The 72,089-nt window shown below is 45.4% G+C and overlaps 2 pseudogenes; one reads left to right on the top strand and one right to left on the bottom strand.

The window, feature by feature from the left end:
* The window catches only part of LOC147709925 (uncharacterized), a 1,124-nt pseudogene extending 946 nt beyond the window's left edge, over positions 1–178 (bottom strand).
* Positions 179–16,645: 16,467 nt separating this feature from the next.
* On the top strand, positions 16,646–56,672 carry LOC147709924 (olfactory receptor 2D2-like; annotated as a pseudogene).
* Positions 56,673–72,089: the final 15,417 nt, after the last annotated feature.

The following is a 72,089-nucleotide window of genomic DNA, read 5'->3' as shown; positions in this document are numbered from 1 at the left end:
CTGGGCTCACTTCTGCCCCTAACTGTTCAGGGGGCATACTCTCAAAAAAGGTTTCCTTCTTGGGGCAGTGGCCGGCATTGCCTGCTGAGGGCATGTCACCAGAACATATTTCTTGTGTTAGGTGCGTGTCCATGCTAGCAGCGTCCGAATGAGACGTCTGCGCAGTCAACAAGGCCATTGGAGAGTCAACGGGGTGACAGGTGGCTCAGACAGGCAGGCCCTAGGGGCCACAGGCACTTGGGAGGTACTGGCAGGTGACAGTTGTCTAAGGCAGGAAGAAGGGGGCACCTGGCGCAACAAATGGGTGACAGGTGAGCAACAGGTAACTCAGGCAGGTGGCAGAGGCAGGTGGGAAGTGACTTCTATGGATAACAGGTAAGCCACTGTAATTGTGTTCTGTGCATGGAGGGAACGTTTGATTACATCTCCACGTGTCTGACGTCAACAAGTTGTAGTATAATTTTCTCTCGTTGTGTTGCTTTATGCTGAGGACGAAACTGCAAATATAAATCTGGGACTAAATGAACTTCGCATGTGTTAAGTGGGATAACCTGAAATTTCATACGCCCAGGCATTCTTTAACGACTGGCCATTGACCACCAGTTCCCCCTCCTTCTTACTTATGGTCCTGTGTTGTGCCTGCTCATGTGAAGGACAATTTTTACTTCAATGATCAATGTCCGGTTCGAGATGTGTATCCAGTGTTGTCTAGTATGTTTTGCGGAGCTATCGAAAATATCTGGTGGGCTTTGCGCAGGCACTGATCCTGTGCCATGTGAGGGCATATGAGGGTTTGATTGAATTGACATCTGGGCACCTGCCTCCAGTTGTTGCTTCTATTTCTTAGGTGAAGATTACACCACTCCGATGTAGCAACTGTTTGTTTTGGGGCAAAATTAGGACAAGCCAGAGTTGCTCCTTAGACACGCCTTTACATTTTTATCCTAAATCGGAGGCAATATTCCTAATACAGTAGCTATGTTTCCACGATCAGAAAATGCAGTTTTGCCCGATTCAGGACTTTTCTCAGGAATGTATGGAATAAGACGTTGGCGATCATGTTTATCATTAGTTGTCTGTATTGATGTGCAGAGGAGTTTATACCAGTGTTGAGGTGATGTTAATCTCTGCCTTATTTCCATGCTCCACGACATTTTAAGTAGGTGGGTTTATCATATGGACTTTTAAATAAGACTTTTTTGCTCGGTTAAAACTGAACTCTCTGCACTGTAGGGTTTGCAGGCCCAGGTGCTCCTGTGCTAAAACATGCTTCAGCATTTGCTTTTTTACCCTTGATACAGCATAGCAAGGTGTGTGAAGGAGTTAAATACTCTGAGTGGGGATGTAGTACTTTTTACAACCCTCCTGATTTGCTGCACAGAGGCCCATCCTGACCCCTTTGTAATTGTGACCTTAAAAAGCTTTGCCGTTCAAGCTATTTTAGTATAACTGAGTAAGATTTATCACAAGAGCTTCTTGTGTTGCAGTGCTGCAATATATATGCGGAATGACACCCCGTCTGGTGCTGGCACGTGGCGGCTGGAGGGCCACACTACACCCCGACTGCTACTGTCACATGTACTGCAGCGGCTGAAGGGCCACACTACACCCTGACACCCCCTCAGATGCTGGCACGTGTACTGCAGCGGCTGACGGGCCACACTACACTTCGTCAGCCCTTTAATGCAGCAAGCTGTACTGAAGCGGTTGTAAAGGTCATCCCACTATCCATGGCGGCCTCCTGCAGGAATGGCATGTGTACCGACACCTGCATTATTATGGCTGCAATGACCAGACCCTTCTCTACCCCTCTCCCCCCTCCCCACTTGCCCTGCATTCAGTTTTTTTTTTTTTCAGATTAGGGGCTGGTATTTGGATGTGACTAAGGCATGCCTCCTTGCTGAGTTTAGTCATAGCTAGAAAGTAGTCCAAAGTCACACACAACATTTTTAGTCACTTTATATTTTTTGGGGTCAATACAATTTCTCTGCTAGGACATTAATGTCTGGAGAAATAATACCTGCAATTAGCAGAATACAAAGTTATGTTCGGTGTGCACTAGATGGCATTGAACCAGTTGGCAGGTATGAGAGTGTGGGATGAAAATACAATCCTGAAAAAGGGTAAACTGTCTTTACCAACAATGGTGCAAGCTGTGTTCAGGGCATCTGCACCTCGTCTCCTTAGGTGGCTGGAACAGTTATTTAAGACTTGCTGAGTGACCTAGCACCTCTTACCTGGAAGGAATTACATTCTGTAAATATTGGAGGCAAACGGGGAAAAAAGTTGTAGAGCGTACAGGCGATTCACATATTTGTGGTGAGCAGTCTGACATGGCCGCCTATAATGTTTCACCATGCCTACCCTGTTCCCTTTATTTCTTTCTTCTACTGTCATTCATTCTTTGATACTCACTCAATCTATCAAGTGGATTTTCCTTGCTCTCGTGGATGAGTTATATCAGTGTTTTGATGTCAGTAGTGTCAGGGCTCTCGCGTCATTGGATCTCTTGGCAGCATTGGACAAAATTGAACATGCCGTCTGGTCAACTTTTTGGCAACTTTGGTGGTAGGGAGAACATTTTTCCATTGGTTTAGTTGTTTTTTGACTAATTACGCAATGAGGTAGTGCTTCTCCCTTTCTTTTCACACTCAATTTACCTTTTCTTTCAAAGGTCCTCATATCGCCTCCTTAAGCACTGCTATATTCAATGCTAGTGTCAGCTGTTTTTCCTGATTTACTATTAACTGATAAATCACTTTTGTCTCTGCTTCATTATATCTGTGGTTGACACCCAGATTTTCTTTCGTATTGATGGGGTGGTTTGACAGTAAAGTTACCTGCCAGCCATCCATTCCTGGATGCAGGCAAACTATCTCTAGATCAATGACTGTTAAACGGCAATCCAAATCTGTAAGGCTCAATCACAAGTTTGGACAACCACCTGGTCCAATATATTAGGTTGACGTCCTCTTGGTATTCAACTGATTATAGGTTTTTGATTTCAGCACAACTCCAGGTCATTTCAAAAGTCTTTTGTGTATCAATTTCTCTCAAGAAAATGCTCCCATTGCTAACTTATTCGGAGCGTTGTATTTTGATGGTATTGTTACTAGCCCATTGTTTAGATTTTTGCAACAGTTTTTTTGTCTTGTCCTACCTAGTACCTGATTGTTCAGTCGTGACAGCGTCAAAATGCATTTGCCCAACTTGCTCTCATTATCAATCCTCATCAGCACTTTTCTTCCGAGGTCTAGACAGCTGCGGCCTGTGCAGGTAAGAGCAATGGCTTTTATTTTTTTTATAATTAATACGTTAATGAAACTTATTGTAATTTATAATGGCTATAGATTAAACTTTTGTAAATAACTTTTGTGAAGATTATGTTCAGTGTATTTTATTGTGACGAAAATCCAAGAACAGAAGTGAAATATCAACATCTTTTGGTGACATTTGTAATATAGCTTGAAACATTGAGAGAACATATTTGAACCAGTTGTTGTTGAATGGTTGCACAGATTGATGCTGTGGTGGTACTTGAGTCTTGGTTACCTGGTAGCGCCTTAGTTTGCAGCTCTGCAGCGTTACCCAGACCAGGAGTAAACGCCCCAGCAACCAAGCCAGGAGTACACGCCCCAGCTCATCTGCTGCAGCTTTGGCAGACTTGTCAGACCGCATGCAATTTATGTGTAAATAATTAAGGGAGAGGTGCTTTGGTGGAGCCCCTTCACTCGTTTTTTGGTCCAGTCTACAAATACAATACATAAATACAGATGTCTAAGTATGCTTTCACCAAATTAGCTTGTTTTCACAAGGTTTAAAACACCTGAGCCCTGTAAATGGTTTGAAATAAAGGAGATAAAAGAAGTAAATTTGTTTGTTGTGTTTTGCTCGGCCCATCACTAAATATGTTTTCCATGCTCTCTGCTCCCTTAATTATCACACTGAATGAGTTGCTATTTTCATCATGTGGCTGAACCTGTAATCTGTGTGTAGCAAAGGGGTGCTATGCTGTTGGAAACCTTGCTGAAGCTGATAAGCTGGAGGGTACTTTTAATGCCAATATGGGAGTCTGTAATAGGACGGAATGTATGAAGCTCTGTGGTTATACTGAATAAGCAGCTACCTATGTTATGCCATCTATTAATGTAATAACTGCACTTTCTCAATTGCTTTATTAACCTTCCTGCTTTCTCAAATGTGCTTGAAAATGCACGATTTTTCTTCTTTTTTTTCAAAATTTTCTTGGGGGGGGTTATCCCCCCAAACCCCCCTTTTGGGGTTGCGGCTCGCTCGCTACACTCGCTCGCTACGGTGCTGTATGCAAATCACTTTGCGCCCCACCACTTTAAAATGTCACCCACCGCCCCTGTTCACTTCTCCTGTCGCTCGGTAGTGCGAAGATGTCCAGTGTAACCCAGATTGATTGCTATTTTATGCTCAGATACTATCGAGTTATCACTTTGCTTGCTACTTTGCATGAATATGTGTCGAGGCCGGCCGGATGGTTGTAGGCCCGTATTTGTTTTGCAATTATTGTGCAATAAAGGTTTCAAAAATTAAAAAAATAAATAAATAAATAAATGGAACCACATGGGCCCCCAGATTGCATTCTTCTACAACATCGTTAAAAAAATTGGATTTCCCATTCACATTTGGAGTGGACTGAATAGCGTAATAGGTATAGCCTCACATATTAAATTATCATATGAAGGAGCAGGCAAATGAAAGAGAAAAGCAGGAGCAAGCCCAAAGGGACACCGCCAAGTTGGTCCAACAAAAACTAAAATGAGCACCCTTGAGGGAACGGCTTTGGCTACAAGCCTGCCAATGCACCAGTCTTCAAGGGGGCCACTGCAGAACCCCAAAGGGATCCACCCCGGCCTAGTGGCAGAGGTCAGGGAGGCTGAACGCTGCAAAGCCTTAGAGAGTGCTACTATTTTTACTGAATGGGCCACATGGCCAACTGATGCCGCCTAAAGGCAAATCATGAACAAATATCTTGGCCAGTCCCCAAAGAATCTCATCTATAACACCACCTCAGATTGACCCAAATCCACCTCATATTCAGTTGCAGGAAAATCAGTCAGAAACCACATCACCGTCACAAGTATCAGGTGGGTGTATGACCACCTGGCAGCATCCACAACAGATAGAGAGCCCAGCCCAGCAAGAACTGGGGCCACAGCCATGGCACATAGATGTGATTGTAAGTGGAGTCACTGCCTTTACGCAATCGCAAGATCCAAATATGCTGCGAGACCTAAACTGCCAATACGACATCCGCTCAGATGGGTGGGCACTCCGATGAAAGGGCAGAGTGGCTCTAGCACATAAAAACCGGCACCCAGGTCCCCGCACCTGTCAGTAAAATAGGGCCCATATGAAGGGACTCCATTCTTCAACATTTTTTTCCTCCAATTGGTGGAGGCCTCCTCTCAGCTGCAAAACGAGGGGAAGTTTCCATGTCGGGAGCCAGGTTTCCTACACAATAAATAAAATGTTTTTTATGAAAACTCCGCAATCCAGACAGAGATCCTCAGGGCACCAAGACAGTATGAAGAAATACCATCACAGTTAATCATCTCTGTTATGCACAATACAATTAATTCTGGCCCTGCACCGCACTCCCAGCTTAAGCAAAACTTTTCTTTCTCCTCTCCCAAGGCGTTCAAATGTCTGAAGTCTGCTCACTGGGCCATATCCCTCCGCAACAGCGGCAGCAGTGTACTGCCGCATACAGTCCCAAGTCCCAGCTGGGATCAGCAGGACCAGAAACATCTGGGATGCAAAGGATGAGAATAGGGTTGCTAAGAGAAAGAGAGTGTTTCTGTAGAATGACCTTCATGGCCCCAGTGCGAATCCATCACAGTTGTGTCTTAGCCTGTCAACAAAAAATACTTAGGGGAATATTATCGAGCAGGGCGTTAAAATTATAGCTGTTTTAGCAGCAGAAAACTGCCGCTAAATTGGCGATAATGGGCTTGATAATATGCCCTGGAGAATTCCAATAGAATCCCAGGTTCACACCAGAACATGGTTTTTTATTTGAATTCACAAGGCCATATTGTCAAGCCCATATTCGCCGCTTTAGCAGCGGTTTTCTACCACTAAAACTGTGATAATTTTTAACTCCCTGCTTGTTAATATGCCCCATAGTCACTTACAGACACATCATCCAAGAAAGATATATGCTCGATCCCAGTCATTGCCACATCAGACTCACGTGGGCCACGAAAAAGCTATCTGACCCCGCTCCAATATATCACAACTGAGACAGCATTACAAGAAGGTTCTAGGGAAAACACTCAACGGCCCACAGAAGATCCCCAAATGTAGGCCAAAATGAAGGTTTCAGAAAGGGGCATAGCTGAAAAACCTAGCTCTGCTAGAGAGAGCCACATCACTCGCCATGTGCAGGGACAACAAAGTGCAATACAAGTGACATGGGGAAACGCTGTGATCACTGTTACCACCATGAAAATACGATTCTTCCCACATTCCACACACACATCTAGGTCAAAAGGTACCATCCATATTGATAATAGCACATGCATGCACATACATTAGGGAAATTAGGAGTTAGATTGATGGTGGGCAAGAAGCAGCAGCTAAGTGTCACATATAATCCTATAATCATGTGATGGAGAGAGAAGCTGAAATTCATTCAGCTCCATCCGATAAGCAAGTAATCAAAGGAGAATGAGTCACTTGTCCTGTTTATAGCCAGCCAGGGTCCTGGGTTCTTACCGTCTTTAAAGACCCTCATTCTCGTTGAAGCCGTTGGGGCCATTGCTGGATTTTCCGCAATTATTATTACGTGAAGAGAACCATCATCGGGTCTTGTTATGCTTTCCTCCACCTGGAGGGAGTCCAACTCGTATTCACATTTGTGATCAGGGATGGTGAGAGTGAAGTGCCTCTAAAATCATCTCCATCTGTTGGGTCTATTTTTTAGTGTGTTGATGATGGGGTAAAGTTTAAAAGAGGGAGGGGTGTTTCAGGCCCAGGGTGCCCTGTTGGGCTTTCTTCAGGACCAAGTGGTTGCACATTTACTATTTTGTAATGTGTGAAGGTAAGTAATGTCCTTCTTCTTGCATGTAGTAATTAGCACTTTGTCTTGTTATAGATGAATTGTACCTGTAACAAGAGAGGGAAAAAGACCATAAAAACAATAGGCAAGTGTAAATCTCTTCTGATCTTATCCTTCAGTATGTGATGCTTAAACATTTGCATTCAAAGGTTCACAAATTATATACCAAAGTGCTCCGAATAATCATGCTGGAATTGTAAGTGTACACATTTCAAATCATAAGAAACAATGCAGTAAGTCATGAAGTTATTTTTTCTAATTTTCAAACATAGCAGTTGGGGCATATCATCAAGACAGGCGACAAAATTGTCGTCGCTTTAGCGGCGATAATGGGCTTGATAATATTCTCTATGGAATTCCAATCGAAGCCCATGTTAGATGTGAAGACATCTAACATGGGCTTCGATTGGAATTCCATAGAGCATAATATCAAGCCCATTATCGCCGCTTTATCATCAGTTTTCTGCCGATAAAGCGGCGATAATTTTATCGCCTGACTTGATAATATGCCCCTAAGTTCTCGTATCTTTTTCGATGTCACATATTTGAGCGCTCAAAAACACATCTGCAGACAAACAATGCACAAGAGTACAAAATATGTTCAAGAGCACAAATGACCCAAGTCGCAAACATCCCAGCACCTGAAAAACACACAAGTCAATGGCACATCGACTGAAAGGGATAAGGGACCCCCAAATCAGAACTGCCGGGGCATCTCGCCAACAATGCAGCACACACACATAGCAATCGCAGTACATCAACATTGATGACAATGTCATACAAAGTGCAACCCTTACACCACAGGACAGAGGACACCACTGGTCCCGATCGTGCGTGTCGTGCAATCATATCTGGCATTGCATGACACTGTGAGATGATAATGTAGGAGTTCAATCTCACATCCGTCATGTAGTCAAAATGTCCACTGTCTCCCATCCAATAGCCAGCTCCACTAAAACAGCCAAAATGTACATTGTCCTACAGTCTGAATGTAAACATCTCCAATGCGTGAACATACATGGAACACACTGTTAACCTGCATCTCCCCGTTACATTGCAAAGGGAGAATCAACACCTCCTGCAGAGTAGACCACACATCTCTACAGTGATGATGAAGAGGAAACCCTGCACATTTGCCCAGACACCTTTCAACGCTCATGGACATCCTCTGCACCCCACCCCCAGGAGCAGGGCAGCCCAGCTGCATCGCGGTGACCCCAGACCCTGCACAGATCACACAAAGAAGCAAACACCACCACGGCTGGCTCACAGGACCCCACTGACCAACACATGGAATTCCAATGCCGTGTGTTAGGGTGCCAGGAGAAGGTGGCTGATCAGCTGCAGGAGGAGTTTGACCTCATGGCAGCCAAACTCAAAGCCATACGTGGGTGTCTGAGTCTCATCAGGGACCACTTACCATCCCTAACCGACACCCACAGTCCGCACCATGCTCGCCAACAATCCTTGGCTGACATTGCTGGGTCCATTACTCGGGTACAAAAACTGTCTAGTCGGACAGGCTACAGTGATGACAGCACAGAGTTGGCACAAATGCGGAGGACAGTGGAGACCATGGAGCCGATGCAGGCTGGAAGTAGGGCTGCCACGGTTGAACATCAGCGAGATTTAGCTGGGACCTTCCATGCCTTGCAAATCCTCATCCCACCATTGCTCCCACTGAGCCTGTCATAGATAACTGCTGCAGGAACCTCAACACACACATCTCTGCTCCCTGATGTGTGATTGGCACACAGTGAAGCAGCCCTATCACCTTCGCACCCTGATGTGTCAGTGGCCCACAGTGATGCCGCCATAACACCACAAACACACCTGACACACCGGACACAGAAACATCTCAGAGGAGTAGGGTGTGGAGGGTAATAACTGTGTGAGGAAGGAGGTAGTGGCATCAGTACCCCCCCACATGGCCTGTCCCTGCCTGGTTCAGCCCTATGCATCATGCCCTGGAACAACACCTCCCACTGTCCCCTGAAACGCTCTGCGCCATTCACCTGGACCCCGACATTTCCTGCCATATCTGCTCTGGTACCAATGACAGAGCAATCTTGCTGCGGACTGAACTCTGCCTCTTCAGATTAACTTTGCATTCCCCCAAGGACTCTGGTTGGCCCACCACTGGGCAACCACGTGATGTGAGCTTCATCTGGCCATGTACTGCTCCAGCTCCAACACTTCAGAGAATGTGAATAAAACATTCAAAATCACACAGATGTGTCATGTCTATGTTCACTCACATATACAAGGATGAATGTAACGGCACTGATTGCACCAAAAGGTACACCCTGATAAATGTCATCAATGCACGTTATCGACAGTGGAACCAGGGCTGGATGCATGTGATATACGCAAGCCGGAAACTCAGACAGTAATTGATTCGCAAATCTGCTATTGGAAGTGCTCCCAACAGATGCAGCATTTTTGCATGGTACAGTTCCGCGTGACAGGGGTTGTGCATGTGCCCGGGATTTCCTGCCATTGTGTTTGTTAATGTCGTACCACCAGCACCCCTCGGACCGGAGGCAGTTCTGTGGATGATATGCCACAGCCTGAAACAATAAGTCATATGTGTGTTCAACTTTTGGACGTATGTGTTGTTCTTTACCAATGTGTCCGGGGCATCCCCCCATGCAGGTATTGCTCGAGCAGGGACAAGTGTGTGTGGGGTGTGGACACATTGGTCTTTCATTAGCGCAGTTCGTGGTGTGGGAGTCGTGAGAGGTTGGTATGGTATCTCACTCAGGGGGTGCGCATTAAAGACCAAGGTTGGAGGTTCGGATGTCCTTCCCCCTTGTGTATTAAACAAAGGAGCTTTCATGCCTAATTTTAGTGTGACTAATGCTTGCATTTCTGGGATGTGATGTGGCCTTCATGCTGAAATTGATGCCAGGGCTTAGGTTTAGGGTGTACCAAGTGCGAAACACACTCAACAGTTGACATGTCTGAGCCAAGAGCCCGATTGTCCTTGTGCTCCTTGTCCAGTCTCTCTAGCTCTCTCTCTCTCTCTCTTTCTCTCTCTCTCTCTGTCCTTTGATGAGTGCCTGACACACCTTCTTATCTTGGATATTGTCTTACAGGCTGTCACTTACAGTCCAGGGATGACCCGCCATGACTCTTACAAATAGTTGTGATTGTGATATTTTGTTTGGACTTTCAATGCTGAATGAGTGATTCAGCTTTTTCTGTACTCACATGCCTGTTAGTTGTTGTGATTCTGTGGCATCAGGCAAATTATTTTGTTTATGATCTCATGACGTTGATGTGCAATCTGTTGGTCCGGGGGAGGTGGGGTGTGCCCGGGGTGGGGCCCCGTGGGGTGGGGGTGGTCCCTGTGTGGGTGGTGGTGGGTGTTTTGGCGCTCTTGGGGGTCCGAGCTGCATGATCGTTTGCTCCTTGGCATCTGTTGTTCTTCAGGTGTGGCTCTGGGCTGGGCTCCCTTTTCTGTTGCAGGTTGTAGTTCGACTTTGCACCAGGTCAGAACAGGTGTTAGATTCCTGCTGCTAACACCTCTTATTGTCTATTATGTGATCTTATCGCAGATCTGGCTGGTCGTTGAGAATGTTGTGAAGTGGTCTTATCATGGGTTTTTGCTCGAGAATGCCTACTCTGCATCTCATTAGCGATAGTTGCCCGGGTCATTTGCGGCAATGTTTTTTGCGGCTGATATCGCAGGTAAACTAGTGGTATCAGCTGTTAGCACCAGCTTCTGAATGGGAGGATGAATTTATTGCGGCTTTGGCTGAGATAAAGTGTCAAATAATCGACAATATATATACTTGAGAATATGCCCCCATGTTTTTTCTTTCAATAAAAATTCTCTTTTGTGAAAACATTTACGACATTGTGGTGATAATGGTCAGAATTGGCACGTCATAAATATTTTCTTTGGTCTCCTAGAAATCAGATGGGGTTTTATTTTTCTAGTTGGCATTGTGGAAAGACTTCCTGCCTATTTATCCTGGTTCATTGTGTTAGGGTGACATTCTTTTTGTGTCAGATTTCAAACTTTCGTATGGACAGGGTTGGGGAGCTATCTTTGGTTAGTGGATCATGTGTCTAATAGAATGACGTTCGTTTAAGTTGGAAGCAGGTAGCCCCATGATATTCTGGTACATTTTTTGAATTTCTGACATTTTTGTAATTAGTGTGGGATTGCGTGCCAAGGTATATTGTCATTAGGCCCTACATTATAGGTTTTCAGATGGTGGGCCCATCTCAGTTCCTTTTGAAACAGAATGTGTTCTGAATTCTTGTTTTTTGTTATTAGGCTTTCTAGGAGGACCCAGTTTATTTCTTCAATTGTGCGTTTTTTATATAAAAAGTAGGTGCTCATTTTTGTTGTCCATTTTTTGACATTTAAAGTTGCTCCTGTTTTCCATGATTCTCCGTTTGATCTTCCGACAGGTCATGCCTATGTATTTAACGCTGCAAGAGCATGTGATCATATAGATCACATGGGTCTTGTTGCAATTTGTGTGGTGCCTTAGTGTCCATTTGAAATCAGGTTTAAGTTGTAGGGTGTTGGTGATTTTTGTTAGTTTGCAAACAGACCATGATCCGCAGGGGTATTGGCCAGTAATGGGTGCAAGGTTCCACGTGATTGTTATTGTTTCTGTTCTAGGACGGTTCACCTGTGGTCTTGTGTGGAACAACAGATCACAGATGTTCTTCGTTCTTCTATTCGCCAAACTTGGCTTTGACCATTTAAGGGTCCCTAATGTGAGAATGTGCCAGTTCTTGGTCAAATTTTTTTTGACTGTGTTGGTTGCCTTATTATACGTTGTAACGCCGGTGAGTATGTCTTTATTGTTTTTTTTTGTTGTGGTTTCTAATAGGTTGTCTCCATTTTGGTTCCTTGCTCTCTTTTGGCACTTCTGGATTACTCTACCTGGGTTGTTTCTCGCTTTCAGTTTTATGCTCAGGACTTTAGCTTGCCTCTTGAAGTCCTGGATTTTACTGCAGTTTTGTCTTACTCGCAGAAATTGGCTATATGGTAGGTTTTCTCTTTGGTGGAGCGGGTGAAAGCTGTTGAAAGAGAGCAGACTGTTCTTCGCATTTGCTTTGTAAAATGTTTTTGTGTTGATATTGTCATTTTTAATGTATATTGTGATGTCCAGGAAATCTAATTGATGTTCATCAGTTGTTTATGTAAATTGGAGGAATTCATCTTTGGTGTTAATCCATCTGTGAAATTCTGGTAAGCTATCTGGGATGTCTTTCCAGATCATGATGACATTGTCAATATAGAGTTTCAAGAAGAGTATTTTGGCTCTGTAGGGGTTTGTTTCATTATTAATGTGTTTGGTTTCAAAATGACTTACATATAGCCCTGCTATACTTGGGGCAAATGTGCTCCCCATAGAAGTGCCGTGGGTGTGCAAGAAGAGAGTTCCATTGTATTAAAAAAAATCTCTGTGAGAGATAGACAGCAGCATTGCAGGACAAAGTGACTTGGGGTATTGTACTCTCACTCTTGTGCGGACAAGATATCTTCAACGTTTTGCGGTGTTCTCTATTGTGGCAGGCTTGTGTAGAGACTTTCCATGTCAAGTCATACTAGGCACATTGTCCCTTCCTTGAATGTCAGATGCTTTAGTTGGTTAAGTAGGTCTCTGGTATCTTTCAGGTATGTGGGGGTTCCTTAAACCAAAGGTCTTAGATTATGGTCCACAAATTACGATAAGGGCTCGAGTATGGAGCCTTTGCCTAACACCATTGATCATCCAGGTGAAGGTGTTCTTTTATTGTGTACTTTGGGTAGTGAATAGAAATAAGGAGTTCTGGCTGTCTTGGGTTTGAGAAAGTCTGACTCATTTTTGTCGATCCATTGGTTAGTCTCTGCATTGTCTGTCATCAGTTCAATGGTTTTCTGTAGTCTAGGTGTCAGGACCTAGTTTAGGATTTTGTAGAATGTTTGGTCTGACAGGAGATCCATACATTGCTTGTCATAGTTGTCCTTGGTAAGTAACATGATGCCACCACCTTTATCTGCCGGTTTTATGATTAGGCCTTCTTGTTTTTGTAGTTCTTCAATAGCTAGGCGTTCTTGTTTTGATATGTTCTTTAAGGGTTTCTAAGTTGGTTCTTTCAGTTTTTCCACTTCATTGAACAGGGCCTGTTCGAAGGCTTGTATTTCCACTGGTACTAGATGAGTTGGTGGCAGAAGGTGGATTTATTCTGTAAGTTGGTCTCGCTCTTCCTGGTATCGATCTCTTTATCTTTGAAGAATGCTTTAAGTCAAAATTCAATTCTTTATTAATTTCTTCAAGTCTTTTTTAATAACATGAAATATGCAAAATTGTCTTCAGATTGGCTTCACTTACCGGTATCTTGTCAGGTCTTCAGAAAGTTTTGTTGCTGTTTTGATGGTGAGGACTAGATAGACTCTTGTGCATTTCCTGGATATGGCCGACCAAACTTTATGGAAAAGAATATCTTGGAGGAAGATTTTCTGGGTGTTTTGGACCCATATGCCTTTGGGGGGAGAGTTGGCGCAAAGCTATTCAGTCATGATTAGGCCATGGATGGCGTCCTGACTTGTTCCTTTTTTGTTTCTTTTAATTCATCCCAGTCGTTAGTCTGGGCCAGCATTTGATTTAGCTCACTTTCTTGCAGTATCAATGGACCAGATAGGATGGTTGTGGTATCTTCCACCCTGTCCATCCACCACCCTACTGTCCCATAACACGCCGTGGAACGCTCCGTGGAGACATCACTTAGAATGTCACCACTGCGAGGGTTCAAAGGCGAGCGCCGGAAATGACTCCCTGACCGGTGGTGTTGCGGTGTGACTCCAGCTGTGGCTGAGGTCGTGTGCAGAGTTACTGACTGATACCTGTCTCTCTAATAAATACTTCGAGATACTTATCATCGCCTCCCTCGCCTCTTTTGGTACTTACCACACTGGCGACGAGGACGGAAGAAAAGGTTTACACGACCTCAACACGAAACATTGCGGTGAAAAGTGAACTGGAATATTAGGAGGTCTGGAACACAATGAATAGTGAAAGAAGTAAACAGAAGCGCTTGCTGAAACTGAAGGTACTGTCCGTGAGAACTCTGAAACGTGGAAAGTCTATGTGTGCGTGTAACAGAGGAAACATCACACGCGAGTAAAATCGGGAGGGAAAGCACTTAAAAGTGCTGTGTGACTGTCTGTACCCTGAAGCTGAGAGCTCGCTAAAAGAAACATTGCGGTCATTGGTGCGGAATTGGATTGGTAAAAATACTGAATGAAGGTGTTACGCAAGGAAAAGAATTGCGGGTGAAGGTGTGAGGAATTTTGCATGTCATCAGCAGTAGAAAGCGAGGAATATCGAGCGGCAACGAATTTTGGCGGAGGAAGAGTGCTGAGGGGGAAGCGAGGAATATTGACAGCCTCACGGTGTGATTGCGAGTGGCGCATCGAACGGCATCCAAGCAGTGAGGTGTGGGAGGCTGAAAGGAACTCGGAGAAGCGTAGCAGTACAGAGCTTTTGTGTGGAATAAGTGGAGCGAAGGAACAGTAAACGCACCTATTACACAATACTTAGAAATACACCCTTGCAAGACATTGTAGGAACAAACCATCACGTGTACCTTGTTATAAGCTGTTGGCTGCAGTCAAACACGGAGAGAAAGTTCCTTGAGGCTGTGTACTTTGTATGCTTGAAGCGAGAAACGTTCTCCTCATCTCTGTGAGGGCACTTCCTGTCACACGCTAAGGGAAATGTTCTGAAATACTTTTAAATAAGAGTGGGAGTCTGCCTGAAAGTGAGCCTTAAGAAAAACAGTGCCACCTTGTGGGCTCCAGGGTACATTTTCTTATTTTTCATATGTTAAGATGAAAATGTGTTTTGTCAAATATACATATGTGTTTGTTATCTTTCTAGTGTAACCCCCTGCGTTGCACTACCCTATTTAAGCTAATATAACTCTTTCAGAAGATCACTGTGGGAAGTATGCAAAACGTGACGCCACCTCCTATGTTTCTATTGAGTTCGGGGGCACATGAGGCTAGAGGTCTGAAGGAGTTCGAAATAAGCATTAAAAAACTAGACCTACACTACCTCCCAAAAACTAGCACAATCATGGAAAGATACCACTTTGGAAAAAGAGGACAGAAGGAAGGGGAATCTATAGAAGACTTTGTGTCTGATTTGCGTAAACTTGCTGCAACATGCAAATTTGGGGGTTCAAGTGAAGAGAGAATCAGTGACCAGTTTGTGTTAGCGTGCAGAATGGAATGTGTACGAGAGGAGTTGTGGTTAAAAGATGACCCTCCACTAAGAGAATTACTTATAGTTGCCAAGCAGGTAGAACACATGATGCAATGTGTGAGCGAGATAAAGCAAGATAGTGAGAACAATGATAGTGAGGGCAAGGTCAAGGTGAGTGAAGTAGTGGCAGAACAGGACAGTGTACTGGAAGTCAAAGGACAGATCATGGGGCATAAAGAGCAGAAGGAGAGCAAAGTTGGATGGTCTTTTAAAGGGAACTGCAATAGGTGCGGTAAGCAAGGACACAAAGCGAACGATAAACATTGCCCGCGCTCAAGTACACATGTAACAAGTGTGGTAGGAAGGGCCATTTTAGACAATATTGCAGGAGTGGTCCGGGCATTAAGAAGAAAACCAGAGACAACATGAAAAGAGTGTGTGACGAAATCGTTCTGCAAGTTCAGAGTGGTCAAGTCAGCAGTCCCGAAAACACTATAACGATTGAGGGGACTGGCATAGAGGCAAAGTTCGACTCGTGCTCAAAAATCACGATCATCAATGCAAAAGAATTTGAAAATGTGGCCAAGGGTAAGATCAAGTTGAGCAGAATGGATGTCAGACCAGGGGGGTATAGTGGTCTGCCTATTAGCATGAAGGGCTACTTCTGGGGCACAATAGAATATAAAGATAGACTTACAGTGTCTAAGGTGTACGTATCCTCCAAGGGAGATAACATTCTGGGGTGGCAAGCTCAAAAGGATTTAGGCACATACGTGGACCCAAACAAAACCCCACAAATTTTGGTTCAGGAAGTTAAGGGAACTAGGGACAGCATTGAGACAGAATTCAAAGAGGTGTTCAATGACCAATTGGGGTGCCTGAAGAATTACTCTCACAGGATAAAACTGAAGGAAAACGCTGTACCGGTGGTGAGGCGAGGAACCTTCTGATAGATATTCAGGAGGCAGTAAGAGACGAGCTGGAAAAGCTATACATCCTAGGGTTCATAGAATCGGTAGTAGCAACGGAATGGCTGGCGCCGATCGTCGCAGCAAGGAAAAAGGATGGATCGTTCCGCCTATGCATTGACCTCAGGGCATTGAACAAGGATGTGGCCGTTGACAAATTCCCTCTGCCAAACATTGCACAAATGATGAGTATGCTGGAAGGAGCAAGGGTATTCTCCACACTGGATCTGACCTTGGCCTACTCCCAGATCAAGCTCCATTAAGACTCACAGGAACTTACATCGTTCGTGACGCCCATGGGTGCATTCAAATTCAAGGGAATGCCTTTTGGGTTGGTCTCTGCAGCGGCGGTATTCCAGAGAATCATGGGAAGCATACTGAGAGGAATTCCCGGCGTTTTGTGTTACCAGGACGACGTACTCATGTTTGGCAGTGACAACGAACAACATGACAGAAGGTTGAGGCAAGTGCTGGCGAGGTTTAAGGACCAAGGCCTCACTGTGAAGAGGGAGAAGTGCAGAATTGGGTGCAAGGAGCTAGACTTTCTGGGGCACAAGTTGACACCTGGTGGGATCCGTCCAAAAGCCGAGCTGCAGAACACCATAACAAACTTGATGCCTCTGAATAACAAAGAAGAAGTAAAGTCTTTATGGGAATGCTGGAATTCTACAGTAAATTCATAAGGAACTTCGCGGGCAGAACATTCGCCATACGACACCTACTCAAGAAAGATGTAGTGTTCAATTGGGACGAAGAATGCCAGAAAGAATTCGAGGATGTAAAGAGAGCACTGGCAGAAGCACCCAGCCTGAAAGCGTTTGTACCAAACAGAAAGACGGTGGTACCGACCGACGTGAGCTCAAAAGGGCTAGGAGCAGTTCTCGCTCAAGTAGGGCCGTGTGGAGAGGAAACAATAGCCTTCGCATCAAGATCGTTACAGAAGTCTGAGATAAACTACTCTGTAATTGAGAAGGAGGCGTTGGCGGTACACTGGGCAATGAGCAAATTCAGAGACTTCATCTGGGGTACAAAATTCAACCCTTCGTAAAGACCACAAGCCTCTAGTTGAAGTGTTTAACTCCTTCCATGCTCATGACGAGCTCAGCTCGTCATGCAGTACACTGGAGCTGTGCTTATGACGAGCTGAGCTCGTCATGCAAAAGGAGATTTTGAAAATTTCAGCACAGGAGGAAAATCTGATTAGCAGCCAAGGTGTTAACAAGAAGGGACTTGACGCAATCTCGAGTAGAATCAGGCGATGGGTGGTAAATCTACAGGAATACACATTTTGTGTTGAATATGTACCTGGAACGAGGAATCTTGCAGCAGACTGCCTCTCGCGGCTGGTAGAAGAAAAGGAGGAAGACGAGTCCAAAGACAAGAATAGTGAAGACAAGGAAGACTTCCAAACAGAAAATGTGTGCGTGATCACTCAAGGGGCCATCAGAGAAGAGTCTTGGAAAGAGGCCCTGAAGGCAGACGACCTACTTATGGAAGTATGTGAGAGAGTAAAAGGGACATGGAGACACGAAGATAAACGAAGCGAAACACTACGCCCATTCTGGATGGTCAAGGAAGAACTGTCTGTGGTTGACGGGTGTCTGTTTAGAGGAACGAGGCTGATCCCACCCAAAACGGTGAGGGAAAAATTGGTTGATTTAGCCCATGACGTCATGTTTGGGCATCACCAAGACCAAACAGAGAATGCGAGAGGACTACTGGTGGCCGTGCATGGATCATACTATCTTAAGGAAAGTAAGAGATTGCATCCCTTGTACGGTTAGTGACAGGGTCTTGAAACAACACACACCGCCCATGATTTGCAGGCCATCCCCTTCGGGACCGTTGGATGAAGTGGCAGTGGACATAATAGGCCCTCTGAAGGGAGAACTACGCATACCGTACATCCTAGTCCTGGTAGTTTTGTACTCAAGATGGCCTGAGGTGAAGGTAGTACCTGAAATCCCCATAAAGACAGTCATTGAGTTCTAACAGGAGCTATTCCTCAGAGAAGGATCACTTAGCAGTTTGCTAAGTCAAGTCAAGTCAAGTCAAAGAATTTATATAGCGCACTACATACCCAGAGGGTCTCAAGGCGCTTAGGGAGGGGAAGAGGATTACTTGTCAAATATCCAAGTTTTAAGTTGCTTTCTGAATGCTAGGTGGTTCTGGGTAAGGCGAAGGTAAGTGGGGAGTGAGTTCCATGTTTTAGCAGCCAGGTATGAGAAGGATCTGCCTCCCATGGTTGTCTTGTTGATGCGAGGTACAGTGGCGAGGGCTTGGCTGGAAGAACGTAGTTGGCGGGAGGGGTGTAGAAGGACAGTCGTGAGTTGAGGCATTCTGGTCCGATGTCGTAGAGTGATTTGTGTGCATGGGTTAGCAGTCGGAAAGTGATCCTCTTATTGACGGGTAGCCAGTGGAGGTCTTTCAGGTGACCAGAGATGTGTTCGTTACGCGGGATGTCTAATATGATCCTGACTGAGGCGTTTTGGATTTGTTGGAGTTTCTTCTGGAGTTTAGCGGTAGTGCCTGCGTAGAGGGTGTTTCCGTAGTCCAGTCGGCTCGTGACCAGAGCATGGGTGACTGTTTTTCTGGTTTCAGTGGGGATCCAGCGAAATGTTTTTTTGAGCATGCGAAGAATGTTGAAGCAGGATGAGGATACGGTGCTGACTTGTCTGTTCATTGAAAGTGAAGAATCCAGGATGACGCCTAGGTTCCGTGCGTGGTCTGTCGGGATGGGTGCTTTTCCAAGGGCTTCCGGCCACCAAGAGTCGTCCCATGCAGAGGGGGATGTACCTAAGATGAGGACTTCTGTTTTGTCTGAGTTTAGTTTCAGACGGCTGTGTTTCATCCATTCGGCAACTTCTTTCATTCCTTCGTGTAGGTTAGTTTTGGCGGTGCTGGGGTCATTGGTGAGAGAAAGGATCAGTTGAGTGTCATCCGCGTAAGAGATGATGTTGAGGTTGTGTTGGCGGGCGATGGCCGCGAGGGGGCTCATGTATACGTTGAAGAGGGTGGGACTGAGTGAGGATCCTTGTGGTACACCACAAATGACTTCAGTGGCCTCGGACTTGAATGGTGGAAGGCGGACTCTCTGCGTTCTTCCGGTGAGGAACGAGGTGATCCATTCAAGTGCTTTTCCTTGTATTCCGATGTTTCTGAGGCGTTGTAAAAGGGTGCTGTGGCAGACTGTGTCGAAGGCTGCAGAGAGGTCGAGGAGGATGAGGGCGACTGTGTCTCCATTGTCCAGTAGAGTTCGAATGTCGTCTGTTGCTGCGATGAGGGCGGTCTCAGTGCTGTGTTTTGCTCGGAAGCCAGATTGTGAGGAGTCGAGGGATTTGTTGGCTTCGAGGAAAGCGGCGAGCTGGTTGTTGACAGCTTTCTCGATAACTTTGGCCGGGAATAGAAGGAGCGAAATGGGGCGGTAATTTTTGAGTTCGGTGGGGTCCGCTGTGGGTTTTTCCGAAGAGCGGTGAGTTCAGCGTGTTTCCAGCTTTCCGGGAAGGTGGCGGAGTTGAAGGAGCAGTTGATGACGTCTCGGAGGTGCGGTGCTATGACGGAGTTTGCTTTGTTGAAGATGTGGTGAGGACATGGGTCTGTGGGGGATCCTGAGTGGATGGAGTTCATCAGGCGGATGGTGTCCTCAGTGGAGATTGTGTTCCAGTCGTTAAGGGTGTTCAAGGGGGGAGAATGTTCATCATATGGTTGGGTGGGCTGGTCTCCGGGTTGGTTGTCGAAGCTGTTGTGGATGTCTGCAATTTTGTTGTGGAAGAATGAGGCTAGGGAGTCGCAGAGGGCTTGAGAGGGGGTGATGTCGTTGGAGTTGGCCGAGGGATTGGTAAATTCCTTGACGATGTTGAAAAGTTCCTTGCTGTTGTGGGCGTTGTTGTCTAGTCGATCCTTGAATGCTGTTTTCTTGGCCATTCGGATTAGTTGGTGGTGTATGCGGGTGGCGTTTTTGAAGGCGTCCTTGGTGCTGGTGGTTGGGTCTTTTTTCCAGGCCTTTTCAAGGGAGCGGCAGAGTTTCTTGGACTTCTTAAGATCATCGTTGAACCATGAGGTCTTCTTGCTGCCAGGTTTGCTTTGACGTTTTTTCAGTGGTGCTAAGGTGTCGGCGGTGTTGGATAACCATAGGGTGAAGTTGGCGGCGGCTTGGTCTGGGTTAGAAGAGTGGGCTGGGGTGTTTAGAAGGAGCGATGAGGAGATCTGGTCGATGGTGATTTTGTTCCAGTTTCTTTGCAGAGTTGGTTGGGGGTGGTTGATGGGTTTTGGTTTGTTGTAGGTGAAGTGAACGCAGCTGTGGTCAGTCCAGAGGAGATCCGTAGTATGGCTGAAGGAGACATGATTGCTGGAGGTGAAGATGGGGTCGAGTGTGTGACCCGCGATGTGGGTGGGGGAGGTGACCAGTTGTTTAAGTCCGAGGTTGGCGAGGTTGTCCAAGAGGCTGGTGGTGTTGCGGTCGTTGTTCTTTTCAAGGTGAAAGTTGAGGTCTCCCAGAAGGATGTAATCTTTGGAGGGGAGCGCGTGTGGAGTGATGAAGTCGGTGATGTCCTCACTGAATTTTGCGCGGGGTCCTGGTGGTCTGTAGAGGAGGGTGCCTCTGAGTGTGGTCTTGGGGTCGATGTGGATCTGGAAGTGAAGGTGTTCAGAGTTGGCGAGATTGACGTCAGAGCTGGTAGAGATGCGGATTGATTTTTTATGGACGATAGCGATTCCTCCTCCTGTGTGGCCGGTACGGTCCTTGCGTGTGATCTTATAATCTTCAGGGATGGCAATGGTGATGTCTGGGGCGGAGGAAGCGTTCATCCATGTTTCTGTTAGGAAGGCGACGTCTGGAGAGATGGTGTCTAGTAGATTCCATAGGTCAATGGCGTGTCTGTGGACCGATCGGGTGTTGAGAAGGATGCATTGTAGGTGATTGGGGTCGGGAATCTGTGGTGTGGTCTTAGCGGGGATGTTGTCGGTGGCGATGAATTTGCAGGAGTGGCAAGAGAAAGGTCCATGAGTGTGTCCAGGAGCGGCTTGGACGCAGTTGGGGGCGCGACCGGGGTTAAGGGCTAGGAGGGTGGCGGCATCGTAGGTAATGCGAGAGGGCTGGGGGGCGCGACGGGCGTAGACGGGCTTACCTTTGGCGCACCTTCGGCGCGGATTGGGCGCGGTCGCTGCGCGTGAACGCTGCGCGCGGGAAGAACTGTCATATATGGATAGTGGAGGGGGAGGGGCGAGGGCGGCTCAGCTGGGAGGCGGGGCGGGCTCCAGGGATCACAATAACAACAAAATGGAGGCGGAGGGGGGAGCACAGCGAAGCGCTAGGGAGAAACGCGCACAAACAGTCAAAGCAGCAGATGAAAAAAATGAAAGTGCAAATAAGTTAAATCGGCAAGCAGGCACACAGCAGGCAATTGAGACCACCCCGAAACCAACGGAAAGGTAGAACGGTTCTATAAGACCCTGATAGAAAGCATCCAGTTAGCTAAGGCTAATGGACTGAACTGGAAAGAAGAAATCACAAAACGTGTGGAAGCCCACCGTCTGACCCCAAACCAGACGACGGGGGTAAAAGAATCCAAGTGATCAAATTATATTTAAGTAATTTAATGTATATAGAACAGCACAGCAACACAGCTCCCAGGCTTACAGAGTCAGAGATAAACTGACTGCCTGGAAGCTTAGAATCATAGAGCATCATTCTAATGGAACTGTAATGATGTACAAGGAACAACACATAAAGATGACGTGATGCTAAGAATATAACATATCTCCTTTATATAAGGAAACAAAACATAAAAGCTAACAAACTAGAAATGAGAAGAAATTATCTAACATAGTCAAACATTCTTGCAGGAATAGATCTCAAGCGTGTGGAATCCTTAGCCCTATTAGCAATAGATTCATCAGATCTATCTGTGCTTTGAGTGTCATGAGAAGTACGCGGAATAGATAAATCAGACTGCAAGTTACCCTGAAAATGATTATGGGATGTATCACCAGTCCCATAATTTTCTGGGCATCTAGAAACCCGTCTGATGTTCCACAACCTGCCATCCTGAGTTATAATAGAATTTCTGAATACTTTGGTGATCTTAATAGGTCTATAAAACTTACTGGAACACTTGGATTGTATACCTGTTTTTTTTAATCCTCACCCATTCTCCCACTTTAAAATTATGTTGTTTAGTGTTCCACTTCTTGTCAAACCAATTTTTGTACTTTCTCTGTTTCTCCTTAACTCTTGGAGTGGTATGTACTTTGTCATAAACATTTTTAATATTACCCTCACATTTCTCTTTAAGCCACCAAGGACAAATTTTTGACACAGGATCCCTACCTTTCAACAACTGAAAAGGACTAACTTCTGTCGTAGAGTGTGGTGTAATCCTATACATCCAGAGTCTTTCCCTCAACAAGTGTTTCCACTCACCATTCTCCTTAATTACCTCCGAAATATAATCCTTCAAAACTCTGTTAAATCGTTCCACCTGTCCGTTCTCATGGGGTGCATACAAAGATGTGGTAACATGCTTTATGCCCTGACACTTAAGATACTCCTCCATATCATTCGAAATCAATTGCACCCCATTATCAGTGACAATGATAGAAGGACATCCTTCTCTAGAAAAAACTTCCCTAAAAAACTCCAAAACTTTATTTGTTGTGGCCATTGGCACCAACTTAACTTCTGGCCATTTTGAGTGTTAATCTACTAACACTAAAGCATAACGTGTATCAAATGGTAGATTAAGAAAAGGACCTGAAATATCAAATGCCAGTTTCTTCCAAGGTTCCTCTGGCCAATCCACATTCTTAAGTGGAGGAATATTGACTTCAAGCATTTTATCATTCGCACAACACATGCCACACTCTCTGACCACACGGTCAACAATACGATCCATTCCCGGCCACCAAACATAACTCCTTATCAACCTTTTCATAGCCGACATTCCTGGATGTGAACCATGTGCCAATTTGAGAATTGTATCTCTTACTCCAAAAGGTGGAACACACTTACCTTTTTGTAAATAAAATCCCCATCCAACTTTAACTCTTCTGAAACTTTAAACATAGGCATGAGTTCTTCAGAAACATCCTTCCTCTTTGGCCATCCTTCCACTATATAACTTTTAAATCTCTGCCACAACATATCATCTTCCTCTGATTCCTTCCACTTTATCTCTGAAATATCCTCAAACGCTCCAGCCACCACATCCTGGATAGTGGTAACAACATCTAAATCATCAGTACCCTTCTCAGATACCGACTCACACGGATGACGTGACATAAAATCAGCTGTCACATTTTTTTTTCCAGGAACAAATTCAGTATTAAAACAATATTCTTGTAACCTTGATGTGAGCCTCGCAATTCTTGCCGTTGCATTCCAACCTCCACCTGGTGAGAGTATATTTACCAACGGCTTCTGATCTGTTCTTAACGTGAACTTGTTACCCCAAATGTAATTTCTATAATGCTCTATAGCCCAGACACACGCTAGTAACTCCTTTTCTATCACAGCACAACGCCTCTCCGTTTCATTTAATGTCCTTGATGCAAAACAAACATTCCATTCTGTGTTGCCACAAATCTGTGATAAAACTCCTCCAATGCCATATAAACTGGCATCTACCGTGATAATGCAATTTTTTTTCAACAAAACGGTCTTAATGTTGGAGCATTCAAAATATCTTGTTTGATGCTAGAAAAAGCCTTTTGTTGCATTTCAGACCATTCAAATTCCGCACCATGTCTCAATAATACCCTTAACGGCTCCATCTTTGTCGCAAAATTGGTAACAAATTTAGAATAGTATTCACACAAGCCTGTAAATGACAATAATTGTTCTTTGGATTTAGGAGCTGGAGCATTAAGGATACCATCAACATTAGACTTCTTTGGTACAACCCCATCCCCTGTGAGCGTATGCCCCAAATACTCCACAGTTCTCTGAAACATTTTACATTTGCTACCTTTCAACGTCAAACCATTTTCTTTTAACCTATGACACACTTCTGTCAAATGTTTTAGATGATCTTGATCATTGGCTGAAAACATTAATATATTATCTTGAAAGAATTTTACAAAACATTCAACATCCCTGAACACATTAAACATAATTGTTTGAAATACAGAATCCGCCGAAGCTAAGCCAAATGGCATCCTCGTATATTGGTATAGTCCCTGTGGAGTAATAAATGCAGTCAAAGTTTTTGAATCTTCCGTCAAAGGAACCTGATGATAAGCTGATCTCAAGTCCAATGTGGAGAACACTTTGACACCTTCAAGCATAGAAACAACTTCATTTATGTTTGGTAACGGGTGACAATCCACAATGATGCCTGTATTTAGAGCTCTTAGATCGACACACAATCTCAATTTTTTTGTCCGGTTTCCGTACTAAAACTACGGGTGAAACCCATTCAGATGAGTTAATAGGTTCAATGATGCCATCAGCAACCAGCTCATTTAGCATCTCTTTTAACTCTTCTCTTACATTAATTGGAACCGGTCTAATTTTTTGTCCAACAGGTGTGACTTGTTCCTTAAGTCTGATCTGATGAGCATAGTTCTTGAGTTTTCCCAAAGAATCTGAAAACACTTCTTTAAAGGAATCTTTCACCCACTTTTCCATGTTTACCAGCATCAGGTTCAGAAATATAATTTATACCCCATGATTAATCCAAGACTACTGGATCCTTAAGTCTAGGATTCAACATTATGCAGAGCTTCCATTGATCTTTTCAACCAAGAACATTTATACCCTTCACCGCTATATACAGATGTATGTTGGCAAATCTTTTCCTAAAATGCAGAACCGTTTCAAAATAGCCCATCATATCACTATGTGATCCATTATAACATAGAGGGTTTATGTCTGATGGTACAATTTTAATAATATCCCAAACACTACTCAATTTCTCTTCAAAATACTCTCTTGAAATCATGGTCCAAGGTGACCCAGAGTCAGCCATGAGATTAAGTTCCACACGGCACACTTGTTCTAGACACATAGGAGGGTTAATCACTAAACTGATGTTCGAATCTTGAATTTTCCCTACTGTTTCCATTAAGGATACTACAAAACCTGAATTGGATGTACTCTCCACATACTTGTCTTCTCTTCTGGGAAACAGCACTTGTCCAACTCCTTCTTGCATATACAAAATCCTGGACTGATATTGATTAATATTTTTCTTTTGATCTCTACACATGTTTGCAAAGTGTCCAATCCTTCCACAGTTTTTACATTCTCTTTTAATAGCCGGACATCCATTAAATGAGGCAATGTGACCTCTATTTCCATATCTGTAACAAGTCATACTTCTCTCGTTCCTATCAAACCTCTTAAACCCAGCACCATGTGTATTCTGAGACATAAATGGCTTTGAACTGTGTGTCTCATTCTTTGGTTCATCTTTCCGTTTTATGGTACATACTTCTTCCGTACTATTACTATTTTTTTCACTAATATCCTTGACTGTGTGCATCCATTTCTCTGTTTGTTCGAAAGCTTTGGCCGTTGAAATAGCCTCAGATAGTTTGGGATTACCCATAACCCATAGTTGTTCTTGCATTTTTTTTACATTTAACATGCACTATAATTTGATCCCTTATCATTTCATCAGAGATAGTTCCAAAATTACAATGCAAACTAAGTGAACGTAGAGCAGTCAAAAATTCATCAAAAGATTCCGAGTCTTGTTGTTTCCTGGTATAAAATTTGAACCTATTTAGAGCAATATTACTAGTAGGTTTAAACCTTTTTTCCATCCTTAATAGAGCTTCAATGTAAGAATGTGTTGCTTCTGCATTCTCTGAAACAGATATTTGAGGCAAAGTCCTAAACACCATTTGTCCCTCCGAACCAAGACAATGTAATAATATGCTTTTTTTTCTTTCTGCCCCCATCCTTTCTCCATCTATTGCCTTCATGTAATTTATAAACTCTTCTTTCCATCTTGCCCAGGGTAATGGTGGATCACCCTTTGTTTGTAAAAATGTTGCTGGTGGATCAAATTGCATTGCCATATCTCTCTTAGAAACAAGTATTGAGTACTAGTTATGTTTAATATTGATTACAAAAGAATTAAATAAATAAATAAATAAAATTAATAAAATAACACCCTGTGTACTTGTCTTATGCCTTCCAAGTTTCAACATTAGTATCTTCCCTTTTTTTTTATAACAGTCTAAATGTATTAATTCTGTTTTAGGTTAAAACTTATAAATATCTGTGGGTTTGCAATGTTTTCCTTTTTTTTAAAGTCAAACAGTCTTCAATTTCGTAAATTCTATCTGAATATGAGGGAACACACTTACTTCAATTCACTTGGTAAATGTTTATGGATACATCCGTGTAAATAATTCCTCCGTTTTTATCTGATAATACAAACAAAAAGAAGTATCGAGTCCTTTACAGCTAGCGTTTCCATTGCTAAGGTGTTAACAAGATAAACCAAGATGGCCGCCACGTTTTTGCGCGATGACGTCCATCCCTGCATGCATTGCGTCTCCCACGATGCTTTGCGACACTCTCGGCAACAGAGAATCTGAGCGGGACGAAGATTCGCTTCAAGAAACTCTGTCTCTTGTTGACTTTTAAAAATGTTAACGCTCCGTGCCAGTAAGCGTTCAAGTTTACCTTTGAACGTGTTGAAGTGTCGAGGATCAATTTTAAATAAAGAAAGTCACTTTACCTTCGTTTTAGGAAGTCCGATTACATGCTCTTCATGCCGCTTACAGTCCATAGCTTTCTTTTCCTATAGTATTTTCTTTAGAAATCCTTTTTTTCCGAATATGTGAAATAAAAATATAACTGCTTGTAATAATCCACCGCCGCTTTCTTCCTTTTCCTCTTGTATTCAGTAAAATGTCAAATTTCGATATAAATGACTCATCTCTTTTTTTTTTTAAATGCTTTTTGAAATTCGTTGGGTTCAGGAAAAATGTTCTCTTCTGTGCTGATGCCTGGGTGTTGAGAGTCTTCTTCCTCACCTCATCGCCATTAAAAGAATCCAAGTGATCAAATTATATTTAAGTATTTAATGTATATAGAACAGCACAGCAACACAGCTCCCAGGCTTACAGAGTCAGAGATAAACTGACTGCCTGGAAGCTTAGAATCATAGAGCATCATTCTAATGGAACTGGACTGATGTACAAGGAACAACACATAAAGATGACAAGATGCTAAGAATATAACAGGGGGCAACCCCTTTTGAACTGCACTAAGCGAGAAAACCTAACACCAAACTATCACCAGGATGGATGGGTTGGCACAAAGGATGGACTGATCACTCTAGGGCGTCTAAAGATATAGACAGACAGGGCAAGGCCACGTTAGAATGGAAGGAAATGTTCAATAGATATCACTCCACTCGTGATGCGGGGTTCAGGGTGGGAGATGATATAAAAATCAGAGCACCCACAGGGAGAGTGAGTTGGTCGGAGTTCAGCAGACCCACAAAGATTGTTCCATTATTCAGAAACGCTGTGAAAACCCAGGAGGGAAAGATTTGGAACTTGGGAAGAGTGGTGAGGTATCATCCCCTAAAGGAAGACACTGGCAGGGAGGGAGTGAGAGAGGACAAGCCCCAGGTGCAAGGACAACTGCCTCCTAGGAAGTGCTTTGTAATAGCTCACCCTGCCAGCAGGACAAGCCGGAGAGTGGTTAGACTGCCCAGACATCTGGAGCAATATGTGACTAAATAATGCGGGGTTTGTCCTGATAACGTTCTTGTTGACTATTTGCATTTTGTTATGTATGGAAGGGGGATGTCTGGTATCTTCCACCCTGTCCCTCCACCACCCTCCTGTCCCATAACACGCCGTGGAACGCTCCGTGGTGACATCACTTAGAATGTCACCACTGAGAGGGATCCAAGGCGAGCGCCGGAATTGACTCCCTGACCAGTGGTGTTGCGGTGTGACTCCAGCTGTGGTTGAGGTCATGTGCAGAGTTACTGACTGATAACTGTCTCTCTAATAAATACTTCGAGATACATATCATTGCCTCCCTCGCCTCTTTTGGTACTTACCACAATGGTGTTAATCTCTTCATCCGTGTGGCTGAGTCCAGGGTTTCTGCCATTCTTACGGTGATGGTGTTCTAGATGTGTATCTTAGGTTCTCTGTGATTAGGTCAGAGGCAGTATATTCTGATCGTCCTTCTTCAGAGATATTTTTCTCTCGAGTATGAAGGTGTGGGAATTTCTGCGATTCGAGAACCCCCACAGCTGTACTCTGCTTTAGTAATCTTAAAATAATGTGAAAGAGAGAGTCCCGATCCTGCCTGGCATCAATGAAAATTGTGGAGCAATGTTACACTTACCAGACATGCAATGGGTAACCTACACGCAGATGGCTATCTACAAGCAGTAGGGGAACTTGCTTACATTCAACTCATCCAAGGATGGCAGGGCCTCTTCAGTGTGCACACCTCTACCCTAGTCATCCCTGAAGAAGCTTTGTCCACACTGTTCCAACATAAATTACAGAAGAAATTAACTTTTTTGCATCAGGAATGACAGAAAATAACTGGTTGATTATTTTGGCTAGCTCAGTAAAGGACATTTTGGAAGAAATCGTACTGTTCACTGACACTCAAGTAAATTTGGGAGGGTCCATACCCTTCATCCCTTGTCAGACAATAGCGAACATATGCTGTTACAAATCACTAGGTGAAAAATGCTAAAGCTGATCAACAATACTGAGCTTGACCCAAATAATGTCAAGGCAGGACTAAGAGCCATCTGCCTCATAGTGATGCACCATCGGTATGTTTTGGACTTAATGACCGCAATGGAAGGAGGGGTGTGTGCCAAGATTGGCATATCTTGCTGTAGATTTATCCATGCCAACGACATACACAACAAGATGCCATACAAGCAATGCATTGACTACAAGCTGTCATGAGAAAGGGGGGAGGTGCCCCTGAGCAGGACTGGTCATTTGATTGTTTTTCCTGGCTCCCCAATGTTTGACTAGGCTATGCTTGTGAGAAGTTAGTCTGGCATTTGATTTCCACTATTCTAGTAAGCACCTTGCACCAGTCTAAACAGCCCTTATTGATGGTGGTTGTACAGTCAACCTTATAGACAAGCTATCCTAGTAGAAGCATGGACCAGCAGTCTTAGGCTAAACTCCAAAGAGCATGTGAAGCTGTTTGTTTTACCAATTATAATCCCTTAATACCAAATGAAAGGACACCACACAAGGTATATATCAAATAAATATGTATTTATTTCTAACAGAACCCCTGTGAACTCTTTTTGAGGTCAGAGATCGAAGTACATCACAAGTTACTTAAATAGCATAGGATAAGTTGCACAAATACAGTTTTGCCCTAGGGGCCTCACAAACCATATACTAAGTAAGTGGTATAAGAACCACTTCAGAAAAAGTGAATAGGCCTAGGGCCTAAGGAATCACTGGGGCTACACTAGACAACCAAAGGTTAGGAAGTAAGAGACCCACGGGAGACACGTGCAGTGTCTAAACACAGTCACAAGTTACCATTGACTTATAATGGAGAACAAAGAAGTTACAAAGTTATAGATTTAGGGCACTTCCGGATGGACTACGACAAAACAACTTTAGACTAGGACACTTGGATAGTCAATACCCATGGGAGCACAGGAGTACTCAAGTTACCTCACCCAGGGAAGCCGGGTGCATAGGTGTTTTTTGTTATCGGATTTCGTCGATGTTTTTTATGGAGATCTGTGAAGAAGTGCTGCAGGCGACCAGAGGTAAAGTGTCCGGGTGGATCCAAGGGTGGATTGAGGAACTGAAGAACCTGAAAGCAGAGGGGACAGAGTCTGGGTCACTAGCCAGTGACCAGGAAGAAAGCAGGCGATGTCGAGGAGATTTCAGGTGAGGAGGTGAAGCTTGTCTCTGCAGCCACGAGGACCAGGAGGCGTCAACGACAACCAGGAGCTGGATTCAAGCTGTCCCACAAATGATCTGGTTGACTGCAGCCTCGGTATCCGGATTGGACCCAACAAGCCTTGGCAACTCCAACCCATGCAGGAAGTGAAGATTTGCTTTGAAGCAAGGTCTGGGGAGCTTCTCCGAAGTTACTGGCGGTGCCTGTTTGCACAGAGTGGTCACTCCTTGACCACAGGGGAGATGTCTTCAGTGTTCTAGTCAGTATAGAATGTCGAAGGTCCAAGAGTTTCGTATCACTTGGATAGTCAATACCCACAGGAGCACCGGCGTACTTGAGTTACCTCCCCCAGGGAATCCAGGTGCATAGGTGTCTTTTGGTGTCGGGTTTCGTCAATGTTTTCTATGGAGATCTGCGAAGAAGTGCTGCAGGCGACCAGAGGAAAAGTGTCCGGGTGGATCCAAAGGTGGATAGAGGAACTGAAGAACCTGAAAGCAGAGGGGACAGAGTCTGGGTCACTAGCCAGTGACCAGGAAGGAACCAGGAAGGAACCAGGAGATGTTGAGGAGATTTCAGGTGAGGACGTATAGCTTGTCTCTGCAGACACGAGGACCAGGAGGTGTCGACGACAACCAGGAGCTGGATTCGAGCTGTCCCACAAATGATCTAGTTGACTGCGGTATCGGTATCCAGATTGGACCCAACAAGCCTTGGCAACTGCAACCCATGCAGGAAATGAAGATTGGTTCCGAGTCAGACCAGCAAAGTGTGGGGAGCTTCTCCTTTAGAAGGAAGCTGAAGCAACCCTGGAGCAGCCACGCCAGTAGTGTAAATTCAAAAAGAAGTCTTCAGAGGGCTAACTAGCCAGCAGGCTAGCAACCGGGAAGACTCATCAAGCTGAAATGCAGGAGCAGGCCCCATGTGGCACTCATGGAGCTTGGAGGGCTGAGCTTTGGTGCAAATAGTGCTCAGGTCTGGGGCTTCGCATACCCCAATGCACAACTGCGAGGGTACATCAGGATTTGAGCACCTAGCAAAATTCAGGAAGTCCAGGGTGTCCGGTCCCATGTCTCTCGTGTCCCCCACGGGTCTCAGCTTTGCTGTGAATGTGGATCGGAGTCAGTGAAGTCTGGAAGTCCAGATCCTGAGTCACTGAGTCTTTGGGTTCCAGCAGGAGCATTGACAAAGCAGACTGTAAAGTTACTGGTGGTGCCTGTTTGCACAGGGTGGTCACTCCTTGACCACAAGGGAGATGTCTTCAGTCTTCTAGTCGGTATAGAACATTGAAGATCCAAGAGTTTCATATCAGAGTTTCATTCCAGAATAATCTAATGTCTGTAGACACAGCTCCTATCTTTATACTGATTTTAGAGGCTGGATTACCTGCTAGGTCCCTCCTATGGGTGGACCTGGGAAGGGGGTGGTTACACCCCTTTTCCTTTGTCCAGTTTCACACCAGAGTGGGGCTGGAGTGCCCCAGCAACTGGTTTGAACCGGGCTATGCATGGAGCACCTTGTGTGCCCCAGGCAGTGTCTGTAAAAGCATCTTTCCATTCAACCCACCCTGCCCCAATACACTACAGGCTGCTTGGGGAGGTGCTAGCACCTTCCTTGATAGGAAACCTATTGTTCAGGCCTCCCCTGCCGGAGTTTCCCCAGCTGCAGGAGGTCAGACTCACGTCTGTGGCAGCAGCATCCATTTTGTGATGCTGAGGCTATGGTTAACTTTAAGCGGGTAAAGCAGTAACTACATGTCTTTTCCCTCTAGAAGGGTGGAATGCTACCCCCGCCACCAGAACTGGCAGGGGGGTAGTATTCCAAAGTGTTTGACACCTCCATGACATGTTTTGATAAAGCCAAACCAAAGTTAGCATTATCCACGAGGATTATCATGCACTTAAGAGTATATGGTATGGCTATATCACCGAACAGCTATAAGGAGATGGTTCTGAAAGCGCAGAGGGGGTCAGCTTATGCTAGGGCAGCCTCTCAAATAAAACCAAGCACCCTTCCTCCAGGATTGGTAAATCCTGCCATAGGAGTGACTTATAGGTTTCTACGTGTCTATAGATCAGGTAGATATACTATTTCTAAGTAATGGGTGATTACACCACCTTACCCAAGCTAAGTGATCAGCCTGTGGTGTCAGTTTAGATGGCTGCCAGGGGTGGCATAATACATGTTGCAGCCCCTGGTATGCCTTGGATGCACCTGTGCCCTGGGTACCTATGGTACACTATACAGGGGCTCACAAAGGTGACCCAATACCCATTCAGGTATGTACCTAAAGTACATGGTATCAATTTATAGAGAGAACAGCTGGGCTGTGGGTCTGATTAGGAGACCGGCAGCCACACTAAAGTAAAAAAAAACAGAGAATTAAGCAAAAAGTGGGGGTGACCTTAGGAAGCAGACCCTACCCTCCTACACAACCCCTCCCCCCCAAATGTAGGGACATTAAACTAACCATGACCAGTTGAGTCTTCATGTTCTAAGTGGAAATATCTGAAGAGTCCATCTGCATTGGCATGGTCAGTCCCAGGTCTATGTTCCACTGTAAAGTCCATCCCATTTAGGGAAATTGATAACCTAAGCAGTTTGGGATTTTCACCCTTCATCTGATTTAGCCACAAGAGGGGCTTATGGTCTGTCTGAATCTTGAAGTGAGTACCAAACAAGTATGGTCTCAGCTTCTTCGGGGACCAAACCCCAGCAAAGGCCTCTGTTTCAACAGCTGACCAACAGCCTTCTCCTAATAAAAGCTATTGGCTGGTCTTGACCATCTTTATTCAATTGTGAAAGAACAGTACCCACACCCAATTCAGAAGCATCTGTTTGAACAATGAATTCCTTGGAGTAATCTGGACTTTGCAGAATTGGTGCAGTGCACATGGCCTGCTTCAGGTCATCAAATGCCTTTTGACAGCTTACTGTCCACTGAACTTTCTTTGGCATTTTCTTTGAGGTCAAGTCATTAAGAGGAGTCACAATGGACCCATAGTTCTTAACAAACTTCCTGTAGTAACCAGACAGGCCCAAGAAAGCTCTGACCTGTGTCTGGGTGGTTGGAGGAGTCCAGTCCTTTGTGGTCTGGATCTTGCTCTCCAATGGTTGAACCTAACCTCCACCTACCAGGTGGCCCAGGTATACAACCTTGCTCTGCCCTATCTGGCACTTGGTAGCCTTGATAGTTAGTCCTGCCTTTTGCAGGGCCTGCAAAACATTTTTCAGGTGGACCAGGTGATCTTCCCAAGTGGAGCTAAGACAGCAATATCATCAAGAAAAGCTGCACAGTAGTCATCCAGACCTGAGAGGACTTGGTTCACTAACCTTTGGAATGTGCAGGTGCATTTTTCAAGCCAAAGGGTATTACCACACATTTATAATGACCTCCTGGGGTTGAAAATGCTGTTTTGGCTTTTGCATCATCAGCTAGTCTGATCTGCCAGTAGCCAGCTGTCAGGTCAAATGTACTCAAAAACTTGGCAGAAGCCAATCTGTCAATGAGCTCATCTGCTCTTGGTATTGACAGCAGTGCAGCCTCTGTAATCCATGTAAAACCTCATCTCTCTCTTACCATCTTGGGTGTGAGGTTTTGGCACTAGGACTTCAGGACTGGCCCAAGGGCTCTCTGAGGGCTCAATGGCTCCCAACTCCAATATCTTTTGGACCTCTGTCCTGATACATTCCCTGACATGATCAGGTTGCCTGTAGATTGTACTCTTCACAGGCAGACTGTCCCCAGTGTCCACTTCATGAGTGCACCAGGTAGTCTGACTTGGAGTCAGTGAAAGCATATGTCTGTAATCCTGCAGAACCTTTCTGCAGTCCCTCTGCTGCTGATCAGTGTGGCTGTCTGCCAAGACTACACCATCAACTGATCCATCATCAGGGTTCTGAGAGTGCAGGTCTGGGAGAGGGTCACTCTCTTCCTTCTGTCCTTCATCAGTAGCCGTGAGCAAGCCCATGTCAGCCCTGTCAACATATGGTTTCAGTTTGTTGACATGAAGCACCCTGTGGGGGCTCCTGGGAGTTCCAAGATCAACCAAATAGGTTACCTCTCCCTTCTGTTCAACAATAGTGTGGGGTCCAGACCATTTGGCGTGGAGTGCTGCGGGGGCCACTGGCTCCAACACCCACACTTTCTGCCCTGGCTGGTAAACAGTCAGTACAGCCGTTTGGTCATGCCAGGCTTTTTGAAGTTCTGGCTAGCCTCAAGGTTTTTGGATGCCTTTTTCGTATACTAAGCTATCCTGGAAAGGAGACCAAGTACATAATCCACTATGTCTTGCTTTGGAGCTTTGAGAGGTAACTCCCATCCTTCCTTCACCAGACAAAGGGGTCCTCTTACAGGGTGCCCAAACAGAAGTTCAAAAGGGCTGTAACCAACCCCCTTCTGTGGGACCTCTCTGTAAGCAAACAAAAGGCAGGACAGAAGGATGTCCCATCTTCGCCTAAGCTTTTCAGGTAAACCCTTGATCATGCCCTTGAAGGTCTTGTTGAATCTCTCCACCAGACCATTGCACTGTGGATGGTAGGGTGTGATGAACTTGTAGTTGACTCCACACTCTTTACACATAGCAGTCAATTGTCCAGACATAATGTTTGCACCTCTGTCTGAGGCAACCTCCTTCAGAAAACCCATTCTTGAGAAAACTCCCAGGAGGGCTCTTGTCACAACAGGTGCTGTTGTAGTCCTTAGGGGAATAGCTTCTGGGTATCTGGTGGCATGATCCACTACCACCAGAATAAACCTGTACCCAGATGCTGTTTGGGGATCCATTGCTCCAACAATGTCTATCTCAACTCTCTCAAAGGGAACCCCCACCACAGGTAGTGTTATTAGGGGGGGCCTTTGTGGCACCTGATTTGCCACTGGCTTGGCAGGTGACAGAGGAGCGACAAAACTAGTTGGTGTCTTCTGACATTTGAAGCAGGTGAAGTGCGGGACAAGCCTGTCCCAAGTCTTGTTCTGGCCAACATGTTCTGCTAGGGGAATATCATGGGTTAAGGTGAGAAGGAAGCGCCTGAATGCCAAAGGTATGACCAACCTCCTGGAAGCACCAAACTTGGGGTCTCTAGCCTCTGAATACAGGAGCCCTCATCCCAATACATTTTATGGGTACCTGTAGCATTCCCAGCAGCCTCAGCAGCAGCTTGCTGTCTGAGGGGTTCAAGAGAAGGGCAGTCCAACTGCGTCTGCCTCAGATCTGCCCCTGAAGGTCCCCCTGTCCCAAGAAATTCAACCTGATCAGGCTCAAGCTCTTCTAGGACAGTTCCGTCTTGGGTCTCACAATCAGCTTCCTTGGATGGCTGATCCTCATTCTGAGGCAAGGGGGAAGGCACTGCCTTAATCCTACTGCTTCTCCTCCTGGTAGGCAACTATTTGCAGGATCCAGGGCCTGTTCGGTGTTGCACTTTTTGTGGAACAGTTGCCTTAGGGGCAAAAGTGGTTGGAGCTGCCTCCTTTTTCGTGCATTCACTGGTCCAGTGAGTGTTACTCTTATAAAAGTTGCACCATGGTTTCTTTGGACCTTCCTTCTTTTTAGTTTGTTGGGGACCCCCACCAGAAGAAGCTTTTTGGGGACCTTGAGAAGACTTCTGGTATTTTGCTTTCTCCCCACCCCTTTGGTCTTGCTTCTTCGGATCACCACCTTGGTTCTGTACCTTATGCTTCACCCTGTGTCAGGGTTGACAAGGCAAATCAAGGTAGGTAACACTGAATCCACATAATACACCATCAGACACTAAGGCACAAGGTTACCAAGGCAAGTATAGGTAGAAAATACCGAATCAATGTTAATTCCCACAAGACAATGAGATAAAGACGGAATAGACAGAGCAGACTGAAGTTAGAACGAAAATCCAAGATGGCTACCGAAAGCGCCAGGAAAAGACTACCGCTAAGCGCACTAGTGTTTGCAGGCAATCGGAAAGAACCAGGTGTTGAATGCGCATTGCTGTGCACTTCACCTGAGTTCTGAGGAGGAGGAGCACCAGTCTCAGTGAAATTTTGTTGCGAAGTCTGTTAGGGAAAGAATAAGGCGTCATGAAATAATAAAGGTTCTAGAGTCAGCGGAAAAAAACGAAGTCCATCCTATTTCAAGTTAGCCCTTTCCATTATATTGTTGCCGCATTTTCGGAGTTAGAAGCTAGTGCAAAGGAGAGAAACGAATGTTTATAGACAATAGTGAGGCGCAGAGGAAATACGGACACAAGAGGTTGGGGGCTTCTTGTAGCTGAATTGTAGTACGCAAGGAAGTAAACAGTGATAGTATTTGAGCATATTCTTAGTGAGACATGAGAGAAGTAGTCAAGCATAAACTACAGGAAAACATGAAGTCTAAGACCACATTTAAGACACTGACAAATACATTAAAAAGCATAACACTAGAGTGGAGTAACTCGACGTGTAAGCAGACTGGAAGAAAGGTTCGAGAAGAAGTGTTCCAGGTGAAGAATGCGAGAGGGAGAGAAAGGAAAATAAACATAATACTCCTCTGTACTGCCTGATGGACCTGGGTCAGATGCCTTTTCTTCATCATACTCCACTAATATATCTATCAGGTGCTTAGAGGTGGGGCTTTGTCCTTGTCTTAGTCTTCTGACTGTACTTAAACTTCTCAATTCATGATAAGTGAATGTGTCATACTTAGAAGGTGACCTGGGAGGGTCAACTTCTGTGAGGGGAGGCACACTAGGCTCTCCTCCTAAGGACATTTTCTGGTGTGGTGTGTGCACATACCTACACTAAATGTTTTCTACTAGAAACTCTCTAGAGTTGTAGTCAGGGTGTGCTAAGCCGTTTTCTCTACAACAATCAAGTTCAATAGAACTTAAAGTATTATAAGACTTGATTTATATGTACCTATTGGTATCTTAATTTGATCTTTCAAATGATATTACAAGATTATATGGTAAAACAAATTCAAGCTCTTATCCCATCCGCTGCACACCAATGTGAGAAGTTAGCCTGGCATATGATGTCCACTATTCTAGTGGGCACCTTGCACCAGTCTAAACGACCCTTATGGTTGTAAAGTCAGCCTTACAGACAAGCTATCCTAGTGGTAGCATGGACCAGCAGTCTTAGGCTAAACTCCAAAGAGCATGTGAAGCTGTTTGTTTTACCAATGACAATCCCTTGAATACCAAATGAAAGGACACCACACAAGGTATATATCAAATATATACGTATTTATTTCTAACACAACCCCTCTGAACTCTTTATGAGGTCAGAGATCCAAGTACATTACAAGTTACTTAAATAGCATATGATAAGTTGCACAAATACAGTTTTGCTCTAGGGGCCTCACAAACCATATTATTATTATTATTATTATTATTATTAAAACTTTTGTAGCGCGCTCTGTTACCACGGGGTATCCTGGCGCGGTGAGTGAATTTGAGAACAGAAGTGCTGAAACAGAGTCTGGAAGAACTACAGGAGAGGGGCATTGAACAAGTGGGTCTTGAGATCTTTCTTAAACACAGCAATGGTTGGCGAGGCTCTGAGAGAAAGGGGGAGAGCATTCCAGGCAGAGGCTGCTTTGACTGAAATGGATTGACCTCCCATACGTGCATATTTGAATTTGGGGGTGGTTAATAAACAGAGGTTGGCCGATCGAAGGGCACGGTTGGGAGTGTAGAATGAAAACCTTTTCTGCAGATATGTTGGTCCCTGGCCATGGACTGCTCTGAATGCCAACACAAGAATTTTAAACAAAATTCGATGAGGTACTGGTAGCCAGTGCAAACTGCGTAAGTGGTTACGCACGCTAGACCTCCTTGGGAGGGAGAAAAGCAGACGTACTGCAGCGTTTTGTATCACCTGCAGGCGGTGAACCATGTACGCAGGTAGACCACTAAATAAGGCGTTGGCGTAGTCGAGCCGGGATAGAATCAGAGCTCGAAGGACAGACTCCTTGGCTGCCCTAGGCAGAAGAGGAAAGAATTTCCTCAGGGCACGCAAGGTGCCAAAGCAGATGCCGGTCAATTTTTTTATGTGATCCGCAAACTTTAGATCTTGACCGAACCAGACCCCCAAGTTCTTAGCTGGGCCTCCCGTCGCACTGGGACAAGGCAGGTCCGAGGGCCAGATCTGGTCCTTGAAATTGTCAGGGAAGGGGCCGAAGAATAAGACCTCGGACTTATCTTCGTTGCACTTAAGTTGGACTTGTGCAAGCCACCTGAAGACTTCCGACAGACAATGTTGGACTGCTGATGGATTGGACACACCCTTAGGCCATGTGAATAGCAGCTGAGTATCATCAGCATATGCTATTATCTTGGCTCCCAGATGTTCCGCCAGATAGAGTAGAGGGGTCATATAAACGTTAAACAATAAAGGGCTTAACGTAGAACCCTGCGGGACTCCAGTTGACAGTCTCTTAGGGGCCGAAGAATAGGGGGGCATCCAGACCTGTTGAGTTCTGTCACTCAGGAATGATGACAGCCAGTCAAGGGCCAGCCCAGAGATGCCAACAGCACGCAGTCTGTCAATCAGTAGGGCATGTGGGACCGTATCGAAGGCGGCAGAGAGGTCCAATAAAATCAGGACCGCTCTGCCACCTCCGTCCAGGCACTCACGAACAGCCTCCGAAACCTCAACTAGAGCTGTCTCGGTACTGTAGGCAGCTCTGAATCCTGACTGAGCAGGATGTAGAGCGTGAGAAGACTCAATGAAGCTGTCCAGTTGTTTAAAGGCCACCTTTTCACACACCTTAGCCAGAGCTGGCAACAGTGAAATGGGCCGATAGCTCGATGGTAGTGCTGGGTCTGAACCAGCCTTTTTTAATAAAGGGAGCAGCTTTGCCTCCTTCCAACTTCTCGGGATCCTGGCCGTGGAAAGGGAGAGGTTAATGATGTGCATCACCTCTTGAGTAATGGTGTCCGATATCCCGCCCAAAACCCTGGCAGGGCAAGGGTCAGAGGGAGATCCAGACTTTAAAGCAGTCAGGATTTGCCGTATGTCCAGTTCCGAGGCCGGAAGGAAGGCAACAAGTTGGTCCTGTTGACATAGTCTATCCGATCCAAGTGGGGCAGAAGGGGTCGTAAAAGACTTTTGAGCCATTTCTAAGTCCGATTGTATTTTTGCAATTTTGTCCGTAAAATAGCAGGACAGTTTTTCACACCATTGGGCGGAAGAAGGGAGCTGGGGTTGGGCAGCACAGGGAGATAGAAAGTTTTGGACAATTGAGAAGATCTCTTTGCTGTTGTTTTCCGCCTTCTCAATTCTGTCCGAATAATACCTACTTTTAGCTGTCTTGATCGCAGCATAGTAGTCCATTTGGGCTGCTCGTAAAGATTTCTTTGCGGCAGGCAGGTAGGCTTGTCTCCATGCTCGCTCTAGTTTTTTGCAGACCAGCTTCTGTTCTCGCAGGGCATGCGTGAACCATGGTTGGGAGGGTCGTGACCGCATTCGCCGGACGCCCCCCACATTAGTGGAGGTAGCGACACCATTCGCTATCCAGGAATTGAATGCGTCAACAGTCGCTTCTAGCTCCATCGTTGGGGCCGGCCGGGTGTCGGCAAGGGACTCAGATAGGGACATCACATTAATCCGGGGATGGTGTACCATAGAAACCATATACTAAGTAAGTGGTATAAGAACCACTTCATAAATAGTGAATAGGCTTAGGGCGTAGGGAATCGCTAGGGCTACACTAGACAACCAAAGGTTAGGAAGTAGGAGACCCACGAGAGATGCGTGCAGTGTCTAAACACAGTCGCGAGATACCATTGACTTACAATGAAGAACGAAGAAGTTACAAAGTTATAGATTTAGGGCACTTCCAGATGGACTACGGCAAAACCACTTTAGACTAGGACACTTGGATAGTCAATACCCATGGGAGCACCGGAGTACTTGAGTTACCTCACCCAGGGAAGCCGGGTGCATAGGTGTCTTTTGGTTTTAGGTTTTGTCGATGTTTTCTATGGAGATCTGCGAAGAAGTGCTCCAGAGGAAAAGTGTCCGGGTGGATCCAAGGGTGGATAGAGGAACTGAAGAACCTGAAAGCAGAGGGAACAGAGTCTGGGTCACTAGCCAGTGACCAGGAAGGAACCAGGCGATGTTGAGATTTCAGGTGAGGAGGTGAAGCTTGCCTCTGCAGACACCAGGACCAGGAGGTGTCGACGACACCCAGGAGCTGGATTCCAGCTGTCCCACAAATGAACTAGTTGACTGCGGTGTTGGTATCCAGATTGGACCCAACAAGCCTTGGCAACCGCGACCCATGCAGGAAGTGAAGATTAGTTCCGAGTCAGACCAGCAAGGTCTGGGGAGCTTCTCCTTTGGAGGAAAGCTGGAATAAGCCTGGATCAACCAGGCCAGTAGTGTAAATTCAAAAAGAAGTCTTCAGAGGGATAACTAGCCAGCCGTCTAGCAACTGCGAAGATGCGTCAAGCTGAAATGCAGGAGCAGGCCTCACGCGGCACTCTTTGAGTGTGGAGGGCTGAGCTTTGGTGCAAATTGTGCTCGCATCTGGGGCTTCTCATACCCCAATGCACAACTGCAAGGGTACTTTAGCAGTTAGCAAAATTCAGGAAGTCCAGGGTGTCCAGTCGGACTTCTCTCGTGTCCGCCAAGGGTCTCAGCTTTGCTGTGGATGTGGATTGGAGTCAGACAAGTCTGGAAGTCCAGTTTCTGAGACACTGAGTCTTCGGGTTCCGGCAGGAGCATCGGCAAAGCAAACTGGCAAGTTACTGTTGGTGCCTGTTTGCACAGGGTGGTCACTCTTTGACCACAAGGGAGATGTCGTCAGTCTTCTAGTCAGTATAGAACGTCGAAGGTCAAAGAGTTTCGTATCAGAGTTTCATTACAGGATAATCTAAAGTCTGTAGACACAGCTCCTAACTTTATACTGATTTTAGGGGCTGGATTACCTGATAGGTCCCTCCTATGGGTGGACCTGGGAAGGGGGTGGTTACACCCCTTTCACTTTGTCCAGTTTCATGCCAGAGTGGGGCTGGAGTGCCCCAGCAACTGGTTTGAACCGGGCTATGCATGGAGCACCTTGTGTGCCACAGGCAGTATCTGGAAAAGCATCTTTCCATTCAACCCACCCTGCCCCAATACACTACAGGCTGTCTGGGGAGGTGCTAGCACCTCCCTCGACAGGAAACCTATTGTTCAGGCCTCCCTTGCTGGAGTTTCCCCAGCAGCAGGAGGTCAGACCCGTGTTTGTGGTAGCAGCATCCATTTTGTGATGCTGAGGCTCTGTTTAACTTTAACCGGGTAAAGCAGTAACTACATGTTTTTTCCCTCTAGAACGTTGGAATGCTACCCCCGTTGCCATAACTGGCGGGGCTAGTATTCCAAAGTATTTGACACGTTACACAACATGTTTTGATAAAGCCAAACCAAATTTAGCATTAACCGCGGGGATTGTAATGCACTCAGAAGTATATGATATGGCGATGTCATAGAACAGCTATAAGGAAATGGTTCCGAGAGCAGCAGAGGGGCTCAGCTCATTCTAGAGCACCATCTCACACAAAACCAAGCACTCTGCCTCCAGGATTGATAAGGCCTGCCATAGGAGTGACTTATAGGTTACTATGTGTTTATAGATAAGGTAGATATAGATATACTACATCTCAGTATGGGTTGATCACACCACCTTACCCAAGCTGAGTGATCAGCCTGTGGTGTCAGGTTAGATGGCCAGCCAGGGGTGGCATAATACATGCTGCAGCCCCTCGTAGGCCTTGGATGCACCTATGCCCTGGGTACCTATGGTACACCATATAGGGGATCACAAAGGTGACCCAATACCCAATTTGGTATGTACCTAAAGTACATGGTATCAATTCAAAGAGAGGACAGCTGGGCTGTGGGTCTGATTAGCAGGCCCACAGCCACACTAATGTCGAAAAACCAGAAAATCACAGCAAAAAGTGGGTGTGACCATAGGAAGCAGACCCTACTCTCCTAGAGTTATTGCCTCCAGGTTTCATTTTTATTCTGTTATTGTGTGGGGGTCTCCTGCTGTAAAACCTCAGTCCCCAAATTAGGTAGAATACATGTAAATAGAGAAACTGTGATAAACACAACAAAGACATGCCAACCCTGAAAACTGTGACTGTCATAAAATGCGGGGGAATGATGTAGTTGAAAATTCAACTAGCGAGTGCAATGGTAATGTCGTAAAATGCAATCTATGTTCACATAACAATGAACTCAGTGTCAATATGTGCCATGATCTATGTATATGTAAGAACGAACTAGCATTGCTGTTGTTGAGTCTGCTCCACATGACCTCCCCATCAACCCTAACATATAAGTGGTCAGGTCTACACTGATTCCGAGGCCCGAGGCAACTGATTGGCAGATAACAGGTGGGGATGACACATAGGCAGGTAACAAATGCATGAATAGGAAAGACCCAGATTGATGCCACAGATAGACAGCAACACCTCAATGGTCCGAGGAGATTAACCCCAGTAAAACATGTGAGGCCCGCACCCTCAAAACACCATGAAGTCAGATAGCATGTGAAGTTAGGAACACACAGCTAATCAGAACACAACACATGCATAACACGCATCATGCCAGACATCTAGACATGTAACTGACTCCCGTTGAGTCCATGCAAAGTCGAGGCCCACCTGCAGATGATATCAAAGCCATATTTATTACTTCAAATAAAAGACCAGCATTATTTTGCCAAATAAAGATTCCGGGAGTAAGGTTTCAGCTATTGTTATGTTGTATGATGTGCAGACAATTTATATTAAATGATTCAAAACTCATGTACTTTGACACAAACTCCAGACCCATTCTGTGATTGTTTCCAGGCTGAAGCGATTCATAAAACAGACTGTTCCTTTTTTACCAAATGCCTCTTGTCTTTCATTTTCACTTCTCATCCAATCAACATACCTCTTTAAAGAGCATAACCCCGCCATCTTTTTTTACTCATGGACTTTGTGTTTGTTTTCCACCCTGTGCAGTGCGGAACTGCTGTTTGGTTAGGTATGCACTATGAGAATGCCACATACATACATACATACAAGAAATGCATACATGCACAAACACATACATATATACATACAGAAATACAGAAATGCATCCATACATGCAGACATGTGCAAAGTATCATTCTACAAACATATCCCCTGTTCATAAACAAATGTACAAACCTGTCAGCGAGGCCAGTCCTGGCCAGCACTCAGCTATGTCCAAGCCAAAGAGTAAATGGCTGACATGAAAGCAATCAAATACACAACACAAACTTTATGTAAATGTAAATGTAAAAGTGTTTGTATTTATATAGCGCCTTCTACCCAGAGGTCTCGTAGCGCTGTATTCATACCTCTGTGGAACTCTTCCTGGCTTTCCTGTGAGATGTCCACTCCTGGGCACCCCCAAGGTGAAGCCAGGCATCCAAGTGCTGCTGGGGCCGTTGTGGAGATTACTGCCCAGATGCATCAAAATACTGTTTTGCAATTCCTAATTTGTGAAAATTACCGAATCGCAAATTAGGAATCTCAAAATGGTATGCATAATTTTTTTCGCATTTTTTTTGTGATTCGGTAAAAATCGCAATTTTTACCGAATCGCATAAAAAATGCGGTTTTCAAATTGTGAATTCGCAATTCCCATTCATTCCTATGGGCTGAAATGCCCATAGGAATGAATGGGAATTGCGAATTCGCAATTTGAAATCGGAATTCAACAAAGCATTTCAAGGGTGGAGAGGGGGGTCCAAAGGACCCCCCCTGCACCCATGAAATGCACTTTTACATGTAAGTTACATACACACATGTCCTAAGGACATGTGTGTCTGTAACTTAACAGTTTAAAAAAATGCAATTTTTGTGCATTTTTAAACAATTTTGCAAATTACCACGAGGTTCAAACTCGTGGTAATTTGCACTTGCAATTTTCAAATTCGCAAATATTTTAACAATGATGCATTGCATTTAAGGAATCGCAAAATTGCGATTCCTTAAATGCAATCGCATTTAAGAAATTCGCAAAATTAGCGAATTTCTACAAAAACTAATGATGCATATCAAAAAGCATTTTTGGAGTCGCAAACGGCCGATTTTAAGGAATCGCACTGTTTGCGACTCCAAAAATGCTTGATGCATCTGGGCATAAGCAAGCTATTGCCCAGAGTCACAGAGTGGGACCCATGATTAAAATACGCACCAAGGCGAGAATTATCAAGTCCGCGGAGATTGAGTCCAAGAGCCGCCGAGGAAGGAATTGAACCCTGGGCCAGACCACTGCATCAGGGTCTGCCGCTCTAACCATTGAGTCACGCTTCTCCACTATCTATGAATTATAAAAATAATGTATCACAGTTTCCTCCTTCCACTGGCTAACACAGTCCTTGCAACTGTTAACCCAGATAAACAATATGAGGCCCAGATTAGGCAGAGCTTTGACCTCCGAAGGTGTGTGCTTTGACCTTCTTGAGCTGGTGTGCTGGTGAGACTTGATGCCACCTCACTGTCAAGAGCTGCCAGAAGCATTTCCTGACTGCAGCTGGTCATGTTATGATGTCACTTGATTCCTTTCTTGTGAGTGAAGGGTCAGAGGTTTGCAGTTGAAGAGAGCCAGCCATCCTATATACCTGCCAAAGCCCTGATTGGAGCATTACCTGCCTGCAACTCAGGGTGGTGGTTGTTGAACCGTTGGTTGTGATGTTAAGGTGTCCTGTTCAGGTTTGGAGACTGGTAGTGTTGGCTGAGTCACCGCATGTGTAGGGACTCCACTGCATCAGGTTTCTTCAGATTGAATCTCTTGATCTTCAGCCTACAGGACACCGGCTGCAGGAGAAGTTGCATCTGGAGGTGGAGACAGAGCATAGGAGGCATGTGAAGGATGTCATTGTAGGTGTCAGTTACCTTGGGGAAGATATACAATAGGAGTAGACTTTATCATATTAGTTACTTAAAAACAGAACAATTCACAAACCAATAATAAATAAATGAATGGTGGATACAACTAAAATGCATAATTTGCAAGAATAAAAAGACTCCATCCATACAAGTGTGCTAAATAGTGTCTAAAACACAGTGCTGAGGCCTCCATGCAAGAGAGAACCGCCTTTGTTAGATCAATTGATTTGAGGAGGAATCTCCTGGTGGCATCAAGTGTAGAACAGCAGATGTAGCCAGGACTCGTGTTTATAGTTGCAAAGTCTGCAAGCCCCTTCCTTGCCCGGATTGACCCATGGGCTAAAGTCAGCCATGGCGAGGCTTAACAGGAGCACATATTAAATGTCTCTATGCCTCTGGCTATTGATAGCCTCGGAACATTTTTGACATTGTTTCTCTGAACTCCTTAGGAGGAATCCGGGAGCACCGATTGCCTGCTTTTAAAATTGAACATGTATTTGTTGCTGTTGTTTATAATACCTGTCACTTGGGCACTTTCCTTCTCACTATCCTCCCTTCCTCAGCACAGTTCGCTCCTTCCGCTCAGCCGATTAGGTGCTGTAGCCGGGAACGGTGAGGACAGCGGCCATATTGAGGGTAGACTGGGGTTGGCGGTGCAGTTGCATGGCCACTCCCCCCTCCTACGAGTATTTTAGATGCGCCTATCGCGTCGCGCGCATATTGACATTGTTTCTCTGAACTCCTGAGGCGGAAGCCGGGAGCACCGATTGCCTGCTTTTAAAATTGAACATTTATTTGTTGCTGTTGTTTTTAATACCTGTCACTTGGGCACTTTCCTTCTCACTACTCTCCCTTCTTCAGCACAGTCCGCTCCTTCCGCTCAGTCAATTAGGTGCTGTAGCGGGGAATGTCAAGGACAGCGGCCATATTGAGGGTAGACTGGGGTTGCCGGTGCAGTTGCACAGTCACTCCCCCCTCCTACGAGTATTTTAGACGTGCCTATCACGTCGCGCGCATATTGACATTGTTTCTCTGAACTCCTGAGACGGAAGCCGGGAGCACCGATTGCCTGCTTTCAAACTTGAACATTTATTTGTTGCTGTTGTTTTTAATACCTGTCACTTGGGCACTTTCCTTCTCACTACTCTCCCTTCTTCAGCACAGTCCGCTCCTTCCGCTCAGTCAATTAGGTGCTGTAGCGGGGAATGTCAAGGACAGCGGCCATATTGAGGGTAGACTGGGCTTGCCGGTGCAGTTGCATGGCCACTCCCCCCTCCTACGAGTATTTTAGATGCGCCTATCGCGTCACGCGCATATTGACATTGTTTCTCTAAACTCCTGCGGCGGAAGCCGGGAGCACCGATTGCCTGCTTTTAAACTTGAACATTTATTTGTTACTATTTTTGTTAATACCTGTCACTTGAGCACTTTCCTTCTCACTACCCTCCCTTCCTCAGCACAGTCCGCTCCTTCCGCTCAGCCGATTAGGTGCTGTAGCGGGGAACGGCGAGGACAGAGGCCATATTGAGGGTAGATTGGGGTTGCCGGTGCAGTTGCACGGCCACACCCACCACCTGCCAGCATATTATGACCCCTCCCTCCCGGCCGCGTAGCGGACGCGCGCAGCGGGCACGCCAGCGGCGAGCTGAAGGCGCGCCAAAGGCAAGCCCGTCTGCGCCCGTCCGCGACCGACCGGGACGGGCCCAGCACCATGCCCGTTTCCTGATTTATTCCTCTTCTTAACTTCTCATTTACCAGGGCGATTAGCCCCTTAGCGTTCCTACTTTAGAACATATAGGGAAGCTTGGCATATCAGCGCCCGCCTACTCTCCTTTTTCCTCCCCCCTGCCTAAACCCCAGCTCTCTTTTCTGCCCACTGGTCTCTTTGAGCTCTTTCTCAGTCTTCCTCCTGTCCTCCTGCCGTGGCCACAGCCTACCTCCTTAACACCCGTTCGGTAGTGAAGCACCAACTGGAACAGTTTAATTTTCTCAACACTCTTAAACCCGAGCTCCTGTTCCTTACGGAGATATGGTTCTCCTCAGACTCACTACCTGATGTCTTAGCGGCCCTCCCCGATTCCTACTATGCCCTCCGAGCCGACCGCCCTGACGGGAAGGCCGGAGAGGGAGTGGTCGTGATTGCTTGTTCCTATCTTCAGTTTCAGCGTGTCCCTTATCCCCCCATTATGGCAGCTGATTTCCTAGTTGTCCGCTCCCTTAATCTTGTAGTTCCTTTCACCTGCGCGCTCTTTTATCGTCCACCGGAATCTATGCCCCACTTCATCCCAGCTCTCCAGGAGCAGTTGGCCACTCTGGTGGTCAACAACTCTTCTGTCCTGCTTCTGGGCAACTTCAACTATTGGCCCGGTGATCCTAGAGAGGATCAGACTTCTAAAGACTTCTCTGAAACTCTTCAATCCCTTAACTTTACTTCTCATATTTATTTCCCCACTCATGTGCATGGTGCCATTTTAGACCAGATCTGGTCAGCCAATCTATTCATTCTCTCCCCTACAGTTCTCCCTTGCTGCTGGTCCGATCATTCCTTGGTCTCTTTCTCCCTTGATCTTGGGGCTACCAACAACCCCCCCGCCCAAGAATGTTTGGGCTCGAAACTGGAATCGTGTAGACCTGGGCACACTTTGTTCTTCCCCGGCAGCCTCGTCTCCCTGTATGGTCAATGTCCCACTCGACCTCCCGGTGGCCACCATCAACAGTTGGCTTTCTGCCTCCTGTGATTCTGCTGGCCCTTTCAAACTTGTTAGAAAGTGCCGCTCTCATGAGGCCAACAGGTGGTTCACCAGCGATCTAAAAGTCCTTAAATTGGCACTTAGACAGGCGGAACGGCGCTGGAGGTGCAGCTACTGCCCTATCCTTAAGGCTCAATACTCGGCCCTTCTTCGGGACTACAAAAAAGCCATTTTGTTAGTCAAAACTGAATATTTTTCCCTGAAGATTCTCCTTGCGGCAAACAAGCCCAAGGAGATCTTCTCCATTGTACACAACCTAGCCGCATCCGATAGTCAATTCTAAACCCGCTCCCTCACAATCTCTCTGTGATTCCCTCAACGGCTATTTCATTGAGAAGATTGCCACCATCAAGCGCAATATTCCCCTGCCATCCTCCTCCTTCTCTCCTTTTCCTCCGCCTCCTATGTCCATCTGTCTTGATCATCTCCCCCTGATCTCCAAGGAGGCCTTTCTTACTCTGCTAAAGAAGGTTAAGTCAGGTTCCCCCTCCGACTGCTGTCCGGCACACATCCTGCGGGAAGTATTCTCCAGCTTTCCAGACTCTCCTTTAACCCTTCTTAATACTTCCATCATTCAGGGAATAGTCCCAGCCCCCCTTAAATCAACTACAGTCATCCCCATCTTAAAAAAATCAGGGGCCGATCCTTCTCTTCTGGCCAAATTCAGGCCTATCTCCTTGCTCCCTTTCTTGGGTAAGATCCCTGAGAGCCCTGTCACCACCTGCCTCTCTGCTTTCATCGAGGACAACCATCTTCTGGCCTCCCACCAAGCCGGCTTTCGTCCAGCCCACTCGACGGAATCTGTGGTCCTTTCTGTCCTAGATGAGCTCAGGAGAAGTGCCGACACCAATGCCCCCCAGGCCTTGGTCCTCCTCGATTTGTCTGCTGCTTTCAACACGGTCGACCATTTTATTCTACTCGACCGTGTTGAAGCAGCAGGTATTCGAGGGACTGCACTGGCCTAGCTTGCCTCTTTTCTTCAGGGCCGGACGCAGGCGGTCCAACTGGATGGCTTTACTGCCCCCACTTGCTCGATCTCCTGCGGAGTTCCTCAGGGCTCTTCCCTCTCTCCCCTCCTATTTAATCTTTATATCTACCCCCTCATAGTCTCTTTACAAAACATGGAGGTCGCCGTCTTTAAATACGCTGACGACCTCCAGCTTGTCTTTAATCTTTCCTCTTCCCCTGACTCCATCCTCAAATTCCAGACTACTCTTGTCTTTATTTATGATTGGATGAATTACAATCATCAAAAACTTAATCCTGACAAGACGGAGTTGGTCCTAACTTGTGACCCTTCTAACCCTTGGAACCCTGCCTTTTGGCCACCCGCCCTTGGCCCCCCACCGACGCCGTCCATTTCTGTTAATGCCCTGGGAATTAAAATCAGTCAAGACCTCTCCATGCGCCCCCAGATCAGCTCTGTCGTCTCAACCTGTTTCCTATCCCTCAGAGTCATACGAAACATGTCCCGTTTCTTTTCCCATGATGCTCTTAAACTTATCATCCTGGCCATGATCTCTTCTCGCTTGGATTATGGAAATGGTCTGTATGTAGGCATCCCGGCCTATGAACTCCGGCGCCTACAATCAGCTTCCTAAGTTCCATCGCATCACTCCCCTGCTTAAGTCTCTTCATTGGCTCCCCATCCTGCAATGATCTCTATTTAAGATGGGTTGCCTGACCTTCATTGCTCTTGCTGGCTCTGCCCCAGTTTTCATTATCTCCATGATCTCCCCCTACGTCCCAAGTCGCACCCTTCGCTCTTCTACTCAGGCTCTTCCTAATGTTCCTCGCTTTTGGAGGTCCAAGCTGGGCGGCATGAGGTTCTCCTTCCTTGCCCCTTGCTTCTGGAACACCCTTCCTCCTTTTATTAACAGTTTACTCGGACTTTCATAAAGCTCTAAAAACCTATCTCTTCACGCAAGCCTACTCAGTGTAATAACTCTCTGGCCGGTGCTCCCCCCGTTTTGTCAACCCACAGCGCCAAGAAACCGTTTGGTGGCCGAGCGCTTTACAAATTATTTCAACTTCAACTTCAAAGATATGGTTGGGGCTTCCCTAATAGAAAGAAATTGTTCAGAGGAGATAAAATACAAGAAGACTTTTAGAGGCCGATGTCCAGGAAATGCAAAGTGGCTTACAGCTGTCGTTTGATATCCCTTTTCCAAGCAGAGTTAGGGTTGCGTCTAATTTTAGTACTGATCCGTAAGTTTGTAGGGAAGTAATTGCTTTAGAACTTGCTAGAGCCAGAGGCACCCTGACCTGTCAAATATCTCTTTAAGGCAGGCTTTGCGTAATTCAGTGAGTGCTTTTAAAACCCTGATGTAGTAGTTTAAGGTGACAGCCTCACAGTCACAAGTTAAAGATTGTCTTTGCAGGCCAAGCTCCAGAAGGAATCTGACCCTTGGGATGTGTCTGTGCATTTCAAACACTTTTCTATAGTCCTTACATTGTGCATGATTTAAAGTTGGGGCTCAGGCCCCGGGGAAGTCCTGGTGACCATAATGGAGAACAAGGAAAAGAGGCCTTCAGGGTCTTCGGAATTCGAGCAGCCAAATCGCTAGATAGTTGCTTATTGTTATGTGAAGTATATAGAAAAGGCAAGGTTCAAGCAAACAAGAATGCAACATCATTAATGAAGAGACTACAGACCCAGGCACTAACACTGATCATGGCAGAACCAGAACAAATATTCCTCAAAAAAGCCCGATCATAAAATCATTGGGAGAAGCATCTCGTCAGTATTGTAGCCCGGTCGAGTTAGAAGAAGGAGGTCAAAAAACTATAGTAAATGGCTGCGGGTCTGGATTGATGAGTGAACCTTCACTAAGCGATGTTCTGAGCTCAATAAAGAGCTTTCATAAGGACGTCAAAAAAGATAGCCAAAGGAATCGGGTAGCCATTGACAACCTGCAATGTACAGTAAAAAAAGTCGAAAATATTTGCACGGAGATCTCAGAGAGAATGGCCACAGTAGAAACTCGAACCGAACACCTGGAAACAGATGTCATAAACCTGCAAAAGACAGAAAAAGAACATGAGGGAATAATCAAAGATCTTATGGCAAAAGTCGAGGATCACGAGAATAGATCCAGACGGAACAATCTAAGATTCCTTGGGATCCCAGAAAATTTTGAAGGAAATGATGCCAGAGAGTCTATGATTACACTAATTAAATCCGCATTCCCGGAATTGGAGGCCTGGGACCTGGATAGAGAGGTTCAACGTGTTCACCGCTTCCCTTTGATTCAACCGAAACATTCTCACAAAACACGCTAATATCCCAGGGCTATGCTGATCTACTTTTGAAACTTTCTTCTTAGGGAAGCAATCTACGATCTTGCAAGACCCACAAGCCAAAGGGAATATAAAGGGTTCAAATTCTTTGCTAGGCCTGATTTTACACATGCACTATATATGGGAGTGTCTTTGATGAACCAGAGATACTAATAAAGGTCTCCAATGAGCTTGCTCATTGGCCTCTACCCCTTATAGTATGTGGGGATCTTAACCTACATCTCCCCGGGGACTGGACCACCAGACCGGATTTTAAATACAATGGTAGAAAACCAAGAGTTTTTCGGGCACTAAAAGACTTATGTGTGGTACATAGCTTAATAGATGCGTGGCAACATATTCACTGGGGAGATCCTGGTTTTACATTCTATTCATATCCACATTCACGACATGCAAGACTCGACTACATGCTTATATCAAATTCGTTAAAAAGTGTATGTATGATAGATAAATTACCACGCCTATTATCAGACCATAACCCCCTAATTTTAAAGCTATCATGCACTCCGAATAACTATTCAATTAGGACCTGGACATTTGAAAGGGCCCTGTTAATGAATGAAAAGTATTGTGAACATATGAAGGCGTGGATCCCTGGCTTCATTGCAGATAATTTCGAAAGCACATCTATAGAAATAGTATGGGACGCACTTAAAGCGGGTATAAGAGGAGAGACATTACAATTCTCTCTCGAAGTTAACAAGGAAGGGAAATCCCATCTGGCTGCATTACACTATAACCTAGGTAAAGCCGAAGAAAATCTACTTGCTGCTGCTCAACAAGGTCAGGGGCTAGAAAGTGCATTAGCACAGGTAGCCATTGCAAAAAATATTATTACAGAAATAATAGTTGAAAAAGCTATCATTAAGGCAGCAGTAAACAAGGAAAAGATATATGAGTTGAGAGAACTAGTTGGGCATCAGTTAGCGTTACGTATTAGAGAAGAGACATCAGCAAGCACCATCAGAGAAATTCATGACCCAAGACTAGGTTTAAAATCAGAACCAGATGAGGTAAGGGCTGCATTTCAGAGATTTTATCAAGAGCTATATACCGAACCTATAAATGGATTGGGGGATCCAGATCAGTATTTAGATGGAAATCGAGGACCTAGATTTGAGAAGAATGACCAGGAAGCTTGGATGGATTACCGAATTGGGATGAGATCCTGCTATCCTTAAAAGCATTAAAAAGTGGAAAAGCAGCAGGACTGGATGGGATACCATCTGAGTTCTATCTGAAATTTGCTGATCAATTGCAAATATTAATGATGACTTTGTTTGCACACATATTTCTGGGAGGTACTCCTCCTCCCTCCTGGTCAGAGGTCAAAATTGTGGTCTTCTTGAACAACAAAAAAAATCCACTCGATTTAGGCTCATATCGTCCAATCATTCTAATTAATGGGGACTCAAAAATCTATTCGAAAATCTTGGCGGCCAGATTGGCACAGATAAAAAATAAAATAGTATCTAAACACCAACATGGATTCATACCAGGAAGGTCAACAACTGACCATGTTCAAAGGGTGATCTCGTTGTTCGACTATGCGGAATCTTCAGGAGACCCTATGGCGCTTATACTTCTTGACGCAGAGAAAGCCTTCGATAGGGTCTCCTGGAGATTTTTATGGACGGCAATGTCCTATAGTTGAGTCAACGACAAATTTATTACGGCTGCTCGAGGACTTTATAATAAACCAAGTGCTAGAGTATTAGTCAATGGGCTCTTATCTGAAAACTTTGCAATCACAAGAGGAACCAGGCAGGGATGCCCCTGCTCACCGCTTTTACTTGCAATATATATCGATCCATTTATTCGATGGTTGGATAACTGTGTATGTATATCACCTATCACAATACGTAGGCATAATACTAAAACCTTGGCATATGCCGATTATATCGCGCTTGTCACCAGAGACCCCAGTATAGCTATGCCGGTGATAGAAGAGGACGCATACCTATTTGGATTGGTGTCTGGATATAAACTGAATTCTAATAAAACTCAGATTGTGTTAAACAACAAGATTGTGATGGGGGATCCAAGAGTGACTGAGGAGGCTGTATACCTAGGGGTAACAATAAGTGCAAAAATTCAAAACATTGTCGATATTCACTTAAAACCTCTGATTTCTCGAACCAAGAGGCAAATGGTCCGATTGGATAATTTACATCTAACTATAGGGGGCCGTTGTAATTTGATTAAGATGCTTTTTTTGCCTCAATTTTTATATTTCTTTAGGAACATCTGCCTCGAATTTCCTCCCCAAATCTTTAGGACTATCGATTCCATGCTTTCAAGCTTTATTTGGGGATATAAGAAACCCCATTGAGCTCTTAAAAGATTGGCACTACCGAATGAAAAGGGAGGTCTATCCCTACCGAACTTCAAATTGTATTACTGGGCCACTGTTTTAAAATACTGTGCCTACTTGATTTCGAATGGTAGTAATAGTCAAGAGATCCCGTCTCCTCAAGAACTTCTATTAGGAGAAGATTGTGCTGGTTGCTTTTGGCGACATACAAATGATAATTACTTTAAGAAAGTCAAATTTAAGACTATTTGAGGGGCGTATAAAGCATGGAGTAGCATTCGCAAGATGTTGGGGTTTGGGCGATTTTCATTTTACACACCAATGAATAGTAATAATGATCTACCACTAATATTTCATGATACCTGTATAAACAGATGGGTATCGGCGGGGATGGTGCAACTGGGCTGCTTTTATAAACAAGGCTGCCTCAAGATGTTTGATGATTTGCATGAGGAACATAATATTAGCCATAGGGATTTTTTTAAGTACTTGCAAGTTAGAGACTTTCTAACAAAGAAAACTGGTGGGCGGGAGAAATTCTTGAATAATCAATTGATTGATAATTTATGTAGAAAAAAGAAACTCCCAGGATCGGGGAAATCTATAAATATTTGAATTTAATGGCCCTAGATGATATGGAGAAACAATGCGCAATTTGGCAGGAACAACTGGAAGTACAGTCAAATATCCCCGCATAGCATATGACTTAGCTCTGAATTCATTGATGTCAATAAAGCTACAGGCACAATTTTATAAAACCTTATTCTGCCTATATTACACCCCTAAGAAAATTGCTAAATGGGGAACAGGGAAGGGAACAACATGTCCTCGCTGTGCATTATATGGGGCCGATATTATCCATATATTTGCTACATGTAACACTCTTACTAAGCTGATTAATGATATTTCGGAATTCCTATCAGAGGTCTGTCAAACAAGAATAGAAATCTCAACGGAGGAAATAATGCTTGGGGTTGCAAATCGGGAAGTGCAGACAAACACTCAGGGGCTAATATTTGTGGCCATGCTTCGACTTACAATTGCATCAGCTTGGTTAGATCCAGAGCCACCTGCATTTCAACAATGGAGGGCTAGGTTATTAGCCACCTGTAGTCTGGAGGTTGCAATTTATAAAAACAAAGGCGCTAAAAAAAGATTAACGGGCATGCGGATTTGGTCACCAATGCTATTGTGGATCCAGAGCCAAACATGATTGCATTTAGTGTATATAGTAATATTTACATGTATATTTCTTTGTACCCCTATAGCACAGTGAAAATTAACTGATGTTGTATGTATATAATAATAAGCATATAGTATTATATACACGTGTACTTCTCTTTATCTCTATAGCACATCTTGGATTATAGTATTATTTACATGTATATTACTTTGTACCCCTATAACGTAGCTAAGATTAACTGATGGTGTATGTATATAATAAGTATCTGGTATTAAGCACATGTAAATTTCTTTGGATCCCTATAGCACATTTTGGATTAATTTCTATTGTATGTTTATAACTAGTGGCTTACTTATTTATTTATTTATCTATATTTTTCTTTTTGACAGTCTCTTGGTCAGGGAAAAGGGGGGCGGGGAGGGGGGGAATGCATTTATTATGTAAAAATTGTCAATAAAAAGAATTTAAAAAAAAAGAAGAAAAGGCAAGGTTCAATGTCATCAGTGATCTAATGGGCATTGTCAGCATTCCATCCAATATTTGTTTGATGGAACACTTTTTGCCCTAAGTGGGACGGGTATGCCCAGATGTGGGTCCCGTGCTCTCCATGCCACTGGATTCAAGCTATCCTGGCTGATGTAGGGTGACATACCCTGAAACCGGTCCTAGGATGCTTGTTTATGGTCGGGGGAGGACCTGGCCTGGAAGTTGGGTCTGGACTGTTCCCATGGGGCACAGGGTCAAGACTGATTTGCATATGACTGGGTCTAAACTGGGGCGGCATGCTGAGCAAAAGAACAACTGATTTAACCCAGATCTTTTGACTGGGAAAAATGTTGGTATTGTCAGCATTCCGCCCATCATTTGTTTGCTGCATCCGTGATCGAATGTGCAGGCTCGTGAGCAGTGTATGGCAGGGGTATGAGTTATGGTGCTTGTAGCACATTATAGCTGGTGAATTTCAGAAGGCTTAGGTTTTGCAACAAAATCCTAATTTCCCCCTAAGTGTGGACTTTCCAAAGCATGTCATAATTTGTTTCAGATAGAAAACTAACTGTGCCCCATTGTTTGTTGTGCGGATTTATGTGATGCAGAGATTCATGGAGAACTAACACTCAGCATTTGTTTCACTTTGTTATCAGATCGCCGCCAGAAAATAGGATGCAAAGAGAGAAACCAAAGTGTGGTGAATGGACTCATTTTATTGGGGTTTTCCATTCCTTCTCAAATGAGGATTGTGCTGTTTTGTGTGTTCCTAATAACTTACCTGATCACCTTTGCCGCAAATGGCCTGATCATCAGGGTTGTTCAAGCAGATTCTCAGCTTCACTCTCCTATGTACTTCTTCATCTGCAACTTGTCCTTTTTAGATCTTTGTTTTTTAACCACAAACATTCCCACATGCCTGAAAGGCCTTCTCTCTCAATGGAACGCCATTTCATACTCGGAGTGTGTTGCCCAAATGTTAATCGGTCTTTCCTTGGGCTTTGCCCAGTTCATCCTCCTGGCAGTCATGGCGTGGGATCGCTACGTTGCCATCTGCAACCCTCTGAACTACTCACTCATTATGAGCAGAACCATCTGCATCCGGCTCTCCATCCTCCCCTGGGCCTTGGGATTGCTGCTGACTGTGGTGCAGATGCATTTCCTCATGAGTATACCATTCTGTGGGCACTATAAGATTGACCACGTCGTATGCGAAGTCGCAGCTTTCGTGCGATTGGCATGAGTAGACCTGCGCATCTTTGAAGTTGTCATGTTTTTGATGGGTTTGGTCGTTCTTGTGGTTCCGCTGTGCTTAATCATCTTCACGTATGTTTGCATCATCAGCACCATCCTGCGAATGCCGACAGCCTCTGGCCGACAGAAGGCCTTCTCCACCTGCAGCTCCCACCTGATGGTGGTGGCCCTCTTCTATGGAGCAGCCATGGTGATGTACATGAGACCGCGGTCCATGACCTCAGCACAGACGGACAAAGCCATTTCTGTCTTCTATGGGCTGGTGACTCCAGCACTCAACCCACTCCTCTACACTCTAAGAAACAAGGATGTAAAGGGGGCCATGAAGAAGCTGCTCAGAAGAAACATGCTCAAAACTATCATGTAGGAACTTGAAAGGTCATCAGAAGTGGAGACGTCTATGCAAAGCCTGCCAGTGACATCTTTGTGTTCTTCAAATCATTCACTTCTGATCCTCTACTGAATCAATATCTTAAAACTAAAATACACCCTGCAGACAAACACATAATTGCAATCTCTCCATATTCTCCAGATGTGGTGTGCTGCAGTGATTGTTTTTTTACTACACATGTCTGAATTTATTTAGATTTTACTTCTTTGGATACAGATGTGGGTCACTGAGATAGCACACCCATATTTGTCCATTGTCTATGTCGGCCTTGAGAATAAAATGTCCCACAGCGGTGACATTTTTAGAGAATGAAACAACATCACTTGTGACATTTTAGCCAACACATGATTTTAAAAGCAATAGGCTAGCTGGTGAATGGCGTGAAAATATCAGACCATTGCAGGTGGGACACCGTCCTGACCCATAAGTCTAGGTGACTCGGCCTGCAAGGACTGACTCTCCCAGGTGAAAGCCATGGATTCGTCTGCCCCTCACTGGGTTGTAATGGTTCAGTCCACAGGAGCCCAAGACTCCTTCCCCCGGTCTAATGCCACTCTGCCCAGGTTAGACGAAGCTGCTCTGTTTGGTGACTGGGCCTACATGGTGGTCCCATAATCACTCCACAAACCTGAGGGGCCTGAGAGTCCTCCCCAGTCTGAAGCCACCCTGCTGTCACCCCAACCCAGTCCCACAGGGTCAGTGACTTCTATCTCCTGGTGCCCAGGCCTGGTGAGCTAAGGATGGTTAAGCCTCTATATATCATCCCTCCTCCCTTGCGCCAGCCTGGGAAGCCCATTTGCCTCACTTATTTAGTGGAGGCTTTCCGAACCGGGCGAGAGAGAAATCAGTTAGCTGCGCTGGCCAACCCTCTGGTCACTAGGTCCCACCCGACCTGGCCAATAGAGGACTCCTTCCTAGAGACACCAACTGACTTCCTTTTCAGCAAATCTAAGGGTGCCTGCCTGTGATCCTGCTGACCTGTGAGGAGCATGCCCCTGCCAGTGCTCCAGGCAGTTCTGGGTGGTGACGGGAGTTCAAGACAGTTTTTGCTTTTCTGCTCCACAAAGTGTTTCTGTACTTCTTAAGCTCACCTTGGGATACCTGGATTATTGTTTAACAGCTGTACTGCCCCGGTCAAACCCCACACCTGCTACTGTCCCTGAGTGGGTCACAGCCAGCAAGTGCCACATGCTTGGAGCCAGAATTGATAACCCCACATGACTTACACCCACCCTGCCCCCAAGCAGGTACGCAAACAAACACTATTAGCAGTGGTATTTCACCAGTGGTGAAAGTGACAAAACATGCAAACAAGGACTTTGACAAACACCAAAGGCAACATAAGTCTGTTATAAATTCCCTGATATCTACATCTCAAGGTCTGACAGTGAAAATGCAAAATAAACATGTAAGTCTGAATTGATGTTTTCTCGTCAATATGGTTCCTAATGGTTATGATTCAGATTAAGTGAAAAGTGTCCCCGTGTATGGTAAATGTCAATGGTCAATCCTTTAAAATCCTAATGAATGTCCATCCAATCTAAGAGGTCTTTACTCCAAGTTATTTCAAAAGGTTGTTTACAACAGGGACATGGCTGGGTTGATCCTGCGCACAGCCATATTATATATTGCAGATGAATCAATCATAATAACGCTCAAAGGATAAGAGGTGGTCACTCTTCACTTCCAAGTTAGAGACAAAAGCCTCCTAAACATGTGCAAGATTATCTTGAGCAAAAAGTCCAAATTATGAACGTCAGCAAGTTGTTGGCATAGATATTATCTCCACTTTTTTTCCAGTTTTGAAGTACATTCAAATCATCCAAAGAGATAGTGTGCCCACATGCGTTTCGTCTGTGGTGTGTATATGACTGACTTAATCAGGGCTTCAAAAGAGTATCATAACCATTCTTAGCAGTCATATATTACAACCTCAATGCCTAATCAATAACACCATAGAGACCACAGTGAAGAGCACAAACCACACAGAAAGAGAAGGCTCATACATGAAACCTCTGTAGTTTATTACTAAATGAACACCCTCCATATGCGACCTTAGTTGCATATGAGCAGCCATGAAAAGATCGTAATAAAATGAGAGAAGGTAATATAAAGATGACATTGGGGTGTGGCCAAGATGGCGGCCGGAGCAGACGTGTAGGCGAGTGGCTCCTCGTCCCGATCCCCCTTTGTGCCCCCTTATAATTAGCTGAGCCCCCCACCTGCCTTCTAAGCGACGATCCATGAAGCCGCGGGTGGGCGATGACCTGATCGGGGTCGGCAGAGCACCTAAGATCCGCTCCTGAAGCGAAGGTCGGCACGGACCGGAGAGATGCCAGGAGGATGGCCGGGCTCTCTGGTGGCCCACTGGCGGACTGCTTCCTGATCCCGGGCTAACTGGAGCCCGGACGAGAATTGCCCCCACTGGTGGACGCTGCCCAACCGGAGCCGGGACAGAACGAGTGGTGAGAAGAGCTGGGTCCCGCCGACACAGGTCCATCAGAAGCGCGCTGGTGAGCGGGCACCGGACGATGCTAATTTAGTCCCCAGCTCGGGACTATACGGGCGGACCCTCCAGCGGTCAAAACTGCGACCGCCCGACACAGCGAAGCGTCTGCCAGAGGAGGCCATTGCAGAGGTGAGGAGCAAAGAGTGGGGTAGACTCGAGGGGCCTGGTGATCGTGCCCCCGGCAAAAGGAGTGGCGGGGCCCTCTCAGAATCAGGCCTGCAGCGCCGCAAGAAGCCAGAATCGGGCGGCACACGGCTGAGTGGTTCAGTGTTGGCTGGAAACAGAACCCCGGGCGATTGAGAGGCGAGGCCGCACTGGGTCCCCAAGAAGTACCGGGGTGGAGTTGTGGGCTCTGCCCTCGTGGGTCGCACTGATTCAGGGGGCGTAAATCGAGCCCCCTGCGCGAGGCCTAGCAGGGCCTGCCCGACCCCGGACCCCGTAGCACAACTGGGGCGCGGACCCAAGGGCACGTGGAGGGCCCAATAGTACCTACAAGGGCGGGGAATCCGAGTAGCGAGAGGTGAGGAGCAAAGAGTGGGGCAGACTCGGGGGGCCTGGCGATCGTGCCCCCGCCGTGAGGAGTGGCGGGGGCCTCTCAGAATCGGGCTCGCAGTGCCGCAAGAAGCCAGAATTGGGTGAAACACGGCTGAGTGGTTCATTGTCGGCTGAAAAGAGAACCCAGGGCCGGCTGAGAGACGAGGCCGCACTTGGTCCCCAAGAAGCACCGGGGTGGAGTTGTGGGCTCTGCCCTCGAGGGTCGCACTGATTCGGGGGCGGAAATCGGGCCCCCGGCGCAAGGCCTAGTGGGGCCTTGCCGACCCCGGACCTTGTAGCACAACTGGGGCGCAGACCCCAGCGCACGCAGAGGGCCCAAGAGTATCTACAAGGCCGGGGTACCTGAGTAGCAACTCCGGGAGCCGCAGGAGTGATAGCTGCAGCCAGACTGCGGGAAAGAGGCTCCGGGGAGCGAGAACTGGTGCTCCGCAGGGTCCGGCCCACCAGCATCCAACACCACCAGACTCGGGGCACAGTAAGCAGCAGGAGGCGACAGAACCCTGAGTTGGTGACAGGAGCTACACGCAAAGACGACAGGGTGCACTAGGTGAAGTCCACGGAGTGGGACAGTATAAGACCGACAGACATTTCGCTCCAAGCCGCACGCCTCTTCCCGGCCTGGACTCGCCCCGGACAGGAGTCTGCTGCGGGGCTCAACTGGCCATCCCTCCCACGCGTCAGGCTTTCCCACACTGGCGCACTTGTGGACCTCCAGGGCGTGAGTGGCCATAAGTCACGCCATGTCAAACCGCAAGGGAGGACGGACGATCCCCGACATGCTAGCCAGGGGCACCCCCAAAGGATCGAAGAGTCCTGAGCAGGGACAGCCACCGGAGCACCTTAAAGTACAGCCGGAAGGAGAGATCCCATCACGAGGGCCTTCATGGAGACGCTCTTCAGCACTCTTAGGGAAGACTTCCAGACACTTAAACAGGAAATGACGGGGGAGCATAGGGAGCTCAGGCGTGAAGTCGATGGCCTGGGAGAACGTGTGGCGGCAGTGGAGGACTCAGTGAGCAATAGGAGCGGGGAGATCGAACTCCTGCAACAGGAGATCATTAGGCTGCAGGGCCAGCAAACAGACTTGCAGGCGCACGATGAGGACCTTGAGAGCCGCTCCAGTCGCTATAACATACCGGTCTGGGGGGTGCCATCTAACTTGGAGGGGGGTGACATGACGGCCTTTCTGCAGGAGCTGTTCCGGAGCATACTGGGGGAGCAGGAGGACTTCGAGGTCCGGATAGACCGAGCACACAGAGTTGGCCTAGCACGCCGGGCTTCGGCTCCACTCCCTGACATCCTGGCATTCTTGCCTGACTACCCACTAAAGGAACGCATTCTTCAAATGGCGAGGCAGAAACAACCTCTTTCAATTTCCGGGTCTACGCGGTGGCGCTCTTTCAGGACCTGTCGGCTATCACACTGCAGAAAAGGAGGTCATTCAGGGTGGTTACGACCTTCTTGAGGGACAAAGGAATCCCCTATTCCTGGGGCCACCCCTTCAGACTCATCTTTAAATGGGAAGGGGCCCTCGGTCAACTTCGATCCCTACAGGACACTTGTGCACTGCTGGGTATCACCCTGGAGACTGAAGACAGAGAGGAGAGTTCATCCAGGTGGTCCACCCCAGCGCCCTCTCAGAACAGAACAGGAGACGACTGGCAGTGGGTGAGGCGAAGGTGCACTCACAAAAAGATTCGCAAGCCGAACTCCGCAACCATAGCTCAAGAGCACGCGGCAGCAGTCCAAGAGGTCGCCAAGGACACCTCCGCTGGGACATGATGTGCTACTGGTGGGGGTTTTGAATGAATGCCTTCTCCTAGCAAGGGGCCGGGAGGGACGGGGCGGGGGGCCACCGAGGTTGCCTCGATTACACGTTTTCCCACTTTGACACGATACCACGGACCTGCAGAGAGAGACTGCACAGGACCGGGACAATGATTCCTAGTTTGGCGTTTGAGTTTCTCCGGGAGTTCCTTGTTGGGGTTAGAGGGGGATCCCGGTGGGACTTGGGAGAGGGGTTGGCGGGGGTTGGGGAGGGAGAGGAGGCGGGAGGCGAAGGAAGGGTCGAATTGCGGGTGAGGAAGGAAGAGAGGGAGGAAGGACGGGGGTTGGTCTTTTAGGGTTGGGAATTGGGGGTTGGTAGTCGTGGGGGGTCCAGAGCTCCAGTCTTGCATACACAATGGTCACACTTTTGCACTGTTTAGGTCTTGCGGCTCCGGGGACCCCCTCTCACTCATTGCTGAAGGTTGCTTGCCGGGTCCAATAGCCTCATCCCATCATCTCACATGCCATGATGCCTAACACCTTTACAGTATTGACACTCAATGTGCGGGGACTCAACAATCCAGTTAAGAGACGTGCGATCCTCTCTTCATTGGAAAATGCACACGCGGATATCTGCCTCCTTCAGGAAACGCACTTGCTGGCCCGAGACTGTCACAGGTTTTCGCACACGAGCATTCCTGGGACAATACTTCTCCTGTGGGTCCACCAAAACTGCCGGGGTAGCATTTCTAGTAGCAAAACATTTTAAAGGGGATGTCCTTCACAAACTAGCAGAGATAAGGGGCAGACTCCTGGTATACCGTTTAGCCCTGGGAGGAGTGACTTTCACAATAGGCTCTTTGTACAGTCCCAATGGTGGTCAGGAGAAATTCCTACACACTGCCCTCACAGAAATAGCGGCGACTACGGATAGACAAAATATAATAGGCGGGGACTTGAATGTCGTGTTTGACGTGACCTTAGATAGGTCTTCTCCACGCACCTTCCACCCTAGAAGCCTCTCAACCGCTTGCACTAACAGGCTATGAGATCTTGATTTACACGACCTCTGGCGGCAGCGGCACCCTGGGGAAAGAGAATATTCCCATTATTCCACAGCACATAAAACGCACGCCCGCATAGATCATTTTCTAGTGACGAGCCTGGTGTGTTCTCTCACCTCCTCGGTGGATATGGGAGTCATATCCTTGTCGGATCACGCCCCGGTCTCCATGACAGTTACCACCCCACCGTCTCCACCGCCTCCTAGAGTGTGGCGCCTCCGAGACACACTCTTGCATAGACAAGATGTGGTAAAACAAGTACAGGAATCCATACGGGACTTCCTACAGCACAATGCGAACTCGGACACCACGTTAGCAACCTAGTGGGCCGCATTGAAAGCTGTCCTTCGGGGAGTATTTATCGCAATCTCCTCGGCTGACAACCAAATGCGGGCAGAAAAAAGGGAGGAACTCACTCTAAAAGTGCAGGAACTAGAATGCATGCACCAACGGACCGGGGCCCCAAGAGTCTGGAAACAGCTCAAGGTGGCGCGGGGTCATCTCGCAGCTCTTGACACCGACTGGGCAGAATAGGCGGCACTGAGGCTGAAACACGCCTATTACAGTGGTGGTGATCGTGTAGTGTAGTTCCTAGTTTCCCACTAGGCCCTGCGCATTGGAATAACATAAACAGTAGTATCGACGTGGAACTGCGGATATTCCAGGCCTCCACTGACTATGCTAAACTTAATTGGGTTGTGTTACCAACTAGCTCAGAGGTCACTGGAAACTTTCTTCTCTGCATAGGAAGTGATCAGCTTCCTTGGCACAGACAAGAAGGGATTCAGTTTTCCAACAACCGTGCAACATGACAACTTTGCTCCTCAGATCAAGAGTCAATCTCTAGGGTCGTGTGAAACAATAGACATGTATTTCACTCAGTCAGTCTAGTGCAGTTTACGGGCGTTTGTCAATAAAGGGTTACCATTTATTGAACAGTCTTTCTTCTCGTACAAGAGAAATGTATTGCCACAATTGCAATAATTGTTATTATAAAAAGTACGTACAGTAAGATAAGTATTGCGAAATAGAACTGTAAAAGCATTGATATGGTTTCTTAGCCATACAATGGTTTAAAAGTAATAAAACATATATACAGTCATATATACATTAGGCTAACATACTCAACTGGTGCTTCTAACTAAGCCTACCCCAGTGTGCCTGACCTAAGCCTAACACGTGAAAAGGGGAGTAAGTAAGTAGCTTTAAGTTAAGTTGGTTTTGCCAAGGTTTGTTTCAAGAATTCTCGTCTAAGGGTTTAGTCAACACCATACCTCTGAATAGAATGATGGAGGATTGGTATCTCCTTCAGGGGTCTCTCTCGATATCCCAGTCACCCGCGAGGGTAAACCGGAAGCGCCGGGACTGGATTTCTCTGCACGAGAAAGGCAGCGGCTTCTCTCAGCGCGTCGAGGAAGGAGGGGTGACAGCGTCCGCGGGCAGCTGGAATCTGCTGGATGTCTTCGCAGAGGACGACTGTTCAGCTCCTTAAGCGTACTGCACCATAGTTCGCGCTGTAGCGGCGATAATGGTAATCAGCAGCTTCACCACCACAGGATAGCAGGCTGCAGCGACAGAGTGCTAGATTTACCAACACAGGGTCATGCAGGCAGCTGGCATCAGCAACAGGCAACAAACTTGCATTGCTTAAGGCAACGTTGGTAATATTTATACCTGACAGGTGCCGGGTTTGACACAAGTTTGCTGGACATAAGACGTCAATTAAAGATGTCACTAGGAAGTGATGGTTATCAGTTGCTCATTAGAGTTCCATTACTAATCAAAACATAGCAAGCGGGGATTTCCAGGTTTGCTAAGTTTTTATCTTGTTGAAGAACTCGGAGTGTTATCTAGGAATATCAGATAGTGACTGCTGCTCTGTCATTGCACTAATTGGTCGCAAAGGAAGTAGCAGAGAGTCATGCTGGAATGTGGCTCTGTTCGTGTGAGGCCAGAGATGACTTTTCAGAAAATCGCACTTGAACGGTTATGCCAATATAGGGAATAAATGGATTTATAGCCGAATAGGGGCATAAGGTCACAGTATCGATCAGGAACCTAGATAAGCACGCAACACCCACTCCACGTTTTCATGTCCATCAAAATTACTAAAACTAAGCAATAAGATGCATGTGTAACATTGCCCACCCCAAAATACATAAATGCATTCGAAATAGGCGTACTTGTAATACATGGAATTTAGGTACTGTACGTTTTTTAAAGCATAGTAATCATTCAAGAAATCATTGCATTTGAAATCAATGAACGATTATGCGAAAGGAATTACACATGAAGTATCTCTGACAGAAGAAAGGCGAGATAAATCATCACATAAAAATGCATTGTAATAACATGTGTGCTAGAGGCTGGTGTAACGTTGTTATGTCTCTAGATGTGTTTAGAAATAGAAGTGTGAAGCTTCTGTTCTCTAAGAATAGTTTTTACATTAAGCAAAGAATTGTTCGTGCCAAAAATGGTCAATATTAGAAAAATTGTCCAATTAAAAAAAAATAGATTTCCAAAGCTCTTGGCAGTTTTTGTTGATCAAAACTGAAGGCCGAATTCAGAGTTCATGGGAACACTGTGTGTCGGAAAGCTTCTAAAAGTTATTGTTTCTCTGTGGGTGAGAACATCGTATCAGACAGGCTCTCAAAGAATTGGTCTACAAATTCAGGTGATAGTTCAACCAAATTAGATAGCGCTGTAACTTGGCAGGTGTGAGAATGATTGCTGTCATCGAAGGCAGGACCAGCAATGCTCACTAAACGTTGTACCTGGATGATGTTGCTTTTGTCACTCGCTCCACTGTTACCACTTGGCTGTAGCACAGGAGTCTCCACGAATGCCGTCATCAGGATTGGTAGCCGCTGGGGACAACACAATGCGTGAGCCGTTATTGGACTGAGCAAAGTATCGACGTCCATTGGTACTGCTGATGGAAGTGAAAGACAGATGTCCAACACGCATTCATCGCTGCAAAGAATACACCGTAGCACAGGTAAAATGCAATTTTGCCATATCGGTCTGAATGAAAGGAACCAGGTCATGTTTAGATCTCTCAGCCTGGCCAATCCGAGGACGTTAGTTATCCTGTCCCGGTAGCGTATTGCTAGGATTGTCTCTTCCATTCCCATGGGAGCTATGTCTGAGCAGAGGCTTGCCATAATGTAGCAGGAGGGTCAAAAATAGAATCCCTGCAACGAGTCCCAAAAATAGTGGTATGCCGCCAAAAATGGAGTGCACAAAATTAGGAAAGATTCCCAAAATTGCCTGGAAGGGTGTTAGCAGTCCCGTAAAGACTGTCTTAAATGTGCCTGTGATGCTTGTTGCACTAGACATGTTAAGGAGTTGGCTGAAAATTTCTACGAAATGCACGGGGCAATTTGTTGATAAAAGGTCATGAACCTCAGTAGCTGTCCTTGCGACTAGAAGATCATACGTCTCTTTAGATGACGTTATAGGCACTGTTGTCTGTAAAAGTACAGATTTCATTTTGCTTAATGTATCAATTCGTATAGAATAGAGATTCAGACGAGGCCAGAGGGGAGTCACTATGTCTGGAGGCCCGCTCGGGAACAATGCTTGCATACAACATTTGACCATGGATGTCACTTCTACTAGATAACTTTTCCCTGGCGCGAGGCCACAACATCTGTGATCCGTTCTAAGAATGTAACTCCTGTTCGCGAGTTGCATAAAGAAGGGCTCTATCTGAGTTGCAGGTGTGACTAGCTGGTGGCATGAAAGGTTGTTTGAATTTCCATCACATGCTCCGTGTAAATTAATACCCTGACACAAAAGTATACCGCTTAGTGAGTGTTTACAGTTGTCACCACTAAGAAATACATTTTTGTCACTGTCACTATAGCAAGAATGAGTGTATGGCAATTTCCATTCGGATTTTACATATCCTTTACCCAATTGTTCATACTGGCCAGCAGGTATGTACTCAAGGCACTTTTTAAATCGGAAAGTTGTTATCGGAATTGTGATAATTCCGTGTATTATCCATTCAATGACAGGACTCTCTGACATTGTCAATGGTAATCTCTCGAGTTTTTCGATGCTCAGGATTGTATAGTCTGCTCCTTTCTGTGCCAAACTGATCTGTTTATCAGTAAGGTTAAAAATGGAAAATAATGACGTTGTGTTGATTAAACGCCAAGGCACATAGCCTGAACGAAGATTTTGCAGCGTCCAGCCTAATTCTATAATAGAGCGTAATTGAGATTGGCCATGTTGTAACATTAGCAAATCTCTGTCTATCACATCAAAGGCAGAGGATACAATATTGTCCAAAGAATATATTCTGGAAGACAGAGTCGTTAACCCATTGTCTACCACAGAAAGTGATTTCTCCAAATTAATACGATCAATTTCTCGTATTTTTTCAGCAGTTTCAATTTGCTTTACTTTCCAAGCCTCGTTGTAAGCAGCATAGATACTGGTCGCTATGAAACGCTTTTGACGCTGTTTGCGTGGTCCAAGAATGAAATCGCGCAAATCAGCACCATCTTTTAATAAAGACAAGTGTTGCTTAATTTCAGCCAGTGTGGATGTAGTTAGCCATTCTAGGCAGAGTTTCCCTACACTGTATGTTGTTATAATCCCTGGATGTTGTCTCTGGGAATATCTCGAGTCTAATCTGGTCATTTTTAACCCCTGTGTTTTATTCAGGAACCTGTCTTGACAGCTATTTGTGTCTGTAGGCCAGATTAACCACTTTTCCAATCAGGATGTGTTCTGTTGAAATGTAAAATTTGTGACACGTCTAACTCAATATCTGTGGTTGCATTTTCAGGTATTGGCTTTGGTATAGACGGTGTTTTAAGGTCTTTGATTTTAGCTAGGCCAAGACAAGATGTTTGGTGTATTGTGTCGTTTAAAAATAACATTTGTTCAGGTATCATGCAGGTTCTAAATAGTGCTTCAATGCCTTGCACCTGCCAATCTTTTGTACCCCAAATTGTTTTCGTTTCAATATTATTTTTCCAATAATCAAAACCAAATGTCATCATTTTGTCATAAAATGCTTCTGAATATATCAATTTAGAATTTGTCAGCATTGTTTTCATTCCTGTTTTATCTAACAGTTTGTAATAAAACGTTTCTGCATCACTGGTGTTAAACCCTGAGAAGTATTTGAATTTCTCAAAAAATGCTTTAGAACTGCTTTTAGGTGGTGTAGAACAATGTTCCCATTGATTATACATAAAAACATTTCTAGGCTGTGCAGATTTATGCAAGTAATGATCCCCATAGTGGGTGTAACAGAATAACTGCTCATAACTAGATGAACCTTATAAATAATCATTATCTGTGAATCTAGCTGACATTACTAAATCAGACATCATGTCATTAATACTGTTAAAGTCCCAATCATCAGAGAATGTACTTGGTGTCACAAAGTCACTTAAGGAAACCTTTAGTTGATGAGGATACTTCAGGATTTCGACCGGACCATATATCTCATAGTCTGTTTTCTCCCATACTACCCCACCAGGTATTGGAATTGCTGTGACATTTACTGTTGACAGTTCTCTTTTCTTCACGTGGGATGATCTGTGTGGTTTCAGGACTAGGTTGATGTTCTGACTTGCTGTGTCCATTCAATTGTAATGAACTTCCCTAAAATTAAAACTAAAATTAGGCATAGTAGGAGTATGAAAACCCCTGAGATAATCCAATGCTCAATCAACGGTGAATCCAGATATAGTTCTTTGATTTGTTGAAGGAGTCCTGTTGTATTTTCTTTAGAATACTTTTTTGTTTCTGGCATAACTTCGGGGTCATTTAAATCTTCAGAGAAGTTGTCGAAGTTGATGAAATAACCAGAGGCAGTTCTGTCAATTGATGGGATTGTTCTTTCAATCTGTCTCTCGGTAGCACTTTCTGATGCCACATCATTGTAGACTGGTGTTGTTTCTTGACAAACTGTTTCAATCTGTGTTTCAAGAGGCACTAGTTCCATGGCATTATTGCATAGTCCTTCATTGTGCACTGCAGGCTGATCGAATGTGATTAGTCTTTCAGTTTGAACCTCTTGGATTGTTGCAAGTTTGGGTATTCTGTTGTTTCTTGGGAGTCCACTGGGCCTACTGTTGATTATAGGCCACATGCTTGTGGTTTTACCAGATCGATAGACACGACTCTGTTCTCCTTTTTACCAGCAAGGGGCGGTAGCACAACTGATCTTGTTCCGGTGACTGCTAAGACAGGTACTGCTTTTCTGTAAGAAGGCCCAAATTCCTTCTTAACCGCGATCTTTTCTCTGACTAGATCCCCAATCTTTGGAATCCAGACAGGCCTTGCTGGGGCTGTTGCGGGTGGTGCCTCGTCAGTGGTACTTGGCTGTTGCTTTAACTTTATGTTGCTTAATGATTTTCTTGTTTCATTCAGTTCCTGTAAAACAGCCAAACGGTCTTTTACATCAAAGTGCGTTGTTTCTTCTTGTACCACTGACATCTGACTGTCGAGGTCCTGAACGCGCATTCTAATTCCGAACAATAGTTCGTATGGGCTGAAACCTTTTAGAGAATTTCTTGGCATGTTGTTAAGACTAGTCTGGACACTTATTAAATGTTTGACCCACCCAGCGCCTGAACCTAATACCTTCGCTGTTATAGACTGCTTTATGTCACGGTTTTTTCTTTCTACCACACTATTCCCTTCGGGGTGCGATGGACAAGAATACCGCAACCCAATTCCCATGCTAGCCATGGCCTCCCTATAAGCTCGAGAGCTGAAAGCAGGACCCTGGTCAGAATGGAACGTGGTAATTGCGTATGTGCCGATATTGACTCGCAAATCTTTTATAACCGTTCTAGCGTCAGCCGAGCGCTGGTGGCCTCATTTTTTTAGTGCTTTTCGTCTTAACTGTTAATAGGACGCAGGATGGGGTGTAGGCAGCGTTACGCTCTTTCTGACTGGTAGCCGGTAGCAAGGTTCCTTACTGCGATCCCTATTACAGTTCTCACAGTTGTTTGCATATATTTGGTGTTCTACACTCATTCCCGGCCACCAGAATACTGATTGTAATTCAGTCAGTGATTCCTTGATCTCTCTGTGCCTTAGACCCAAACCCATGTGTGCGTCTACTATTAAAAATATTCTCCTGTTCATGTTTGGAATTACTCTGTCCCCCACTCCAGGGATTCGAGCAAAAGGAACGGAGTTTGCATCGATTATGTATGCATAATTGAGTGGATAGTTTACGGGTAGTGCTGCACAGTCTCCTTTTACGGTCGTTTTTACTGCCAGCATGGTTTCCCCGTCTATGTATTTATCTGTACGCTTTTTTGTGGCTACGGAAGCCGGTTTAGTTGCTTCCGCTTTGGCTGTATTAGCCAATGAATTCCCTGCAACGTGAACGCCATCACGTCGAAGACTCTGTGCGTGAATCACGTGAGTCTTTTGTAGTTCTTTGTGTAAAAGAGCTACCTGTTTCCAGAGCAATTTATGCTTTATTGTGGCACCTGTGTCATCTTTGTAGTCGTTTTCGATCCAACTCTGCAGTTTATTGTTGTAAGAGTTGATGCAAAAATGAGAATCGCACACTATAAGTGTCAGGAATTCGCGTTCTGCATTTTCGAGCGCCATCTTTAAACATCTGATTTCAGTTCTCTGAACCGAACAGTTTCTTACAGATTCATTTTTTGTTACTTTCGGTCTGAATTTACCGCACAGCCAACGACCTTTAATGATCGCACATGCTGCATCGTAGGATTTTCTCTCTACGTTGAAATGCTGTACAAAGCTATCTGTATAGATTATACAGGCGTATTGTGGGAGAGGCAGGATTTCGATTGGCAGAGGATATTCTTCTTCATATTCTAAATCATTCAGTTCTTCAAATTGCGGGGCGAAATAGTATTTCACGTCTTCCGCTCCTAGAGAATCTATGCACTGTATCCATTTCGGATCCAGTGACACTGTAGGCAGGTTTACTGGGCTGAATAGCGCTTCGAAGGCGGATTCCGCTGTAAGGATATTAATCCGTTTACCGTGTGCTAGTTCTCTTTCATTTGCTAATGCGATTTGCACTGCGTTCACAGTTCTTTCTGTGTGACTGAATGTTTTTTCTGCTTGTGTGTACAAGTGAGATTTAATTGAAATTGGTACCTTTTCTCCCTCATTAGAGGTTAGGTACGTGAATCCGCATCTTCCTGGGATGACTCGGATTACAAGATCACGTGTGTTGTCACGTGTATCTAATTTAGTTTTTGCTAACATGTCTGTTTGCAGTGATCTCAAAATCTCTGTGTGTTTTTGAGTCCAATTGATTTGTTTTAAATCAGGTTTTATTAGTTCGTAGAGAGGTTTAACCCTCTCTGCGTAATTTAGTATGTAAGTTCTTCCGAAATTCAGAAAACCTAGTATGGATTGTAAATTCTTCAGCGTTTTTGGAGCTTGGAGTACAGCGCACTTCTCTAAGAAGTTGTCCGCTAGGCTTTTCCCTTCACTTGATAATTCGTATCCTAGAAATAATACTGTCAGATGGGCAATTTGAGACTTTTTAAAGTTGAATTTGTAACCCTCTTCTGCGAACCCAAGTATAATGGTGTTCACTCTTTTCAAGTGAGTATCCAAGTCGTCGTCTGTGAGATAAATATCATCTACGTAAGATAATGCTTCATCATCATAGATTTGAAGTAACTCTGTTACTCTAGCTGAGAATAGTCCTGGGCTGTTCTTGAACCCCTATGGGAGTCGACAGAATTTTTTCTGTGATCCAAATGCGGAGAAAGCGGTCAAATATCTGCTTTCTGGTGCAATGTTTTGACAAAAGAAACCATTAGATATGTCTAATGTTGTTTTGTATTTTTTCCTAACTATGTTATTCATTAGGGCTGCACTATGCGGGTTTTGTACTGCAAAAGTTTTGCAACATGTATTAAGATGTCTGTAGTCCAAAACTAGACGATATGAATTGTCTGGCTTGGAGACAGGAAACAAAGGATTGTTCATTTGAGAGGTGCATGTTTCAATCACCCCCTGGTACTCAAGTTGATCTAAGATCTCCCTGACTTGTTTTTTAGCTTCTTGCTTTATGGGATACTGCCGTTGGGCAGTTGGTTCACTTTTTAATTGGATTTTGTGAGGAGGTGAATCCTCATCCCATCCTACATGATTTTTATATAATGCAGGTGCCTGGGCTACTGCCCATTTCCTTGCATATGTATATTTTTTGTGAATCGGAATGTGATTCGAGAAGGCAGGCATAATCACTTCTTCGCCACGAGGGCACTCCCTGACAAACTCTGGGGGCCAATCTTTTTCAGCTAACAGAATATCATAGCCTTTTGAGAGCTTATCCCAAAATAGACCCTTAATTTTCCTAGTCTTATCACCCTCTATATGCAATGTTATTTCGTATATTTTATGGGGCTCGCTAAGTCTGGCGTCGGCAGTTTCAACCTGAATGAATTCATTCGTGTCCACTGTCTCCAGATGACTCATCAAGATCTTGCGCGCTATACTGATTTCTGCTGCACTGTC

The sequence above is a fragment of the Lissotriton vulgaris genome, chromosome 6 (assembly GCF_964263255.1).
Source record: "Lissotriton vulgaris chromosome 6, aLisVul1.2, whole genome shotgun sequence".
In the NCBI taxonomy this organism is placed as follows: Eukaryota; Metazoa; Chordata; class Amphibia; order Caudata; family Salamandridae; genus Lissotriton; species Lissotriton vulgaris.
This window is presented reverse-complemented; position numbering and strand designations above follow the sequence as displayed.